Source organism: Cryptotermes secundus, unplaced genomic scaffold (genome assembly GCF_002891405.2).
Source record: "Cryptotermes secundus unplaced genomic scaffold, Csec_1.0 scaffold239, whole genome shotgun sequence".
NCBI lineage: Eukaryota > Metazoa > Arthropoda > Insecta > Blattodea > Kalotermitidae > Cryptotermes > Cryptotermes secundus.
This window is the reverse complement of record NW_019734314.1, coordinates 1,028,248-1,082,530: the sequence shown is the minus strand read 5'-3', so window position 1 is coordinate 1,082,530 and position 54,283 is coordinate 1,028,248. Positions and strand designations below refer to the sequence as shown.

General features: G+C 37.5%; 1 protein-coding gene across 1 annotated transcript; it reads left to right on the top strand.

The window, feature by feature from the left end:
- The first annotated feature begins 2,639 nt into the window (after positions 1-2,639).
- Positions 2,640-47,621, top strand: LOC111868527 (cullin-associated NEDD8-dissociated protein 1). Its single transcript, XM_023859234.2, has 21 exons — positions 2,640-2,849; positions 3,125-3,294; positions 7,567-7,780; positions 12,474-12,622; positions 15,193-15,336; positions 18,941-19,103; positions 20,332-20,599; positions 22,200-22,500; positions 24,567-24,772; positions 25,343-25,497; positions 26,172-26,300; positions 27,240-27,371; positions 30,285-30,453; positions 33,266-33,414; positions 34,266-34,426; positions 35,925-36,123; positions 37,515-37,772; positions 39,099-39,287; positions 42,495-42,738; positions 42,963-43,109; positions 46,744-47,621. Exons 1-21 carry the CDS (start codon positions 2,808-2,810, stop codon positions 46,872-46,874), a joined length of 3,720 nt encoding a protein of 1,239 aa, XP_023715002.1. The 5' UTR covers positions 2,640-2,807; the 3' UTR covers positions 46,875-47,621.
- The last annotated feature ends 6,662 nt before the right edge of the window (positions 47,622-54,283 follow it).

Below are 54,283 nucleotides of genomic sequence, written 5' to 3'. Positions count from 1 at the left end.
TATGATTACATAACAAAATTATGCAGGCAACAAGCAGAAGTCATACAAAATCATGATAATGAGAATGTTCGCAACATCGGACAAGGCGAAGCCCGACACAGAAAGTATAAGAGGCTTAAACTTGGCGGCGGTCAGGCATACGACCGTTCAAGTGACTAGACTGCCGTGGTAGCAAATACTACTAGGATATATATGTATATATATGAAAGGGCATAATCCGCTGTACCTAGCCTGGACTGACAGAGGCTGTGTATATATTGTACATAGAAGTAAGGATTAAGTGTGTATTTGTAAATGGATGTAAATACAGACAATAGACTTAATACAGACTGACTGACAGATGACAGACCCGACCTCTCGTCAGAGAGGGCGCTACACATAGACAGGACAGTAACTTTCATTGAAAAGAAATATCTGGTCATGAGCCCCAGCTGGGGCTCGACACCAAGACCGACAGACTGACTGACCGTCAGTTGTAACATGACCTGACCTGACCTGACCTGGCGTGATAATGTGGGATGTTCCCACAAGTTAAAATACAATATCATTAATAAGTTTTGTATAACATACATTAATAGTATAATAAATTGAAATAAAGACTAGTATACAGTGATATAAAGATTGTGTATATCTAAAATAGGTAATGAAAAAGTAGAAAACAGACTGACAATCTTGTCTTCTTTTAATTGTAAAGCAAGACAGCTACTTGCATCTTAAAAAGAGTGTAATGAATAAAAAGAATGTAAATGTAAAAGGAATATGTTATATGGGACCATTTGCCATCTGACATTAAGTCTATGTTTAATGACATGAGTTTTAAATTTAAGTTGACAACATTCTTATTACAGAATTCCTTTTATACCATTGAGGAATTTTTTGAATTTACATAGCCATATACCTATGAATTTTTTTCTTAGAGTAAGAACACATTGTAACCTTGAAATCCTTACCTGGAGGAAAATATCAAAGTAAAAAATTTCTAAGCCTTATAATAATAGGTTTACAATACAGTCACAACTTACTTAAAATTATTAAGGGGAAGCCAGGTGGGACTGAAACTAAACAGGACACATCAGCTGTTGGTCTACGCCGATGATGTGAATCTACTGGGTGATAATGTAGATACCATAAAGAAAAACACACAAATGATATGAAGGTAGGAAACAGATGTCTTGAAAATGTGGCACAGTTCAGATATTTGGGAACAACGATAACAGATCGAAACCTGATTCAGGAGGAAATTAAGAGGCGATTGAACTGGGGTAATGCTTGCTACCATTCAGTCCAGAAACTTTTATCTTCTCGTCTGTTGTCCAAAAACATAAAAATTAGAATATACAAAACTATAATTTTGCCCGTGGTTCTGTATGGGTGTGAAACTTGGTCTCTGACATTAAGGGAGGAACATAGACTGAGGGTGTTTGAGAACAGGGTGTTGAGGAGAATATTTGGACCAGAGAGAGATGAAGTCACAGGAGGTGGGAGAAAACTACATAATGAGGAGCTTCATAACTTGTACTCCTCTCCAAGTATAATTAGAATGATCAAGTCAAGGAGGATGAGGTGAGTAGGTCATGTAGCACGAATGGGGGGGACGAGGAATGCGTATAGGATATTGGTGGGAAAGCCAGAAGGAAGGAGACCACAAGGAAGACCAAGGCGTAGGTGGGTGGACAATATTAAAATTGATCTTAGAGAGATAGGATGGAATGGTAAGGATTGGATAGATCTGGCTCAGGATAGTGACCAGTGGAGGGCTTTTGTGAACACAGTGATGAACCTTCGGGTTCCATAAAATGCTGTGAAATACTTGAGTAGCTGCAGAATTGGGGCTCCTCAAGAAGGGCTCAGCTCCATGAGTAAGTTCATTGTGTTATAGTATGGCTGCATAAAGATTGTGAATGTATAAAATATGTTCACCAATTCAGTGTCAATTGCATCTTTTCAAACTGTAATTATCGACCATGCTTAGTTCCTATAAAGACAGCCCACTATTTTCTGAAGTGTCAGTGGTTGCTAGTGGTTGCTAGGCAACCCAAGACTATTTATTCTGCCTCTGCCCAAACAAGTACTGAGATTCCTTTCTGGAATTTTACTTTATTGATTTGTAGTCTCATTCCAGCATTCTTCCCCATTAATTTATGTGATACAGTTTAAAATGTGTAGCAAGCAGTTATAATATGAAGTTCTCACTGACTGTAGTATTTAATACTGTTTATTCTTGCTTTTCTAAAATTGTTTTAAAATTGGCTAGATCAGTAACGCAGCTGATTACAACCTGGACAGTATTTCATTGTGAACTTTTCAAAAAATGTGTTTGCTGACAAAAGGGCAACATTTCTAAAAACAGAGTAAGAACCGCTGCAGTGCAAGAGATCAGATTGGCAAAATTAGCCATTGTTTTGAGAGATCTGGTTTCTGGAGGCCTGGCAGGCATAGTCTAGTATAGCGGGAAGTAGCTAACCTTTTTATTGACTGAGCTCTTGGCAGTTGCTGCGGCCATTTTGCAGAGTTAGTCTGAAGGCTGCAAATAGATGGCAGGATTATACATTTGTGATGTCACGGCAGCAACATTGGGAGTCAATAACATTGGGTTACGGAGGGCTAGTATTTAATATCGTGAGATCGTGACGATCGTGAGAACCGTGAGAAGTTGGTTGATGCTGGAGGTGAATAGTTGGAGACTAGTTGTGCCGGTTGGTTGTCGTGAATATTGAATAAAACTAGTCGTAATACAGAATTGTCCCCTCCGATTTGTGCAGTCTTAAATTCCATTTAATTGATATATTTGCTTGCTATTCATTAAGATGGCGAGTGTATCGTATCAAATAGCAAATTTACTAGAGAAGGTAAGTTAGTACATTCCCAAGACATCTTAAAACTGCATGAAAGTAACGACAAAAGCATTGCACCGAATTTGATTTGACGTAAATAATGACTTCTTGTGTCATTAAGTGCATGCAGTATAACGTTAAGCGAAACTGTCGAGGATCTATTGAAATGATTAATGTGTGACTATTGTATCCATAAATTTTGAAAAGTGAACATCCCAGCCTTTCGAGGTTTCTTGTTCTGTCTTCTAAAATTTAATATATATATGTTTCTTGCATGTATTTGATTATAGATGACCTCAAGTGATAAGGATTTTAGATTTATGGCCACCAATGATTTGATGACAGAACTTCAGAAGGACAGCATTAAATTGGATGATGATTCCGAACGTAAAGTTGTGAAGATGTTATTGCGTTTATTGGAAGACAAAAATGGAGAAGTTCAAAATTTGGCCGTGAAATGGTAAGTTTTTCATGCCACTGTAAAGCATTTTCACTTGATATGCAAAATAATTATGAACTCAACAGATTTACATGCTCAAATTCATTGTTTTTTAAGGAAGAAATGTGAAACATGTACTAAATGACAGAGTACAAGTGTAAGTTTTTTGTTCATACAAATGTGCCTGTTCTGTAACATGGGAAATCTCCAAATGATGGTCATTTTGATTTCAAAGTATGCTAAGCGTGCATATGTCCACTGGCTGTAAGACTTGTTCAACCCAGATCATGAGATCTTTCATGCTCTGTGGCACAGGAGTCAGAAGAAGGCATCCTACATGAAGATGTATAACTGAAAGACCCATTAAGTGTGTCTGTCTAGCAGTAACAGCCTAGACTCATATTTGGGGAATGCTTGGTTTGGATTGCAACCAGGCCATCAGCTATCTTAACCAAGGTTTTTCATGGTTTCCTTTAGTGCCTGTAAGCAAATTCCAGAGTTCTTTGATGAAACCATGACTGCTTCTTTCCAGATCATTTCCAGTTCATCATTCACCCATTACCTCACCAGCTGACATTGTGTATGCTAGCTACTGACACTGTATTTAAAGAAGCCACACAAGGAGTCCATCAGACTTGATGACAGTGGCCATGGAATTTTGCCATCCATATTCCAATGTAATCTTTATCAGGAATTCTGTTACTTGACCAATGTGTTACTTTCAACTTTCAACTTTATTTTCATCCATAACTGAAGTGAATACAATTGGACATGTAAAATAACGAATATATCACATGTCAAAGTCGCATAAAATTTACACAGTGATTTATCACTATAATATAGCAACCATTATAAGGAACATAACAATAAAAAATACAGAAGATCAAAAGAAAAATGTCAGTAATATAAAACATGTAAACACAATATTAAAAATTGCAAGCCAAAAGACAATCAGCAAGCTAGTCATCAATCCAACATTAGTTGAAAAATTCTTGAAGAGAATAGAAAGCGCTGCACAACAAATAGTTTTTTAGTTTCCTCTTAAAACATTAAAATTTTTAACGATTTTCAATTCAAGGGAAGGCAGGCAATTAAATATTTTAGTTCCCATATTAATTACACCTTTTTTACAAAGATTGGTATTACAAGTAAAAAACATGGAAACGCCTAGTAATGGGTGGGGAGGGGCTGGGTCTCAGTGTGTGTTTCACATTCTAGAGAAGTTTAACATTCATAGTTGTAGTTTTAATAAGAATGTGCAAGAAACCTTCGAAGGATGGCAGGTTTTTTAATTACTCTTAGTTATTAGGTACACATTTCTCTTCTTTCACATGCCTTACTTTTAATACTAGACTGAAGGATGTGAAACATCCAGTATGACCTATTAGCCAAGTTTTAAAAGTAAGATGCGTCCCTGTAGATTAATGCCCAGTTACTTAATTCGTTTGGAATTTGTCAGTACATTTCTGCTGCTTTTGTGCAGGAGTCAAGCTTTGAAGTGAAGTGTGAATTTTAAGTTTGTTAAAGAAGCTCGGATTCAATGTCCAGATTACCTGATTTAAGATGCCTTTGCAAAATATGGTGTACATTTTTCTTTGGAAGAGTGTGGGATGTTCTTCCAACAAAACAACAGTGTTAATTTGTAGAGAATTAAAGTGAGCCTTCTCAAGAAATGAAATTCATGTAATGAATTTTTATGGCAAATTGCTTGGAACAGTAAGATTCAAGGTCAGGAGAATAAATTTTATTTTCTTTGTTCTAACTAAAAATATAAGTGAAAAATTAAATTAAAAATTGTGTTTGAATAGTGGTTGATTTGATGGTTTTTTATTGTTGATCCCTGTCTTAGTTTTCCTTTGTCCAGATGTCTTTAAAGGGGGTACTGACCTCAAAGACTCTTACAATTTCCCAGTTTTTCTTTTTATTTGAAAAAGAAATCTTGTATGGTCTAGGCAATGCACATCCGGCCCTTTGTAGCACATTCTTATAAACATCTTATTCTGTCATAGCAGTGACCCTGTGACTTTTGGACATCTCTCTTAAATTAACTCTATTAATATTACTATTACTGTTACTGAGAATATACTGTTAATATTTTATTCCTATACTTCTTTTCCTTCTTTTATTAATTTTAGGAATTTTGTTTATAAAGTAACAGATGCCCTGCACAAATATTTTTTCCTCAAGCCTTAAGAGCTCTGTAACTGATTTTGGGTATTCATTTTTCCTGTTCTCAGACAAAATGTCCATCATTGTTTCAGAGGTACATTGTGCTTCCACTTTCAGGTAAAAATTGGTGACTACCTACATGACAGTATAATGTCGGAACCTAAATGGTTATAATCAAAGCATCCACCACTGTGAAAACCTTAGATGTTATTTTTAGTTTGTTGTTACTAATGTGACCCACAAAGTAGCGTTATGTGTTCAAAACATTCAGGATGCAATGACTAGCATCCACCATGCCCTGCCTGAGATATTCAAAATCATTAAAACAGGTTATTGCTGCTTTCTCCTCTATACTTGCTAATCATTTGCCACCATGTCTGTAAACCTTGCATAAAAACGGCTTACTTACAGGTGACAGTGTGCAAACAAGACAACAGTACTGTTACCATGTAACGCAAATCATGCATATTTTCTGTAATTGTGTTTGACAGAATCAAGCAAGTTTCTTTGTTGAATGTTTTTTCAGGCATCTCATTGTGTAAAAAGTATATAATAGAATATATTTAGCTTGTTGAGTTTAAGTACATTGCAGACTACAAATTAGAACACAGCCATTATATAAGCATGTTTAAAACATGCTTCTCTAAGCATATCAACCCGTCGTACTTTAGTTATATGTAGCCTGCACAATTTTTGTGGACATATTCTCTCTTTAATGCAAAAATAAATCTCCCTAATTCTAGCCATTTCACCCATGCACCAGCTTCTATTTATCTTGGGATTTTTACTTCTGATAACATATTCCAAATAATTTGTCATTATTTGATTTTAAACACTTGTGCATGGTGTACACTTTACAAAAGCAGTGTTAACAGATTATAGCAATAAACACTTTGCATTATCACGATAAAACTAAACAATCAAACTCCGTGGCTGTAGCCCACAAGTGAATTATACCAACCGAGCGACTGCTGCTTGTCGGTGAAGTTAGTGCCAACCTTAGAGGACAGAGGGTGTCACGTGGTCAATGCAACAGATTCCCACGGCCATTAATCTCGGTTTTCTAGACCTGAGCCGCTATTTCCTTGAAATAGCTGCTCAGTTATCCTCATGAGGCTGAGCGGACCCCTTTCCAGACCCACTACTTCTCAGAAAATCTGCCAGGAATCAAACCCAAATCTCTGGATCTGTATCCAGGAACTCTTGCCACTAGACCACAGAGTCTCGTGATAAAACAGGAAAGCTAAAATTATTAAGTCTTTTAAGGCGAATTAGAATGACATGAGGTTGCTGAGACATTACGTTTGGCCGGGAGATAGTGATAACCTAAAATCTGAAATGTCATTACAGCATAGTGTGAGAAAACAGAAATACACATTTTACATTATAACAGTGTTGGTGTTAAAAGTAAAAAGCTCATGTAACTAGATAGTTTTTGAGAAATATTAGATAGACCATGGCTGCATCATTTGTAAATTAAAAAATTGTAAACCAGTTTTGCATATACTGATGCTCCAATGACATTTTCTGTTTGAATCAGACATCACTTAAAAGTTGTACATTTTTCAAAACTGTATTATATTTCAGGATACAATATTGAATGGAACTATTGTTACTGCCACATGAAAAAATTTATTTCAATGTCGATGTCACTGAAGGCAGAGACGTAATGTTCTGCTATGGTCATTATGCCAAGAGTTATAAAAAAATCTTCCTCATTAGTTCTTGATGCAGATTAGGCTTCCCTTTTTAAGCGAAACAGAACTTGGATCTTAAGGTGTTGTGAGATTATTTAATTTACACTGGCAAGAAATTGAACCTCCTGAAATAAGGAAGAATGGTCTTCCAGAATTACAGGGTTTTTGGACTTTTCCCATCATCCGGAATTCTGGGTCCTCCATTACCTAGAATTCTGGACGATGGAAAAAGTCCCAAAACCCAGTAATTCTGTGTGTCATCCACCATCGTCAGAACCCTTTAGAATCTAATGGTCTTCCATTCTACTTTAAGCATATATGATAAATTAAAGAATGTTTGCTTTTTGTTTTCTTTAATCAGCATTTCCCATAACTTTTACACAGATGAGGTTATGAGATGTGTATTATTTATTTGTATTTTTTATAGCCTTGGTCCATTGGTCAACAAAGTAAAGGAATTCCAGGTAGAAACAATTGTGGATGCATTATGTGGCAACATGGTATCTGATAAAGAGCAGTTACGTGACATTTCAAGTATTGGCCTGAAGACAGTGATCAGTGAACTTCCACTGGCTTCCAGTGGCCTTGCTTCCAACGTGTGTAAACGCATCACTGGACGACTTAGTAATGCAATTGAGAAGGTAAGTGGAGATAGGCATCTTTTCATTTTAGTGATCATGACTGAGTTGTGAGAGTGTAACCGTGGGTTCATTTCTCTAAAGTTGCTTTTATATTGGTTCAGAGAATGTTGGCAATTGCAAATAATCAAATCAGGGGTGTTGAATCCACTTTGTTACATGTAATTCCAGTAATGTCACTAAGTTTTAGTGACAACAGAATTTATTCAGAGTCTGAATCTTGAAGAGGCAAGAGATGAATAGGTGAACTGTCACAGCTAAATACACTGTTTAAACCACATTTAGTAAAGGTTGCTATAAATTGAATATTCTATAAACATGGTTGATGGAGGATAGTAAGTGACCATGACCATGACTCAAACCAGGCAACTCCCAAATAAAAGTTGGTATTAGGACTCCTTGAGCCAACTTGTTTGATTTTCTCTCATCATGAAGAAACTATGAGGACACACTAACCTCCACAACACCAACACCACCAAAAATCAGAACTTCTACACACACACATGTTCAGCTATGTTTGTTATATAGTACCAGAGATCAGAAGAGGTATTTTAAGTCCCAGAGTCCTCAGTTAGGATAGTTGGTGTTGCAGCAAAGGTTCTAACTGATCACCTCCTGAATTAAACTTGTAGAATATAGTCTATGATTGAATGATCTGTAAGTCACCCAGTCATTGGAGTACACATACAGATGTGCCGTTTGTGATTTTGTATATTACATATTGTGGATACCACATCTTCATAACTTGTACTCTTCTCCAAGTATAATTAGAGTGATCAAGTCGAGGAGGATGAGGTGGGCAGGTCATGTAGCATGAATGGGGGAGACGAGGAATGCGTATGGGATATTGGTGGGAAAGCCAGAAGGAAGGAGACCACAAGGAAGACCAAGGCGTAGGTGGGTGGACAATATTAGAATGGATCTTAGAGAGATAGGATGGGATTGTATGGATTGGATAGATCTGGCTCAGGATAGGGACCAGTGGAGGGCTCTTGTGAACACGGTGATGAACCTTCGGGTTCCATAAAATGCTGGGAAATTCTAGAGTAGCTGCAGAATTGGTGGCTCCTCAAGAAGGGCTCAGCTCCATGAGTAAGTAAGTAAGATACCACATCTGTTTTTGTTAGTATAACTGTGATGTTGAAAGCTAATCACACTTGGGGTATCACATCATGTAAATTTATAAGTTATTCAATTCAATTTTAATTTATTCTATTGATCCATACTGGTACAACCATTGGATATAGAGAAGTCAAAAATACAGGAGTACAATATGACTAAATAATGATAAATAAATAAATAAGACATGCAATCATTAAAAGATTTTGTCAAAAAAAAAAAATAAAAATAATAGAACACTGTAGATACTGATACTATTATGTTACTATTACCATCAGAAATACTTATATAGTTTTATGCATACAAAATTTATCCACAGTATAAAAAGAATGCTCATGCAGATACTTTCTAATGGTATTTTAAAGCTTTTAATATCACACGCCAAGTCCTTAATGTCAGCTGGAATATGGTTATATATCTTAACGCCTGCGTAGGCGGGACTTTTATGAAACATTGTCAAGTGAGTCGTTACTTGAAAAAAATTAGAATTATTCCTGATATTAAAATTATGAATTTCATAATTTTGTCTAGACAGTGATTTATTGGTAACAATAAACAGAGCCAAGGAGTGTATGTAGTGAGATGCTAGAGGTAGTATATTTAAAATTTTAAAAAAATTTCTGCAAGAATCCCTGGGTCTTGCTTCCATTAGTATTCTAACCATTCGCTTTTGGAGTTTGAAAATATTTGTACAGTGGGAAGAAGTTCCCCAGAAAATTAATCCATATGTTATATAACTGTTGTTATATTTAATTTGTATTACGGAATTAATAATATCTTTAAAGTGGAATCCCATACAATAGGTTTTGTCTAGATTTAATGAGAGTAAATTTGCCTTAAACCATTTCATCACACTAGTGAAGACTGACTTCATGTTATTTCCTAGTACAGTATTGTTTTGATTACTGACGATTACGCTAGTATCATCCACAAATAAAATTGTTTGGGGCTTTACATTGACATTCAGATATTTTATAGATATAGGTAAGTCATTGATATATAGTAGGAAAAGTAATGGTCCCAGGATAGATCCCTGGGGAAGAACCATGTTTGACCCAACCCCAGTCTGATTCACTCTTATCAAAGGGTCCATTTTTAATTACCACCCTTTGATATCGGTTTTGGAGATACAATTTTAATAACATATATATGTTGTCAGTTATACCATAAAATTCAAGTTTATTAAAAGTATTTCGTGATTTACGCAGTCAAAAGCCTTCTCCAAATTGAAGAAGATTCCACCTACTTTTTTTTTATTGTTAATAGCTGCTAAAACTGTATTTATTAAGTTATATGAAGCTGTTTCAGTGGATAATTTGGGGCGAAATCAAAATTCTTCATTGGCTAGAATGTCATAAACGTGAACATGTGTCAATAATCTTCTAAATGTTATTTTTTCAAACACCTTGGTAAATGAAGTTAACAATGAGATTGGTCTATAATTTGCACAGTTCTTTTTATTACCTTTCTTGTATAGAGGAGTTACAATTGAGTATTTCATACGTAAGGGGAATTTACCAGCTAAGACTGCCTTGTTGAATACATAGCATAAAGGGGAAGAAATGTATGGGGCACTAATTTTTAGTGTCTTCATCAAAATCTCATCATATCCAGAAGAATTTTTGAATGTAAAGAAGAGATAACTTTTTCAATTTCTTTAGTTATTTTATTGAATATTATATAGGGAAAGGGGCCCCTAGCTGTCAAGTTCAGATAATGTTTGTAGTTATTGTTATTATCAGTATCTAAAGTAATTTGAGTAGAATTTTTTTTAGTAATATCAGCAGTATTTTAAAAATGATTATTAAAAATACTTGGATTTATTTTCTCAGTTTTACAGTTTTTGTCCTTCAGGCGGTTTTTACCTAACTCCGCTTTAATAATATTCCAAGTAGTTTCAATAGTATAATTGGACTTGGTAATTTTACCGTTATAGCTGAGTCTTTTTGCCTCATTAATCACTTACTCAGGATCTTACCATATGATTTATAATATTGCTATGGATTGTTGTTATCAAGTATTTTTGTCAAACGGTACAGTTATTTTTTCCTCTTGCAAGAAGTTTTAATTCCGATGGTTAACCATTGTTTAAGGGGAGATTGCTCATAGATTTTCTTTTTTGGAAAGCAAGCATAAAATATTTGCAGATGTGTATTTGCGAAGGTATTGAACATGTTGTCTATATTGTTATCCTCTGTATTAAACACATTTTCCCATCTCATAGCTTAATCTAAGTGAGAATTTATTAAATATCCGTACAGTTTTATGGTTTCGGTTAGCCCTTCCACAATAGAACTCTTTTTGATGTAAAGACAGTAATTGTCCATCATGGTCAGATAAACCATTAAATACTGGAAGAATAATATAGTTTTCAAATTTAGTTATCTATAAAGATATTGTCTATTAATGTTTGAGTTGTAGTGCTAATCCTAGTTGAGAAATGAACCACACTATATAAATTGAAAGACTGCAGCATGTAGGTCAATTGTTGCTTCTTATTATTATCTACAAGATAATTTATATTAAAATCACCGCAAACTAGCATCTGTAAATTTGGTTTATAAATTTTTTGATAACAGTTTCTAATTGGGTAATAAATAAAGGAAAATTACTGGACAGAGATCTGTAAATAGCTAAAATACAAAATATACTAGATATGTTAGTTATATAGTTATGTACATAAATACAAATGCCTCTCATAATGAAAGACTCCCTACAATAACTCGTTCCTAAATTATAATTATAGTCAAATTTTCAATTTGTGAATAATTTAAATGTTCTGTAAAGGAGAGTATTTGCGGAAATTCTGGATGTAGATGTGCGTAAATTTCACTGGACTTATTTAACAGGCCATGAATATTTTGATGGTAAGCTTGAAAACCATTATTATTAACATTTTCCTTATAAATATTACAATTTTTTTTATTAGTTTTAAGGCATTAAAATAATTTGCCTCTTTCCTACTTTCAGACGTTACCACAAAGAATTATCGTGTTTGTTAAGTAGAGATTTTTTTAATCTACTTGATCTGCGTAGTGGCTCAGAAGTTTGTGATTTACTTGCCTCCCTTGAGTAATTTTCACAAGTATGATTATTTATGTCAGATAAATTGTGGGTCTCATTATCAGAATTATTATTGTTTTCCTTCCAAGGCAAATAAACTGGTTTCATATCTCTGTGGAAGATTTTAGAACAAATCAGAGCAATGTTCCTATCCAATACATTTTATGTTCCTTGTATTTGAATTATTCACCACACTGAAAAATGTTTCAAATCCAAGTTACACATTTTAGTTAATTTTTTTATGTGCTGTGTTTCTTAACTACATTTGAGAAAATTGATAAAGTTTTGTTATAACTTCATGTAAAGTAAGGATGATGCTAAATGAGTACATACCAAAACGAAATTCGCATGACAGTTTTTGGTGTGCACTTCCAGATACCAAATTTCATCAAAGTCTGTTCAGTAATTTCAGTTACACATTGGATGGGACAGAGATGAATAGATCAGAGACGGTGACAAGCATGCAGACAACTTTACTAAAAGGGATATTACCAATTAATCATTTGGTTTGCAGCAAGAAGATGTATCAGTGCAACTAGAAGCATTGGATATTCTTGCAGATTTGTTATCCAGGTTTGGAGGCTTGCTTATTAATTTTCACACTACTATTCTGGCAGCTTTATTGCCACAGCTGTCTTCACCACGTCAGGCTGTCAGGAAGAGGTATGGCCAGATGCAAAAAAAACTTACTCCATTGAATTTCAGGAATGTTTTAGAATAGTAATAATGTCATAAATATAATAAATTTTGGGGAGAGGATTGGAATCACCATGTACTCTATTCCCCTTGCTATATGAAAACACTAGAAAACTTAATGGGCTTTTATTTCCGGAAGTGCAGCCCATACGAAGTTGATTTTTCTGTTTCTGACAGTGGCCTGTGATGATGGCAAATGTCAGGTACTGTTTACATGTTTGGATGAAAATTTTAACTTGCTTTAGTAACAACTTATGCTATATTGAAATTGTCATTGGTCTGCTTGATAAATATAGCAGACGCTAATTGTCAAATTTTCTTATGTAATCACTCTGTAACATTTATTTTTTATTTATACTATCACCACATAAGTAATGTTGTACATAAATTCAGTTACATACAATATCTGTGTTAAACTCTTAATTAGCTATTCATTGAGCCTCTAATTTTTGTTGTCAACGGATCTTATAAGTTACCTACATAACTTAGATTGTATACAGTGTGTTGTCACCTGAGTATTGGAGCGGTCTGTCACTTGGATGAAAACGAGATAGTGCACTTTTCTAGTTCTCCATATTGTGTTGCACTTTCTTTACACAGTTCCACAAGTGTATCTAACTTGCAAGTGTGAGATTTCAGAATATGTTTTGTCCCAAGTCACATGTAAACTGCGTTAGACCCACTTTTCTGAAAATTTGTGTTGATGAACTTAATACACACCAGTACTCGGTAACATGCTGAATATGTTGTAGGTATGTGCAAGAACAGTTCTTTCAGTTCAAGGCAAGTATTTTTAAGAATTTCTAGAATTTTGATCAGTATTATAATTTTCTCTGTTAGATCAATTTGTTCACTATAATCACAGAAGGATGAGGTGGGCAGGTCATGTAGCACGAATGGGGAGATGAGGAATGCGTATAGGATATTGGTGGGAAAGCCAGAAGGAAAGAGACCACAGGGAAGACCAAGGCGTAGGTGGGTGGACAATGGTAGAATGGATCTTAGAGAGATCAGATGAGATGGTATGGATTGGATTGATCTGGCTTAGGATAGGGACCAGTGTAGGGCTCTTGTGAACACAGTAATGAACCTTCGGGTTCCATAAAATGCTGGAAAATTCGTGAGTAGCTGCAGAATTGGTAGCCCCTCCAGAAGGGCTCAGCTCCATGAGTAAGTAAGTAAGTATAATCACAGTCTGTAACACTGGCTACTTGTTTCAGTGCTCTGTAGTGTACGCTTTTCTTTTTATGTGAGAGAACAGTGCCAAATGCAGAAGTAAAGATAGATGCAGTGTGAGTGTAAAGATGGACAGACACAAATTTTGTGGACAGATTGGTTCCTGCTGTCTTTGCCAGCTATTACTAGTGTGATGGATAAGCTAGTTTGCATGCTGCTGCACAAGGTAGTTACTTGGAAGATCGGTGTTTGAATTGAAACCAAGGTATCTTCGTGATTCGACCTCAGAAATTTGACACATGTCTAGTATATTGAGTATATATTTGCATTAATCACATGCACACTTAATTGACGTTTCCCGTCAAATTCAAAGGTTTTTAAAGTGAACACTAGGCTCAGATGTTATATTTGCAGACCAATTACTAATACAGTGTTCCAAAAGATGTGTGTTATGTGGGAATTAAATTGTATAACAAGCCTCCAGCAAGAAGCAAAAGTCTGTGAACTAATAGAAGGCATTAAAGAGTTCCTTTTGTCACACATCTTCTATTCTGTTGATGAATTTTTAATCCTCACCTAAGTAATAGCAACTTGTTAACCCTTTCCAGTCAACAGGTGCACTGGGTGCACCATTTAAAATATAAAAATTAAAAGGTAAAGAGTATGTTTTATGTAAAATTGTAGAGGATGCCAATACATGCCAACTTTGAATTATTTCAGCCATTTTGTTTTAAGAAGTTTTGGTTTCTTTTAGAGCTCAGTGCTTCCTGTCTTGCAGAAAGACAGATAAAAAAATGAACAGTAAATATCAGGATTTATTTGAACACTGTAAAATGTGAGAAAGAAGCTAAAATTGCTATGCATCTTTTATATAAATATTAGGAAGTCTTTCATCAGTATCATATTCAGTTAATGATCTTAATTGATGTCCTGTGTTAAAAGTACCTTTTATATAGTGATTAGCCTGCAGGTTTTGTATGCTCAGACATATATTTTGAAGTACCTGAATTGCATTTTTGCCAGTCCTGATTGATGCCTTATGTTTTTTTAATTTCTCCAGCTGGGTACATTCAGGTAGACCATGAATACATCCATGAAAATCCCTACTAATAACCAGTCATAATATTAATCCTATCTCATTCAGCACTGTATAACCAACGTAGTCGAAACAGCACAATTAAATAAACTATTAATCAGTCATAGTGTCTAACCATTATGGGGGGACAATTTTGTTTCCTTTATTATCTTTCCTGAAAATTCCAACGTATCCTTCATTTGCACATTAGCATATATTCTCGTAGTTTTTTTATGTTTTGTTGTTGTCCTTTGATTTAGTGAGTTTTATAAACTGTATTTTCCAGGACTATTGTTGCTTTGAGTCACCTGGTCATGTCGTGTAACCATCCACTTTATACTAAGTTGATCGACTTCCTTTTGGATGGTCTGTCTCATGACACTTCCACCTCAACCACTCGGACATACATCCAATGTATTGCAGCCATTTGGTAAGTTGAATCTTCCTAGAAGCATTTGTTTATTTCTACGAGAATATTTTGTAATTGTGTGCTTCAGTCTTAGACCTCTCCTGTGGTCTGAGGTTGTGGGTTCGATTCCCGGTGCTGCCAGATTTTCTGAGGAGTAGTGGGTCTGCAATAGGGTCCATTCAGCCTCGTGAGGATAATTGAGGAGCTATTTCAAGAAGTAAGGGCTCTGATCTAGAAAACCCAAGATTAATGGCTATGGGAATCTGTTTCACTGACCACGTGACACCCTCTATCTGCAAAAGTTGACACTAACTTCACCAACAAATGGCAGTTGCTCGGTTGATATAGTTCACTTGTGGACTACAGGCCATGGAGTTGGTTTTTTGTTTTGTGCTTCAGTCTTATGTTGATGTTGCTCTCTGATTAATGTGCAAGCAATATTTCATGAGCAGTAGTAATAATCTCACTTAAAACAAGATATCTGGTCAGTCCTCTTTCCTCTTTTGTCAACTTCTCATGCTGTATTTAGCCAACTAAAATACATTTTTCATTTCAAGATGCTGCTTCTCCAAGAAATTTGCACATAAAAAGTACTTTTATATGTTAAATTTATACATTTAATGCTAGCGAGCATGTAAAGAAGAATGAATATTTGAAAACATGTTAGACATTATGATTATTAAGTCAGTTTCTCTCTTTATGGTCTTAAAGTCACTTGGTTTTACTCATTCTCTCCAATCAGGCTCCCCTTCTTTGCCATTCCAATCTTTTTCAGCTTTGCTGATTTTACAGTTCCAACTTGCTTTCTTACATTCACTCTCTTCATCATTCCCAGTTGTATCACCCTCAGTGTAATTTCTCACGTTGAGGAATTGCCATTTGTCGTAGATTCGGTGGCACTTTGCTCAGTCTCCTGATAACTCATGGCTCCTGATCTTGAGACATGTTCATCTCCCTCCCACTTGCAACACTGATAGCAGGATACAGTGTGAACTTTGGCATATACTACATTATAAAACTGTGAACCCATTGTAACCTTGAAGTGGTTAAAACAGTGATGTGGTGACCTTAATTTTTTAACTTTAAAAATATGGAAAGAAACCTCATCATCCATCCAGGTAAATATGGTTACTGACGTGACATCTTTTGGATAAGTCAGCTTCCTGCCATGTGTTCACAGTGTCTGAGTTAAGCATTGGTCCTAATTGTATGTATGATTGAGGTCCTAATGGTATGTATGATTGAAATGTCTTTGATTTGCCCTGTATATTTTGTGTGTTGTATATTTTAACGTTAGAAACGTTATACTAGTATGCAAATGGAATGAAACCATTAGTAACAGAAAATGGAACAATTTTCCATAAGTAACAGAATATGTAACAGTTTGTAAATATTGGTACCTTCGCTGCTAAGTAACCGAAGTTCTGTTGTTGACCTCATTACCATGGAAATGTGAACAGCAAAGCACTAGAAGATAACAATGAAGCTGTAAGGAGCATGTAGCATAACACTTGTGCAACCTCTTACGTAACCGCTGATAACTCAAGACCTATGGTGTATGTTATATTAAAAGTTATATGTAAATGAAAGAATAAAGACTGATGTATCCAAAATTGATGTTTATTTTATTCCAAAAATAAAATCGTACATTGTTTAAACAGTTACTTAAAACATGTAATAATTTTCATAATTTTACAGACTTTCAACCGCCTACCATGGCTAAACTATAAGAGTTGGATCCAGACTCTTTTTGATACAAAAAAAAGCAGTTCGTTTAATGACACGATATAGTAATAGGCATTCATGCAGAAATCTTTTTAGGCAGCTAGGAATCTTACCGTTGAAGTCTCAATATATTTATTCAGTTTTGCTCTTTGTATCAAAGAATAGTAAACTGTTCACTACTAACCATGATGCACATAATCTCCAGACAAGACAGAGAAGTAATTTATATCTCCCAACTTCCACCTTAACACTGTATCAAAAAGGTGTTTATTTTACGGGTATAAAGTTATTTAATAATTTGCCTCTTGAAATAAAGGGGATGGTTGGGAAATACAAGCAATTTAAGATTTCTCTAAGAAGATATTTGATTACTCATTGTTTTTATGACTTGGAGGAGTATTATAGTGTTAATGAATGATGTTGTAAATAATGGTTTTAAATGAATTTGCATGTTATCTTATACTAATTATATGAGTCTATCTGCATAAAAGTTTTATTGTATTTATGATAATATTTGTTGCCATTTATATCATTTATTTATTTAATTTATTTATTTTTTGCTTTATATTTGTGACATGCTCTTTTGAGCTCAAATAATTTCTTAACTGTGTTTATGATTGTATTGTATTTTTATATTTTGTTTATGTCACAATATTGACATGTTCTAGTCTGTATTTTAACATGTTCTATATCCTATGGTTTGTAACCAGTTTTGTTGGATCTTCTGGAACTCGAAATAAATTACAATTACAATTACAATTACATATTGTGAGTGAAATATGTTAATAAATGTGAGCTTCTCAAAAATGCAGTCCGTTTTGGCCCATCACTTACAGATTAGGAGTTAGACCATTTGTTTGTAACAAATACAGCAATTCAGTTTCTCTGTTTAGTCACATATCATGGTAATGTGATAAGCAGGGCCCGGTTTTTGATGACCTGTAAATATTAAAAAATGACCGAAAAAATCCAGAAAAATGACCTAAAGGAGAAAAGGAAGAACACTTCGCTTCCTTGTTATTCACATTTCAGAAAACATATGAAGAAAAATTCCCTAAAATGGCCAAAAATGACAAGAAATACCCTTAAACGTCCAAAAAATTACCCCAAAAGTGAAAAAATGACCTTAAACCTAAAAATGTCAAAAAATCACAAAACATTACATATCAAATTTACATTTCTGTTACCAGCAGATCATAACCAAGATTTATATATTTAAGAGCATCGCATAGGATACAAGGATAAAAAGATGACATGTCATCAAAATCCGGGCCCTGGTGATAAGTATTTCATGGGTTCTGGATTAGATTAATCGGTTTATTGGATATTCACCAGGTCGAACTACAATTATTTGTAACGCAGTCTTACTATAGCTAAACACTTTGTAACTACGAACAATGATAGCACTAAAGGTTACTGTAACTACACAACATAAAGTAAAGACTTCACTTCTGACTTTTTCTTCTGAGTTCTATTTGTCTTCCGTCTTCTGTCGTATTCTGTATTCAACTAATGTGTTTGTCAGTTCTCTCCCTGGGGTAGGTCTTGGTCATACCGTATGGAGAGCACCTCCTTCAACAGTAAAGTTATTGCGTCCTTCGCTGTTACTGTGCTTTGGAGGTTCATTGCCATGGATATCGGCTTTTACTCATGAAATTTACACTGCACTTATCAAAACTAGTAACTGTAGTTAGTTGATTGTGTTATGAAGGAAATGTGTTTACCAAGCAGTTGCCTAGCTAGTCATGTTACACATGAATTATTTTTCCAAATTTGACAGACTTTCAACTGCCTGCCACAGCATTTTCAACGTTAATCCTGGGAACCAAGGTTCCCCAATCATTTTTTAAATACTGGGCTCCCTGTCTATTTAAGTATGGGTTTGTATCATGTTTTGCAGTCGACAAGCAGGCCATCGATTTGGTGAGCACATTGAACGAGTCATGCCCCTGATAGTGCGGTACAGTCGAGAGGAAGATGATGAGCTCAGGGAGCATTGTCTGCAAGCCTTCGAAGCATTTGTACATCGTTGCCCCAAGGAAATTACTCCACACATTCATACTGTAAGTCATTAATCCCACAATCTATTCTCAGAAGAATTTCTTTAAATTGGATACCTTTTAGTGTAGGTGTATTTGTTGGATATGTTTGTTAAACTGAAAGTGGGCATATGTAGTTATATTATAGTAAGTTCCAAGATTCTAAGACCTCTCATATCAGGGGACTCTAATCATATTTTAAATTTCATATAATTTGGAAAGAAGTCTGATGAAAGTCAATTTTGCATGTAAAAATTAAACTGTTGATTAGACTGTTAAGCCTTTCTGTTTGTTCCTGGACTAATGTATGCTTACAAGCCACAGTGCTGGCCAAGAGAGAAAAAAAAGATTCCCACCTGTTGATGTGTAAAGTGCTGTGAAACACTGTCTCTTAACTACATTTATACTAATGATTTCACTTTTCTTTAAGAGATCGGGTGAAGGTCTGTGATAATGTAGTATGATCACATCACATTACAGCAGAGCTGTTTTGTATGCTATTCCATGTTTCAGAACCAACATTTTGTGTGCAAGTAGTGCTTCTCTGTGTTCGAGCTCTGTGCCCCATCAGTAGTAGTCTTCTTGATATAACTACCCTAACCATTTTAGGAGGAGCATATAAATTAGTGATAAGTGAATAATGCTTTGTAAAGGATGAAGGAAGGAATAGCAATTGTTACATAACTGGAGGTAGTGTCCTGGCATTTGCCTAGAGATACTGAGGAAAATATGAAAATTCTGTCAGTTTGTGTCAGCCAGAGTTCAATATGGGCATCTTCTGGATACATGTCAGCACCATTACAGTTTGAGCTTATACACTTGGTCAGATGCTTTCCATTTATGCTGTTTGGAGTGAAAGATTGCATTTTAGAACCATACACAATAGCAGACAGACCACATTACCTATGTTAGTGGTTTCCAAATTGTGGAGTGCATGCCCCTACAGGAGCTTGACTAGTTATGGGAATTAAGGCTGTTGTAGGTAAATTTTATAGTAAAAATGAATTGAATGTAATTCTCAAAATACCATAACATTCATGAAATATGGACAAATATTAATTGATATAACACTGAAGTGTGTTAATTAAAAAGAAAAAAATGAAAAACTGAAAATCCTACTTGCACACATCATGTGCACATGCACATGCACGCATAGAATTGAGAAGGGCATGATTAAAGTCCACTAAGCTGAGGTGTGCCATTACATAAAGTTTGGGAACCACTGATCTGTTTTATTCTCAATGTATTGTAGATTACAGAGCTATGCCTGACTTACATTGTCTATGACCCCAACTATAATTATGATGATGAGGGAGATGAAGGTGAGGATGGAGTTGTAATGGAGACTGAGGAAGAAGCTGATGATGATGACAATGACGAATATTCAGATGATGATGACATGAGCTGGAAAGTAAGAAGATCTGCTGCGAAATGTCTGGAGGCTGTCATAGCAACCCGACATGAACTGCTCTGTGAATTCTACAGGGCACTGTCTCCAGCACTTATTGCAAGGTTTAAAGGTATGGGCTGAAGAACTTGATAAAGTAATGAAGTCTGTGATGTGACTGTCAACTGTTCTGCTTGATTGATTACATATTTTATTAATATATGTGTTATATGTATTAATAGTATTAATAAATTATAATAATTTTCTTAATCAGTCAAGAAATATAACCTCATGTCATCTCACCTGTGTGTTGAAAATGCAAAATTTAGCATAAAGATTTTCATGTATTTCATAAATTCCTCTGTTTTTGGCTTTGACTTTCATTTAATAAAATTAGACATTTTTATTTTGTATCATATCTGGAAGCCCCTTGAATTAGAGTTCCCAAGGTGAAGCTGTGCGCTTGGTTATTATTCTGTTGTCCATGAGAATTTAGAATTAGATCAGATTAGAATCAGATGAAAGTGATTCTGCTCCGTTGGCAGTTGATAATATGCTGAAAATTTTTATTAAAACAGGTTCTCACTACATTGGTTGTTTGCACCAAATTTATACTAGTGATTCTGTAAACACCATAAACTAAAAAGACCTGTTGCCTTTTTGGTTCCCACTTCACATCCATCTAATGTCAAGATTAAGAATGCATGGAGCTGATCTCCACTTCCACACAGCTTCACAATGTGGTGCTAAAAAAGCGCAGAGATAACTTTACCCATGCCATTACTTCTGCCTTATACTGTATTTACTTGCTTAAGTTATGGTCCCCTACGTGTAAATTACAAATTTAGAGAAAGAAATTGAATACTGTAAACCCCTGATTATCCGGTCTAAACTGGACCAGAATGTTGTCAGATAGCCAAAAATGTTGGATAATATGAATAACAATAAGAACACAGAGCGAATATCTACACAGTTTTATTCACAATTGTAGTGTCAAAAAGAAGTGCAGAACTAAACCTTTCTAATTGAAAAAGTCATACATACACACTAAAATCTTGAAGTTCATTGTTTAAAGAAGCTTGCAGTTACAGTTTGTTTTCCAGCTTCCATCTCTGATCATGTTTTCTGCAAAAGTTGTGTGTTGCTCAAAATATTATCAAGGGAAATTTTTTTCTTTCAGTCAATGAATTGCATGCTGGAGTTCATAAGCACAAATATCCACACTGTTTTGTTACGTCACTGAAATTTTTTTCAACAGACATTTTCATCTCACTGTTTATCAGGAATTTCATTGTGGTATCCATGCCATGTTGCTACATTGCATTCAGATTTAATCATGTTTTCTGTGAAAATTATACTTTGATCAAAATTTTGTCAATGGGAAATTTTATCACAGTATTCATCAAGGATTTGCATGGTAGAGTCCATAGGCATGAATACCCATGCCATACTACCTCATTGCATTCAGCTGAATCAAATTTTCAACAGAAATTTACAAAGGGGCATTTTTATCTGAATCTTAATCAGTAAGTCACAATTAAAGCAAAAGTGCAGAGGCTTAGAATTGTAATTTACACATTATATGTAGTATATAAATTTTATATATATATACATTATAAATGTAATACATGTGATCCATAATTTTGTTGTATGGAGTTTTTAGCATGGTTTGAGAGAAATGTATGTCTTTGCGATATTCCATGTAAATCATAAGCTTATTTTATATTTGTCAGAACGAGAGGAAAATGTGAAGTCAGATATTTTCCATGCATACATGGCTCTCCTGAGACAGACAAGACCGTCTGTTGGTGTGAGTCTTGATCCAGACTGTATGGACCAGGAAGAGGGACCAGTGTGTATGCTACAGACACAGGTGCCAGCCATTGTGAAGGCTGTACACAGCCAGATGAAGGAAAAGAGCATCAAGACTCGACAGGACTGCTTCACTCTCCTCAAGGAGCTGGTCATTGTGCTGCCTGGAGCCCTGACTAATCATATCCCTGCTCTCATACCAGGCATTCAGTACTCCCTAGGGTTAGTACTAATGTTTCTGAAGCCATATATTACAGTATTTACTTACCTGCCTTCAAGTGAGATGAGTAAGTGATGTTCGGAAAATGTAATCAACAGTTAAAATTGTTAATAATGAACAGGGGTTAAGACATCTTCCTGTTCACAGATTGGAGGAGTCACCTTTGCCAAAACTGAAACTTGTGGCCCTGCTGTAATTAGAGCTTTCATTAAAAGTATATCCAGTATTTAGGTCTACTCTGTCTGTCCTCATTCTCATTATGTTCCTTTCATCAAGAATACTGCAATCATTGGGGTGTCTACATCCACCCAAGAAGTGATTTCAACTTGCCAGGCAGGTGGATGATACAGAGGCAAGATAGCTCAGTTGGTATAGCAGTGGGCTCTGGGCTGGATGGCCATGGTTTGATTCCCAGTAGGAGCAAGATTTTTATATTCTCTATAGCATCCGAAGCAGCTTTGGGGCCCACCCAACCTCCTGCCCAGTGGCTACTAGGTGCTTTTTTCTTGGGGGTAAAGTGACAAACATGAAACAGACACTCATCTGCATCTAGTGCTGGGGTCAGGAATGGTGGAGTTATGCCTCCACTCCCCCACATGTCTTTATGGCATGGTATGTAATGAATTTAGCACAGAGACAACATTGCCTTATACCTTTGGTGGACAGATGATAGGAAATATCATTAGACTGTAATGAGGGACATTCACTGGATACTGTTATGTGTTCGGTCTTTCCTAAGTAACTTTGGTGTTTGCTGTCAGTCTGAATATCTGCCCTGTATTTTATTTTACTTTGGTTTGATCCATGGATGTAGTGTGGAAAAAATCAAGCATCTGAATCCAGCACTGCAAAAGTTGACACCAATCCACAGATGACCGGGTGAATGAAATACCTTTGCCTTGCTTTGTTCTGATGGGTCTAGTTCAGGAAGCTTGCATGTTCAGTGTTACAGGGCCCACATTACCTGACTAATCGATATATGTAAGGGTGAAAGGTTTTGATATGTTTTGTAAAACATGAAGCCAGTAGTTGTAGTAAAAAATCTTTATTTGACTTTTAGGCATTTATCATCTGAAGTTATGTGCTTTAATTCCTGAATCCTTTAACAGACCAAAGTGAAATTTTGCAAAGTTTCTAAAATTCAGTCACAAAATTAATACTGATTATGATTTTGGATGCGATTATATTATCACAATTTTGTGGAGTGACTATAGATGGATTTTCACAAATTTATTGCATTCTTATACACACAACTAGTAACTACAAGTAACCATAGTGCAGCTGCTAATTCACACTCTGCAATTCACCACAGCACACACCTAGGTCTTCTCAGCCTGCTGTATCTTCACTAGTTTTCTGGTAATGGCTTCCAATGGTGGAAAATCCCCTTCCTCTGGATTCCAAAACTGACCTTGTGCCTCATCTGCCAGCTTCTAACAGCAACAGCTCAGAAGGACTGGACTGCAGCAGACCTGTAACTCACTCACTAACTCATTCTACTTATAACATCTCAGCACGGACCACACAGAAAACACCATTTCTCTCTTGCTGTGCCTTTGTTGTAGGCGCAGCCATCATTGCAGGCTGTTGCTGTTTACGGACCATTACCTAGTAATGGCTATTGTTTTGCTGTGGTTATCCAGCAATGGATTTCCATGCCACAGTATTTTAAGACATAGTCTTCCATGTTTCTCATTAAATTATCAAATGAAAATAGGCCTGAGACCAAATATAGAGTATTGAGATAATAAATGTGCTGTCTCATTCTTTTATGGGCCATTATTGGAATTAGACATAATTTGATTAGATTGAACTTTGTATTATTCTCTGAATTTGAGTGATGTTTCAGACAAAATTTGGAGACATTAATATGCAAAATATGTTATAGTGCAATCATATTTTTGTAATTAATCATTTTAAAAACTCAGTTCACTGGCAGACAGCTGCTAGCATGTTATAGAAACAGGTTTGTTCCAGAAGAATTTTATAGAATTATTGGTTTGTAAATTTGTCATCAACTATTACAAGAATCACAGTTTTTTTATTAAATAAATGTTTTATCTTTCAGTGATAAAAACTCCAGCAGCAACATGAAGATTGATACATTGGCTTTTGTGTACTGTTTGCTAACATCACATCCACCTGAAGTGTTTCATAGCCACATGGCTGTGTTAGTTCCACCTGTGATCACAGCAGTTGCAGATGGCTTTTATAAAATCACTGCTGAGGCACTGCTTGTCCTACAGCAGCTTGTTAAGGTCATACGTCCTCTAGGTGAGTTATACTCTTGTATGAGGTAGAAATGTAATGAACACAAAGTCTATGGTCCAAAGTAAGACAAAACATGAATAACTTGGCATAAGTTAAGACAGATGCATACAGTTTTTATGTGGAAAACACATCATATGTGGCCATTTGAAAGAAGACTGAGAGAATGGTGTAGAGCTAGGTTAAGACCTGATGGTTCTACTGTCAGAATTATCTATGATTAACTAAAATGAGGTAGGCTTGTCTACTTCCAGTTGCTGTTTACATCAGATCTTGTAGCATTCCATGCTTCATGTGAGAACACAAAGAACACCAATACTGTAAATGGCTGAATTAAGTAGAAATTTTTGGAAAGTGAAGATACACTCTTGTGAGCACAAAGATGTTGATTTCAACTGGTACTGCTTTAAAGCCCCCATATCTCACATATGATGTAGTATGGATGTCCATTGGTTTTGGTTTTCCATACGTGTAACATTAAAAAATTGATACAATGGATTTTGTCACCATAATAAAGTCCTCATTATAAACCACTCTCTGGTGCAGTTTCATTGTGATGTTACTTTATATGTTTAGATACACCAAGTAATTTTGACTTCACCCCATTTACTGGTGAACTGTATCGTTGCACATTAATTCGTCTGAAGGCAGCAGACATTGATCAGGAGGTGAAGGAACGGGCAATATCTTGTATGGGTCAGATCATCTGTAACCTTGGGGATTACTTACAGGTAATTCAACTTATAGTAGTGAGCTGAGATGAAATACATACTGGTGTAATTGACAGTATGGGCTAATTTTTAGTATATAAGAAATCATTGTTAGGACACAAAGTTTTTGTGATATAAATCAGAGCTATGGTGGAGGAGGAACAGGGTAGAATGTGAGAGAGAGAGAGACAATCTTCCCCTCACTTTGTCTCCATAGTTAGAGCATTAGAACTTTACTTGTTCAGTTTTAAAATATGTTCTGAATACAGTTGAATCACCATTTAATACTCTTTGATATAAGTTTCTCCTTCATTTTGGGTTATATTTGTAGATCCATACCAACTGTTGAAGCACTGACTGAATGGGATTTCTATACTAGTATGTCACATTCATTATCTCGTAGAGAAATGGATATTTTTGTTTCAAGTTGCTGATTCTAAGAAGTGCTAAAACTTATTTCTGGTCACATCCTCAGCAGGACAGTTTTTAAATCTGTAAGCTTTCTGTAACACTACAAGATTTGTCTGTGTTCTGTATCAGATTTTTTAGTTCTACAAAATCGAGGGTTCTTTTTTATTTTAAGTAATGGGGCATTGCAGTGAAGCTTTCTTATGCTACAGGTAATTTATTTTTGTGATTTCATTGGTTACTAGCAAAGTTCATCTTTATATGAAGTTAATTTATTTTATTCTTAGGGTGAACTTCATACTTGTCTGCCCATCTTCTTGGACCGTCTTCGCAATGAGATCACTAGACTTACTACAGTAAAGGCACTTACTAAAGTAGCTGGTTCACCATTACGTATTGATCTGCGACCAATTCTGGTAAGTGTTGATGTTCATCTTTGGTTGAATTGAGAGCTTAAGCTAGAATTTGTTATATTACATATTGCATCCATTTATGTATGACATACTTAGTTTGAATGTGCGTTTTGGCATATCTAAGTGAGCTGTGTGGCTTGGAGATAGCTTTCTAACAAATCTATATTCAGTGCCATAGATTCATGATGAATGATTACATTGTAGGTAAGTGTACTTGAGATTTCCAGATTTTTCTTGCCATTTGTTCATTGTTATTCTCATGATTGATGCTCAACCCCTTCAATGGCAGGTTAAAATTCAATTAGTGTTTTCTAGCATGTGAAGTACATGAGTATTGTATCCAGAAAGCTGTGACAGACAATTCTATATGGGACTTCCCTCTTCTGAGGGCACGCAATAGCATAGTTGGTTGAGGCACTATGCTACAAGCCAGAAGGTCGCGGGTTTAAGTCCCAATGAGGTCATTGGATTTTTTCAATTTACCTAATCCTTCCAGCTTCACTATGACCCTGGGGTCGACTCAGCCTCTAACAGAAATGAGTACCAGTAATATTCTTGGAATGTTCTTGGGGGTAAAGGGCATGTAGCATGTAAGGCTGGCAACCTTACCACCATCTATGAGCTGATTGTCTAGAAAATGTGGGAACCTCGACATCTCACAACCCTATGGGCCTCCGAAGCCTGTGACAGGGATACCTTTACTTATTTTACTTTTACTTTCATCTTCCTAGAAACATAAAACGCTGTGCAGAAGCTTCCTCACAGCCTGGAGAAGCACTGAGATGTAACAGACACTGCACAGAACTGTATAGGCTGTCCTGAACATGGCCCACGTTTTAATCCCTCACATCATCTGTTCATTGACTGTATGAAAAATGTAGAATGAGATTGTAAGGAAGTGATTCACTGCAGAGACTTTAATTTTGTGAATCTTATTTGCAGGGTGAAGCAGTGCCAATACTAGGTTCATTCCTTCGAAAGAACCAACGTGCACTAAAATTGAGCACACTAACCTTGTTGGACACGCTTGTACGCAACTACAGCAATGCCCTAAATACAGAATTACTCAATAAGGTTAGATGGTGTTTGTGATATTTTAAATTTATAGCTAGCTTTTTATGTTTGGTTATTAAGTAAATTGAACCATGTAATATAATTGTAAGAAGTTAAGATTTTGGAGCAAAGTGACTGGGACCAAAAAACATTTTCTTTGATCTTAATTGAGTTAAAGATAAGATGGAATAACTGTGCATTGTTACATCCCAAATGATAATACTCTTCTCAGTTACTGCTGTGAGAAACTAAAATTCTGAAGTCTTATTTATTTGCTTTCTGTCTCTCATGTTAGATCTGTTTTTTAGGTATCTCTTAGAGTTCATATTGTGATGCTTTCTAATGTAAGTTCACTAATTAATTAAAATACTTCCTGAAGGAAATTCATAAAGAAGTTAAGGCAAATACTTGGAACAGGCAAAAATCTGACAAAAAGCAGTAACACAATTAGTATAAGGTTATTTGCACAAGAAGAAAGACAGAAAATAAAACGGAATGGACAAAAATATGGAAACACCATGTGAAATGCTTACCTGAATTGAAGCGTTTATTTTAGTGACATTTGTAGGTGACACTGTCGTATCTGCCCAATACCACTACCTGTATAACCTCCGCAATACGTTGCAAGCTTCATTTGTTGTTGAGACAGCGTTCTATGCAGTTTTTAGTACATCATGTCAGAGCTAACAGAATTCGAACGCAGGCAAATTGTTGGAGCCTGTATGGTGGGTGCTTTCATAACCAAGGTAGCTGAGGTTTCTGGTGTTTTGCGAGGCACAGTGTCCAAGATTATGACTGCATACTGGAGGACTGGAAAAACCGATAAACACCAGCGTGGACGGAAATGTGTGTTGAGTGATCGAGACAGACGAACATTGCGTAGGATTGTGACAAAAAGTAAGAAGACTGCAGCTGCAGAAGTGACTGCGGAACTGAATGTCATGCTCACAAACCCTGTCGGCACCAAAACAGTATGAAGGGAACTCCACAAGCAGGGTATTTCTGGATGAGCTGCAATTCCAAAGCCACTCATCAGTGATCAAGATGCTGCAAAAGGAGAGTGTGGTGCCGAAGTCATAAAACCTGGACTGTGGAGCAATGGAAGACAGTCATTTGGTTGGATGAGTCCACCTTCATATTGTTTACGTCTGGAGAACGCCATCCCAAGCTTATGATCCAGATTGTTTGCTGCCAAGAGTGAAACATGGCAGGGGTTCAGCCATGGTATGGGCAGCCATTTCGTGGTATTCTGTCAGACCCACCATTACCGTGCAAGGGCACAACACTGCCAACGACTATGTGACCATTTTGGATGACCAGGTCCATCCCATGGTGCAAACTTTGTTCCCCAATGGTGATGCCGTTTACCAAGACGACAAAGCCCATGTTCACACAGCTCACATCATCCAGAACTGGTTTTCCGAGCACAAAGATGAACTGTCACGTCTGCCATGGCCCCCACAATTGCCAGATATCAATATTATTGAGCCTTTATGGTCTATTTTGAGAGCAATCTGCATGTGCGCTATCCACCGCCATCATCGATAACAGAACTTGCCAATGTTTTGCAGGAAAAATGTTACAAGATTCCCTTGCAAATCATACAGGACCTCTATTTATCCATTCCAAGGAGACTGCAAGCCAGAGGTTGTCCTACACCATATTAGTCACGGTAATGTGTTTGTTGTTGGGTGTTTCCATATTTTTGTCCATCCCCTGTACAAGGAGGGCATAAACAAAAGAAAAATTCCATATTAGTGCAGGGTATGTTCTAATAACATTGATGTGCAAAAGTATTTTAAATAATAGTTCATCGTGTAAAGCAATTGAATATATCTTCATGAGACTTTGAACAGTTAGGTTAGAAAATGTAATATTAACCCCTCAGGTCTGAAAAACAGATGAAACATGTAAGATGAAAGACATGCAATGAATTCATAGAACAGCAAATAATAAGTTGTGTTCTGTGGTAACTATAGATACAAAGTGAGGTACATTCAAGGTAAGAATAGGATTTGAAGTTGCAGAAAAAAGAAACCTTGTATTAAACCCTCCTTCCCAACCACCTTAAATGTGCTGTAGGTTAAGGTAAGACTGAGCCCACTTGGTACACTGGCCCCGGTTTGGCCAATTGTACTGGTTCCAGGTGGTGATAATAATAGATGGGTGTGGAACAGATGGTTGACTGAGGCTGTGAAACAGCTGTTGCAGTGGGAAGCCTGTGACTAACCACCTGAGCCATGGCCCAGCACCAGAGAGTTTTAAAATGGGGCTGATCTATATGTCAGAGATGAAAAAGTTCAGAGTAGATCAGATATAAAATCATGATTTTTTTAAAGGAATGTGCTGAGTGAGTTAGCTAGTATATAATCTCTTTTTCATTTAAGTAGGTCCCTTGTCACCATGGCATGGCACATCCTCAGGTTGCAGATGGAGGAGACAGCCTCCAGATATGGAGGGTAGCTGCGAATATATTGAATAAGCAGTTGTGGGCAGCCAACAAGGGGTGGTCCTCCAGCTTGGGGGTTGAGTGTGGGGCTAAAAACTCCTCATCATAAAAAATAAGCTTGTTATGAAATGTCACAAGGGCGTCGGACCTGGACATATTATATGGACCAGTGGATGGCTCTTGTGAACATGGTAATGAACCTTCAGATTGCATAAAATGCTGGGAAGTTCTTGAGTATCTGCACAATTGGTGGCTTCTCAAGAAGGGCTCAGCTCCATGAAGTTAGTCATCATCATCTCTTTTTTACTTCTACAAAGATGAAACGAATGAAGGCAGCTTCAAAGTCTTTGTTCATAATATGTAGTTCAGTAAAGAAAGGATTATGTTTTTGAGCACCATAAAGTGTGTGTAAGGAGTAACAAAATTCTGTTTCACCCTTTTGACTGATTGCCCTATATGAATCATCCTAACTGAAATTCTTTCAGGTTATCACTGAGCTGGCTCCACTGCTAAGTGAAGCAGATCTCCACATAGCACAGCTGACCCTAACATTACTGACCTCAATAGCCCAGTTGCACTCTGCAGCTCTTGCTCGTGTTTCTGATGGAATCTTGCCAGAGATCCTCACGCTAGTCAAATCACCATTGTTACAAGGTGCGTTTTTGGATTAGTGCCTGCCAGAAATCTTGAAATGTATTTAGTTTCTTAGAGATCATCTTTTTTCCATTGTTATACATATTAACACACACAACAGACTGCAGAAACTAAAGAAAGAAGAATAAGGGCAAGGAAACTGGCAGCTGCAACGCAACCACAATTTCTGAGAACTGTTATCAGCCTGAGTTGGACACGTGTTACTGAATAGAACAATGCAAATGAGGAAATTGCATTGCCATTTCCTCAATTTGCACTGCTCCATTCAGTAACATGTATTCATCTCAGGCTGATAACAATTCTCGGAAATTGTGGTTGCGTTGCGGTTGCCAGTTTCCTTGGTTTTACTGAACACATTGATGTAGCATTAATGCTTTGGAATTGTATTTGGGAAGTGCTTGGTTTGCATTTTGTTTGTGACACTGGCTGCCCTGATTGAGGTTTTTCATTGTTTTTCTCTGTCCCTCTAGGCAAATGCAGTGCCTTGGTTAGGTTACAACCGTATTAGTTACCACAAAAAGAATAGTTTTGGCCATGATATCACAGAAGTGATAAAGTGGAATAAATGGTTACCTGTGCTTCCCTTCACAACTTCATATCAGTGGCCCATAATTCAACACTATAAACATATTAGACAGAGAAAAGAAATTGAGAAAAATTGATGTATAGTTGGTAACCTGCTGCTTAGTCACTGCCCTTGATATGAAATGTGACCTGGAATCAAAATACTAGCAAAACCGACAGCTGTAACAGCAGTGTTAAACAAAAAAGAATGCAGGTTATTGAAACAGGTGCTGTGTTTTCTCTTGTTTATAGAATATATTGTTACAAGTTGGGTATATAACGCGACACATAACTTCATGCTGTATTGGATGTAGTGAATTTATTAAACACTCGCTCTTACATTTACACAATTCACAGTTTCACAACTACTGCCATCGGCAGTATCACAATTACTTCCACTGCTCTCGGCGACTTCATTATCCACACTGTGTCACTCCTAATCACACACACCACTCAGCCGGCTTCTTATACCGTTCCCTGTTGCCCCGTGTTAACAGTGGTGTCCCCTGTTACGTCACCGCAGGGACATCAGAGTGTTTACTGGCCTGTTATCGTAGCAGCTGCAGTGGCGCCTATGTTACATAACCGCAGGGGGGTGGGGTGTTTACTGAGCGCTGCACAATGATAGAAGGAGTGGGGGTATGTGACGTCACTTGTGAGACCACAGAGTTCACGTGACCCCTTCTTCCTGTTGCACCATCCACGTCACAATATATAAATATGCAGAATAGGGATATAGATGGAGCTACTGCCATATTTATTAACAGCAAACAGGAATAATATTTTCTCTTGATTATCTTTTTCATAAATATTTAAGCTGGAAACATCTTTTGACTTTCACCTGACTGCTCAGTATTATGTCCCAGAAGAGAGAACTCTTCATAGCCACCTCTGTGAGAACCTCAAATTCATTCTGGCATGACTTCTTTCATATCTTCATTTTGTAAAGGTAAAAAAGTAAAGTTGTCCCTGTGCTTAACTGATTAAACACTACACCATGAAGGTATATGAGGGAGTGGATATAAAAGAGGAATGTGTTTACCAAGTTCTTGCCTTTCGACAATAAGGGGGTATACACTGACAGCTGGGGGCACGCAGTAGCGTAGTTGGTTGAGGGCCTATGCTACAAGCCGGAAGATCGCGAGTTCAAGTCCCGATGAGGTCATTGGATATTTTTCAGTTGACCTAATCCTTCCAGCCGCACGAGGTCCTGGGGTTTACTCAGCCTCTAACAGAAATGAGTACCAGGAATAAATTAAATAATTTTCCTGGGGAGTAAAGCGCGTAAGGCTGACAACCTTACCACCATCCATGAGCCGATTGTCTAGATAATGTGGGACCCTCAGTGTCTCACAACCCTATGGGCCTTCACGGCCTGTTACAGGGATAGCTTTACTTTACTTTACAGTGACAGCTAGGCGATCTCATATGCTTTTGTTTGTTTTGTTTAAAATAAGGAAAGTAGGCTAAATATGAGGGGGGACCCAAAAATAACCGGAAACGACCTGTTGCGCGCGCATGCTTTGTAGTTACGAGTTGTGCTGCTAGGTGGTGTTAGCTGGGGGTCTCCCGCGACTGTTAGTGAGCTGGCGTCAGTCTGAGTTAAGTGGTTTGTCTGTGGTGCTCTGTTGTGTGCGTTCCTGTTTCAACCCTTTGGCGATTAGTGAGATGGCCGACCAGAAGGAACAAAGAGTGTGCGTGAAATTGATGAAGATCGTCGAAAGACCATTGACCAACTTTCTGAGGAAACGAACATCTCATGGAGCACGGTCCAGCGAATTTTAACCGAAGGTTTGCACATGAGACGGGTGTCTGCAAAATTTGTTCCTCGCTTGCTCGGAGATGACCAAAGAGAAAACCGCGTGAATGTTTGCCGCGACTTGAAGAGTGAAGTGCAGTTTTCCCTAACAGAAAGCAAAATTTCACGCACACTCTTTGTTCCTTCTGGTCGGCCATCTCACTAATCGCCAAAGGGTTGAAACAGGAACGCACACAACAGAGCACCACAGACAAACCACTTAACTCAGACTGACGCCAGCTCACTAACAGTCACGGGAGACCCCCAGCTAACACCACCTAGCAACACAACTCGTAACTACAAAGCATGCACGTGCAACAGGTCGTTTCCGGTTATTTTTGGGTCCCCCTTTGTATAGCTTTCTGTTACTTATGTTGTGACTTAATGTTTTAAAAGGTCATCTCAAGCCCCATTGATGTTACATTCTATAACTCTGACTTACACATGCAGGTGCTGCATTAAATTCAATGCTCGAGTTCTTCCAAGCACTTGTGAAAGCTGGGCTTCCTGGACTGGGATATAGGGACCTTCTTTCTATGTTGGTGACCCCAGTCACTCAAGGAAGGATTGGAGAATCAGTTCCTGTTCTCCATAAACAGGTTAGTTGAAATAGTTACGTTCCTGTGCATGTCAGCAGGCTGCATCAGACTCGTTACAAAGTTCTCGTATTTAGAAACAACAGTAATCAATCATAGTTACATTTATAAATAAAGTAAGAGCAGATTAAATTGGGAAAGTACTTGTTTCCATTCTGATTAGAATGTTTATGTTCCTGTCTCCTTTCAAAAACATAAATATTGAAGTACATGGAATTATAATTATACTGAACCTTTGGGTCCCCTAAAATGCTGGGAATTTCGTGTGTGGCTGAGCAATTGTTAGCTTATCAAAAAGGACTTAGCTCCATCATTTAGTTAATTTGCATGGATGTGAAATGTTTCTGTCATATTAAGGTCAGAACACATGAAATTGAGGGTGTTTGAGACCAGAATGGGTAAGAAAAACCAACCAGAAATTAAGTATGGATTTCACTGCAATTACAATGAAACTTTTATACAGTGCAGGTCATAAAAACCAGATTTTTAAATTCCTTATTTTGAAGGATTTCGGTGGATTTTTCTAGTAATTTGTAAAGTGTAAGTTTGTTCAGAATTACTGGGTTCTTGGACTTCGTCCGTTGTCCAGTACTCAAGAAACCAGAAAGCCAACGTTTCAGAAACTGAATCTTTTTCTATCCTGAGGTGAGGGAGAGACACCTACTCTGTTGGGTCCCTTAGTAAGAGCTAACCTGAGGATGGAAACAGATCCTGTTTCCAAAAACGTTGTGTTCTTTAGTTTCTTTTAGAGTACTGAATGATTGATAAAGTCCAAAATCCCAGTAATTCTGAGGGTTATGCACTATCATCAGAATCCTTTAGCATCTACTTGTAAGTATGTTGTATCCCTGCAGGCATTCCACTCTTTAGCGAAATGTGTGGCAGCACTGACAGTGACTTGGCAGCAGGAGGCTCTGACTGTTGTGGAACAATTCCTCAGGGATGTGCAGAATCCTCGCAATGATGCACAACACATTTTTGCTCTTCTGATCATTGGAGAGATTGGAAGACATATGTAAGTTAGGAGAGACTGTTTTTCTGTTTCTTGTGGCTGAAACAGGAGTCCTGGTTAGATGTAAGAAAATTGTTCCCCTTTGTAGGAATTCATGAAATTTGTGTGAGATCAGTCTTTGTCTGTAGTGGCTGAAGAAGGGGCCTGGAACAGGCTTCATTAGGTGCATAAAATTATCCATCTATGTGGGGATTTGTGTATGTTGGTGATCTAGTATCAGACATGAAAGAGCTAAATGAAAACCATTTATGGAGCCCAAGGACTAGGTAGAGAGACCAAGTGAAAGAAAATGTATATAAAAGGAGTAGGAAACAGAATGAGAGATAGGAAGAACATGTATGGGAAGATAGAAAGGAATGGGACCTTTTTGATAAGACTGTCCACATGGGTGGAAATATCAGCGGATGAACATGAAATTGCAGTTTCATTCCAGCTTTGAAGTTTTTGTAAAGTAAAATAGGCTGCACACCGGCATGCATCAAGACATGATGTCTGCAACATGTCACAAGGAAAGGAGCACAGTTGAAACGAATGAGATTATGAACACCTCCGCACACAGGTCAGAGTCGTCATGCTGACAAATCACGAATGAAGCAAGACTGCATATTTTGTCTCATGTCTTGATGCTTGTCTTGACGCAGTTGGTATGTGGCCGCCCTAATTCGTAATATCTACCTTATTGTGGTGGTGGGGTTTGAGTGCTCCTGAGACCCTGAGAGCTATGCTGATGGTAGTTTAGCTACTGGTAGGATCACCCATGCTGGAGAGGTCGAGTGGTAGGGGCCATAGGAAGAGGGATACCCTGGTCCACCAAGTTGGGGGTTTGGCATGAGGCTAAAAGCCTCACACCATAAAAACTAAATTGTTCAGAAACCAGATAATCAGTCTTGGACCCAGGTTGAGATGGCTAGAGGGTGTACATGATGATCTCCATAAAATGAAAGTGAAAGGATGGGGAGGAAAGATGAAGAATAGAGAGGAATGAAGGCAGATTGTTCAGGAGCCCAAAGCTCATCCTGAGCTGTAGTGCCTAGGGGAAGGAAGTAATTCATAATATCTGTGTATGTTCTTAACATTTAATTCATCTGATCAGTTTCTGTGAAGCAGAACAAGAATCTTCAGCAACTGTAGATCAGTCCTTGGCGAAATGAATGTAACAGCTGCGCAAACTGGGTTAAAAAACTCTGATGCCATTCATTACATTCTTTGTTCTATGGTAATGGGTTCATTAAAAAATGATATATTATTTGTTGTTAAATAACCAACTAAAAATACATTATTTTGAAAATATTAATATTTTATTTCTTCTTTGCACTGATGGATGAATGTTATTCGATAGGGGGCAGTAGACAACCTTCCACAACTGCTTGGAAACAGATGGTCAGTAATCCTAAATGAATTCAAATGTATCAGGAGTCAATTTCATCATTGTGGGGCAAGCCCATGTCAGTGTTTGAGCAAGTAACAGTGAAAGGGTTGATAGCATGATTTGTGATTGCAGTGATCTGAGCAGTGTCACTAGCCTGAAGCAGGTGATTCTTAATTCGTTTTCACCTCCCTCAGAAGAGGTGAAGTCTGCAGCATCTTATACTTTAGGCAGTGTTGCTGTTGGCAACTTACCACAGTACCTGCCTTTTGTATTGCAAGAGATTGAAGCTCAACCCAAACGGCAGTATCTGCTTCTACACTCTCTGAAGGAGGTAGGTGAAATGGGCATATGTAAATGTAGGCAAAGGCTGTGATGGGTGCAAGAGGTTATGAACAGAGCTACTATACATATGTGTGTTCAGTTAGTTTTGTTACGTATTATATCACATTTAATACTTTTCTCCTGAAGTTTCATACTGTTGACACATTAGCATAACATAATGGGTGTGAGGCACCCACATTTTTTAGTGACACCAGTTACTGTGATGTTGTGAATTGTCACCAGATGAAAATATATTATTTGACAACAAAGTTCTCTGATAATTTTTATTTTTTTTGTACCCCTTGAAAATGTATTAGTAAACCAGATATTTGTAGACATAAAAAAGGTCTGTAATTGAATTTGGAAAGAAGTACTGTACAAGATTTTAATTGAATGTAGAATATTTCAGAAACTTGTCATATTAGTTAAAATAGGCGTGCAGGAGTTTTTATTTTAAACATTTATGTGATACTTTTCCAGTTTAGAATGCATTAAAATAAACGAGTGCTCTACCCCTACAACCTTTTAACTTTGCTTTAGAATATGCCCTCAAGAAAGTCCAAGAGGAACAAGAAGGATTGGCAGTTCCTTGTTAATTTGTTGTGAAAAATTATGAATGTGAAGAATCTTAGTGCAGCAGTTCTCCTACGGGCAAGCAGAGAAATTGGTCTTTAAGGAAAAAACTATGCACCAAGAACCACAAAACCAAAATGAGCAACAAAGTCATAATGTAACAATGTAATAAACATTTAAGAATGTTTTAAAATAAAAGTGTCTGGGAACAGCTCCAACAAATAAAAATCAGATTCAAGGTGAAATTAGGGTAAGAATAAATGTTGTAAATTCTTGTTAATATTGTTGTCATCCCTTCTACTTTAAAAATGCTGAAGATCATTGTGTACAAAATAATACCTTTGCCAGTTGTTTTGTCTGTGTTTGAAATATGGTTGTCTACTTGCAGAACATAAACTACATGACTGTGTTTTTGGCCCTTTTCCATTGTCCCAGTTTTTAAAGCCAGTGGTCTTGTATCATGCCGCCATAAAAGATGAGTTTTAAACTCAGGTTATAAACCACAAATATTTGAAAACAGAATGTTGTTGGGTTCAGTATGGCTGAAATAAGTGGGCAGTTCGGGATATTACGTAACAAGAAAATTTATTGTCTGTTCTGGCCCACTGGTATTGTTTTTATTGTTTCTTACAAAGATATAATTGGACAGATCCTAAATAGGCATCAGAAAGTAACAGTTCACTAACAGCCTTATTAGCCAGTGTTTTCACACACATTGTGTACGGTATCTTCTCTGATCAGGAACTGGACAAACCTTTTGTAGGAATGGGATTGATTTTTTATGTAAAATAACATTTACTTCAAAAATGTGTGGGCATTGTGTTTCAGATCATTTCATGTCAGTCCTCAAGTCCTAGTGGTGTGCAGCTACTCCAGCCATTTGTGCCTGCAATTTGGCAGCAGTTGTTCCGACACTGTGAGTGTGGTGAGGAGGGGACACGAAATGTTGTAGCAGAATGTTTGGGAAAACTGACACTTATTGACCCTGCAAGTTTACTGCCAAGATTACAAGAATCACTAGTGTCTGATTCTGCACTTATGAGAACAACAGTAGTAACAGCAGTCAAGTTCACCATTTCTGATCAGGTACTAAAGTGTCTGACTCATCTCATTGTACATGTGTGTGTGTATAATAAAAATAATGTTTGCTTGATCACCAGAAAATTTTTGAATCTAATTTCAGCCTCTGAAATGAGAAACTGAAAGAGGAAAAGTATTAAATATTATTTTATAAACAAAGAATTACTCATGCCCTTGTTTAGGACAGCTATGCTAAAATTCATTTTTAAGATAAGAAATTCATCGGATACATTTTGCCTCCAAGTTACAGGAATTTAGTTAGACACAATTTTTGTTACATATGTCTCTTCATTACTATGTATTACGTATTTTAAATTTATTTAGAAAATTGGTGTAGTGTCCAAAATGGATTTTGTTATTCTGCTGGCAACGCTGATTTATTTTGTCAGTTCATTTTCCTAGGCATAGAGGATGAAGCCTATTAAGAGTCAGTTTAAAATCATATTTCAGGCAGAATTAAAATGTATGTTTGAACATCTCTGTTCATTTCTGGGATGTATGATGATTTGTGCGTTGGTAAGAGGGTATGAAACTTAGTCTCTCACAGACTGAGTGTGTGCTAAGGACAATGTTTGGACATAAGATGGATGAAGGAAGAGAAGGTTGGAGAAGAATTGCATATTGAAGAGCTTCATGACGAATATTGGGATGATAAAATCAAAGAGAGAGAGATAGGTGAGGCATGTGGGGGAAGAGATGTGTATACCAGATTTTAATAGGAAATGAAGGCTTAAGTGGGAGGATAATAATATGTGGACTGCCATCTATTTGACTGAGGATAGGGACCAGTGGTAAGTTCTTGTGACTGAATAATAAATCATCCGGTTCCATAAAATGCTTTTAATTTATTGAGTAGCTCAGTAACTGTTAGCTTTTGAAGGACTCAGCCCCATGTTTTTAGTGAGTCAAGTCAGTCAGTCAGTCAGTCAGTCAGTTAGTTAGTTGGTTGGTAGTTAGAAAGTTAAGGCTTATTTTGAAGGATGCTGCTGACTTTTCCTTGAAAGGATAAAATCCAAGCAGAATAAGGATCTATATGTGTGAGCTAATGTTGTTAGGATGTTTCTGGGTTTGTGACCCTGTGTGACCTTGTAGGCTGATACAAACTCTTAGGAAGAACATTCTGCCTCCATCATCAGTTATGGAGTAGTCCTTGTGATCCTGAAGGTGGACTTGTGAGTATACAGAATGTAATAATCAGAGGGTCACAATCTGAACATTTACAATCATGAAAATTCGAATCTTGTATAGTCTTTTAAAGAAGTAAGCTGTTGTGAAATTCCACTGAAATGAACTGTTGAAAGGTTATCTGTATATTTTGCATTAATTTTTCAGCCTCAAGCTATTGATCCGCTTCTGCGGCAAAGTATCGGTCAATTTCTGAGAACTCTGCAAGATCCGGACCTGAATGTGCGTCGAGTAGCTCTCGTAGCTTTCAACTCTGCAGCACATAACAAACCTTCACTTGTTCGTGACTTGTTAGACTCTGTTCTCCCTCAGTTGTACAGTGAAACTAAAGTTAGGGTAAGTATTTCATTTCCATGCTATTTGGATCCCTTGCCACCACGGCATGGCGCATCCCCAGGTTGCAGATGGAGGAGATGGCCTCCAGATATGGAGAGTAGCTGCGAATATATTGAATAAACAGTTGTGGGCAGCCAACAGGGGGTGGTCCTCCAGCTTGGGGGGTTGGGTGTGGGGCTGACATTTCCTCACCTAAAGAAATAAGCTTGTTACGAAAGATCACAAGATGCCTTGGGCTTGGACAGATTCCTTGGATAAATGACTTCAGTGGAAGAAAATGGATATGAGATTTTGTACTTGGAATGTTAGAAGTATGTATAGGGCAGGTTATGCTCAGGGCAGCTTCAGAAGAAATCTCAAAATATACAAGGTGGTTCAAATATGACCGGGACTGATTTTTTTTTTAACCAAAATTGCCAAACACTTACTTGCACATGTCAGTCTTCAACGTACTCCCCTCCGGAGTCAACAAATTTTTTCCAACGTTCTGGAAGCATCCTGATGCCCTTATCAAAAAAGTTTTGTGGTTGGCGTTGTATTCACTCCCGAACATTCTGGATGATGGCGTCATCCACAAACCGCATGCCTTGCAAGTCTGATTTGAGCCTTCCGAACAGGTAGAAATCACTTGGTGCCAAATCGGGACTGTATGGCGGATGTGTCAGAAGGTTCCATTTCAATTTCCGGAGGGTTTCCATTGTTGTTTTGGCCATATGGGGGCATGCGTTGCTTGAAGGAAAGCTACACGCTTTCCACCTCCCTTCCGCTTGGATCAGATCTTTTCCTTCACGTCTGTTGCCAGGAGGTCTGAGTAATAAGCTGCATTGACTGTTCTGGCATCTGTCAGAAAGTCTACATGGATAACCCCCTGCCAGTCCCAGAAGAACGTTGCCATCACTTTTCCTGCTGAACAGCTCCTCCGCGCTCTCTTGGGTTTGGGAGAACTGGTATGCCGCCAATCGCATGATGACTGCTGGGACTCGGGAATGAAGTGGTGCACCCACGTTTCATCGGTGGTCACTATGGACTTCAAAAATGCATCACCTTCATCTTCAAACTGCTGTAGGAGATGACTGGCAACTTGCATGCGAACCATTTTGTTCACGTCCGTCAAAGTGCGTGGTACCAACCGTGCATTCACCTTGCGATAGTGCAGGTGGTATTTCATGATGTCTTCTACACTACCAACAGTGATGGACAGCATTGCTCCAAGTTCCTTGATAGTGATGCGCCTATTCTCACGAATAAGTGCGTCTGCACGATCAATGTTTGGCTTGGTGACGGATGTTCGCAGCCTATGATCATGCGGTTCATTCTCCACGCGCTCTCTGTCCTCTCTGAAGCACTTACACCACTCTAACACATGGGTCCGTGAGAGACACTCTTCCCCATACTGTTGTTGGAGTCTGTGGTGAATTTCAGCGGACAGGACGTTTTCTCCAACGAGGAATTTGATCACAGTGCGTTGTTCCACGCTCTGCGGTACCTTCTGTTCACTCATCACTCTAGAAACTTCCAGACAGGACTGAACAGGTTCAAACCCTAACAGGAGGGAGGGTGGAGGTTGTGGCTTCCCTCTCTCAAGGTCGCACAGCTGTTGCACAGTGCGGCTTGTTTACAAAAAAATCAGTCCCGGTCATATTTGAACCACCTAGTAAGTTAGATTTAGTGGGAGTACAGGTCGTTGGATGGAGCAGAGTTGGCACCGAACCAGTAAGCGAATATACGTTTTTCTGTGGAAAGGGGAATGAGAATCAGGAATTAGGCTCAGGTTTTTTTCATGCATAAGGGAATCATATCAGCAGTTAAGAGGGTAGTGTGTGTTAGTGATAGGATGTCATACATAACACTAAGAAGTTGTTGGTGTGATATCATTCTGAATGTTCATGCCCCAACAGAAGATAAAATTGATGATATGAAGGACAGATTCTATGAAGAACTAGAACATGGTCAATAAATTCCGTAAATATCATATGAAAATTTTATTAGGAGTTTTATGCACAGAGTTCGTATGGAGAGATGCAGTCTCAAGAAATTAAATGAGGTAGAGGGTAAAGAGCAGTCTCATGTTGAAATCTCAAATAGGTTTGTGACTTTGGAAAACTTGGACACTTAGGTGGATGTTAATAGAGCTTGAGAAACTATTAGAGAAAATATAGAAATTTCTGCCAAAGAGAGTCTGTCTAGATTATTATGAATTGAAGAAGCATAAGCCAGGATTTGATGAAGGGTGCTCAAAGTTATTAGATCAAAGAAAACAAGCCAAATTGCAGTGGTTACAGAATCCAAGCAAAATAAATTGGGCTAATCTGGACAATATAAGACATGGAACCAGCAGACATTTCAGGAATAAAAAGGAGTATCTGAAAGACAAAATTGATGAACTTACAGTGAACAGTAAGAACAAGAACATTAGAGACCTGTATAGAGGAATAAATGACTTTAAGAGGGATTACCAGCCTAGCAGTAACTTAGTAAAGGATGAGAACGATGATCTGCTTGTAGATTCTCACAACATTTTGAATACGTGGAAGAACTACTTCTCTCAGTTATTGAATGTACATAGGGTCAGTGCTGTTAGGCAGACAGAAATACATACAGCTGAGCCATTACTACCTGATCCTGGCTCTTTTGAGGGTTTTTTTGAAAACAATATATGTTACAGTTCATCTTCCACTTTATAGATTTGATCTTCTTATAGTGTACTCAAAAGGAATTAGAGAATTAAAGAAAATGCTTGAAATTTTAGTTGGCCTTCAGTGTGTGGAAGTCCTTAAAACCTTGTTGGTTGTGAAGTGAATCTTCGTACTTGCTCAACACATTCACACTCCTTCACTCCCTGCCTTCCTCACCCACAACCACTCACAGGTAGCAGGTTCCTCAAAAATGTTAGTCCTTACCTACCAGACTATGTAAAATCATATTCCAGAAGACTGTGTTCTAGATGAGTATTGTTTTATTATTGAATTTTTGTTACTGACCTCCTTGTTTTCAGGAGCTATGTATTCTGTATAAACTATATAAAAAGAACCAGAGAGCATTATAAAAGTACACCCACTTATTGAAATGGTAGACAAAGAAAATTTGCTCTACTTATGTCTTTGTTAATCATCAGTTTGATACAACGTCCTGACTGACATGACTTGTAAAGGTTGAGAGTTTTCCTAGTGTAATGTAGCATGCATGTTCTCTTCTGTCTTAATACAGAAAGAACTGATTCGTGAAGTTGAGATGGGTCCATTCAAGCACACTGTGGATGATGGTCTGGATATTCGTAAAGCAGCTTTCGAGTGTATGTACACACTCTTGGACTCCTGCCTGGACCGCCTTGACATATTTGAGTTCCTGAATCATGTTGAAAATGGTTTGAAAGACCATTATGATATCAAAATGTTGACATACCTCATGGTTGCACGGTTGGCACAACTTTGTCCCACTGCTGTACTGCAGAGTAAGTATCGAATGCACTTTGCTGTTGCAAACTGGGGTGACATGTTGAAGGGTTAGCTTCTAGAAGCAGAGTTTTATTCATGTTCTCCATCCAGTTCCCAGCTTAGTGTAGCATGTGAACATGTACCACTGTAAGATAAATTATCAGAGAGATTCAGTGTAACTACTGTGCAAAGGACAGCTAGTAGGAATGAAACAATAAAAGTTGCAAGTTTTTCTGTCTAGGACTGGACAGACTAGTAGAACCCCTTCGTAACACTTGTACCATGAAGGTGAAGGCCAACTCTGTGAAGCAGGAGTATGAGAAGCAGGATGAACTGAAAAGGTCAGCAATGCGTGCTGTGGCAGCCCTTCTCACCATTCCTGATGCAGGTATGAATCTACACTTTTAATTTCACTGAATCATCCATTTATGTTTTCACCAGGGTGAGTCATCTCATGACAAGCCTCTTTTCTATGGCCTTTTCTTCATTTCCTTAAGCACTCTTCTTGTATTTGTGTTCCCATTTTGTCTTCAGTTTGTTTTGGATATCTTCCTTCACTTGGTGTCCCCAGTGGCTGTTTTTTCAACACTTTCATTTTTGATGCTTTGAAAAGAATCCTATTATCATTCATGCATGAATATATGGTACTCTGAACATGGTCTATATGCATGTCCTTTTTAAGTATTAACACTTCCCTGACCTGAGTCTAGCCAAGTGCAGGATCAGCGGTCAAGCCTCCAACTGAGGACTGAGGTTCTGATATTGTGCTGACTGGTCAGGTTGATTGTATGGTTGGATGAGAATTGAGTATGAGCGCTAACAGTTCAATAACAAAACTGTAATAAGAAAGGTGATAGATCTTGTATTTCCAACTATAGACCCATATCTATATTTAGTTCCTTCTCTGAAGTTTTTGAAAAAGTCATGTATAATCGACTTCAGGTGCACTTGTGTCATCACAGTATTTTAGCAGAAGAACAGTTTGGGTTTAGAGCAGATTCATCAACAAAGAAAGCGATATATAAGTTAGTTAATGCAACCCTGCAAGCTTTAAATATTAAATCTCTAGTAGGTGGTTTTTCTTATCTTGAAAAAGCGTTTGATTGTTTAAACCATGATATATTGATCTCTAAATTACAATTTTATGGTGTTAATGGCAAAGCTAAGTTATGGTTTGAATCATATCTTAATAACAGATATCAGAGAACTCAGGTTTCTAATGAGGAATCAAATCTAATAAATCTTTCTACATGGGAAAAGATAACTGATGGTGTTCCCCAGGGATCAGTTCTGGGCCCTTTGCTGTTCCTTATTTATATTAATGATTTGCCTAAAATTGTAGATGGTAATGCTATACCTATTTTGTTTGCTGATGATACAAGCATATTAGTCAAAGGTTCTGACTTAGGGGACTTTCAAAATAAGATGTCTAACACCTTCATACACATTATTTTTATTCCATTGATGAATATCTTCAATTTAAGGCTATTGCAAGTCAGTGACATACCAAAGAATTTATATATAGTTCAATAAAATATGTTTATCGTCACCAAGTTTTAAAACCGTTAGTAATAGAACTTTTTATATTTCTGTCATCATTTTATTTTCTATTTTTTGGCTTATTTGTCTTTTATATATGTACCACTTGACATGTTCCATATCCTACCTGTTGTACTGTGGATCTATGGGATGTAAAATGAATGAATGAATGAATGTACTCACAGGCAGCACTGTTTTAGATTTTGTTTTGAACTACGGTGGTCTTCTTCAAAGTAGTTCTGTCCTGCAGCTATACAGAGTGTAACTGAAAGGTGCCAACAAACTTTGGGCATGACTTCCACATACTAAAACAAGAACAAGTGTCCATATCAGCATGTGTCTGCAAAAGTTTATTTGTGGGTTACAGCTGGTTTTCCAGAGCAAGAAAACTTTTGTTGTTGTTTTGTTCAGTGAAGTTCTGATGATTTCTTTGTTTCATCAGTACTCCTTACAGATAAGGCATTTTTTTTTGTATAGACAGCATTATCAGTATTCACAACCAACACCAGTGGCCAGGTGAGAATCCACATGGTAACTATAGATACCGACAGCAATTCAGAATTAATGTGTGGTCAGGGATTGTTGGTGTTTGTTTGGTAGGCTCGCATGTTTTGCCACACCATCTTACAGGCAACCAACATTAAGATTTCCTCTTACATGATCTTCCAGAGTTAATGGAAAAATGTACGACTGGCAGTTAGAGCACATATGTGGTACATGCATGCTGGTGCATTAACACATTTTAGCTGTGCTGTGTGAAATGTTCTCAATAATGCCCATCATGACCGATGTATAGGTAGAGGAAGACCCACTGCATGGCGTCCATGCTTGCCAAATTTCAAAATTGTGGATTTTTACTTGTGAGAACACCTAAAAATCCTTGTGTATGCAGCTCCTGTTAACAACAAAGAGTCACTTCACCATTCCAGTGTGGTTGCCTGTCAGACTCTCTGCAGCTACCCCAGCATTTTTGAATGGGTGTGGCAGTGCATGATGAAACATGCTGAGGTATGCATTGAAGCTCATGGACGGCATTATGAGCACTTATTATAAATGTTCACTTTCAGCTATAACTCACAAATTAAATGTTTCCAGACACATGTTGATATGAACATTTTTTCATGTTTTGGTATGTAGAATGTGTGCCCAAATTTTGTCCACACCTTTTAGTCACACTCTGATTTCAACAGTGTTTCCAACTGTCAAGAGTACTCGGAGAGGTAACTCTTTTGCAAGTTGTGTAGAAGAGCTGTCATAAACTTCTGAATCTCTTCCATGATTTCAAAATGTGCTCCCTTGGGATGATTATTCATGGTAAGGAAGAAGAAGAAGTCATACAGAGCAGTCTCACCAACTGTGGCGCACTCTGTGCAGCCAAAGAAGCAAGTCAACATTTCCTTGAATTTTGATTTTGATATCCAGTCTTTCAAGGGGTAGGGCGAGTCTAGAGATTTCCATTGTATGCTCCGTCACTTTTTGTCAAAAAACCCAACTTTCATCCACAGTGATGGCTCTGCTCAACCACTCAAAATTTGGACAGAATTTCACTATGATTGTTCAAAATATTTATCACCCATTTTTGTAATGAGGAAACACTACTTCAGTTAAACCAAAACAGTGCTGCACTCACTAGACTTCTCAAAACAGGTTTGCTACTCTGTTGAGTTCAGACTTGTACCTATAGGTGGCAGCACTCACACTTCATATTGTTGCCAGTCTTATTATTTGTCTTATCTTATAGTGTAGTTGGTTGAGGCACTATGCTACAAGCTGGAAGGTCATGGATTCAAGTCCCGGTGAGGTCATTGCATTTTTTTCAATTTACCTAATCTTTCGAGCCACATGATGACCCTGGAATCAACTCAGCCTCTAACAGAAATGAGAACCAGGAATCTTCCTGGGGGATAAAGTGTGGCCAGCGCATAAGGCTGACAACCTTACTGCCATCTGTGAGCCAATTGTCTAGAAAATGTGGGAGCCTGGACATCTCACAACCCTATGGGCCTTCATAGCCTATTATAGAGATAGTTTTACCTTACCTTACCTTATATTAATGAAATTGTGATTGGCAGGAGAAACAAATAGTTGGAGAGAAATCTGCTCCAATGCCAATTTGACCACTTCATATCTCAAGTATACTCTGTGATTGAAACCTGCGCCTTCGTGAGATAGTACTTCGATGCCAGGACAACTTTCCGTTTACTTTACTAATTTGCCAACTTGAGGAAATTCAAGTTCTTTCAGTCTTCTGTTGAGAAATTGTATATTTTTTGGAGTGGAGAATGGTCCATGTTCATCCTGTGTTCAGGATATAATTTCACACATTTAAATATTTCGTTTATTCTGATCCACATCCATTCATTTTTTTCTCTGTATATGTTCATTTCTTTTAAATTTAAATTGGCATTAGATTGGCATTAATCAGGTCAGCTTTTCTTTGTTGGTGAGAACAGGCATTATTTTAATGTTAATCTGTGTTACAGACAAGAACCCACACCTTAGTGAATTTGTCTCTCAAATCAAAACCACTCCTGAGCTTCAACTAATCTTCGAATCAATCCAGAAAGACTCAACAGGAGCTAGCCAAGATGCAAATCTTATGGACCTAAGCTGAGTGAGATGTGACTTCAAAACTACAAATTTGGTACTGGCAGCCATCAATCTCTCTGCCCAGTGTATCATCAGTGTAGTTGGTCAATTGTTCTGCTTATCTGTGTCCTTTATTGTAAAGTAGATGGCACCTCAGTTGACAGAATAGAACAGACTGTTTTTTAAACAAAAGGAAGTTTGCTTCATTCTCAACAAAAATTCAGAGGTCAAGCGCGATATAACCTTACCAATAGGAAAGTATGTGAGTTCGGTGTTGACAATATTTATGCAGTAATGGAAAACTTGTTTGGTATAAAGTTTAAGCAATATACATAAAACAAAAATTTTAAAATGTATAGACTTAACTTTGGTTTTTCTTCAAAAAATAGTATTGCCAACAGTTAATGTCATTGTTCTTTTCATAATATTACATTTATAGAAATTAAATTATGCAAACATAAAATTTCGTAGTTCTTTTTGTTATTGTTCAGTATTCTCTTTTCTCCCCCTTCCTTTGATGTGTTTCTGTATCATTTCCCTATATTCTGAATTGTGACAGTGTAAGCTTATGGTACTGATCCAAGGTTCAGCAGGTGAAAAATACTGAGCATGAGTAATGTGAGTGAAAAATATGGAAAACTGATTTATTTGTTGCACTAAATTTTAAATTTTGGTATATTAAATACTTGTACTTACATGTACATACCTTACTTACAGGTCAGAAGGTACGGATGGAAACTGAATTATTTTAATTACCATAGTTTCTTGAATACCCCATGTCCTTGAATAAGCCGTGAGTATTAAACATTAACTAACTTCAAACATTAATAAATATACAGGGTGATTCACGAAGTTTTACCCCGGCTTATGGTACATATTCTTGGGGTTATTTCCTGCAAAATTTCCTTATAAACTTGTGGTCGATTTTCAACAGTTACGGAGTAACAATAGATTTTCGAAATGCATCATTGTGAATGCAGCGCTGTGCTTCAGCTTGTGCGACCGTACGTTCCAGTCAGCTCTGTCATCAGAAAAGGTAGACCGGTTTGAGTGTTGCGCGTGGGTAGATAGGTAGAGCGGTTCATACGCATGCAACGCATTGTGTTGACGTGCAGGGAGACATTTTTGAAAATCTTATGTAAATCCAGTTGTCTTCTAAAGCACTACAGTTTAAAGGAAACAGGTTGATAGAAGGGTGTGATATGCAACCATTGGTATGTTTACAGAATGGGATGCTGAAAATAATGTAATTTTGTAACACAAAATCGATGAAAAATGTTGCACAATGCAAAATTAAGAAATTGAAAAAAAAAAATTGTTTTAGAATGCTTCTTTCCTAAAACATTAACGATTTAAAAAGTGTTTGTATTGTATTTCTAATTTGTTTTGACTGAAATTCATAGAAAAAAAGATTTTTCGCCAATTTTCAAATTACTGTATCTCCTTAATTATGAGTTGGATACCATTAGTTGTATTAACATTTTTTGTTCCAAATTACCACAGGAATGCCCTCCCTAAGTGGGGGTAAAACTTCGTGAATCACCCTGTAATAAGTGATAAACATTATTTCATATACAAAAAATAACACTTCTTTATTATTGCTGGTGCCACTACATTCACAATTGTGAGACCTGATGCCCTGCAAAATGAAAATGATGCAATATTTGCATTTGTTGTCGTACTGCATTTTTATTCTATTGCAACTTCATCGCATAAAACTTGCTAATTAGAAATAAAGATTATGTACCTACAGCATTTAATTCTCCAGTGCTTTTGTTGTCATTGTCAGTAGAGCTTATGTGGTTGTCATCACTGCAAAAAGAAATCATCTCCTGACCCATCAAGGCTATTTGAGATGCCGCACTTTTTTAAACTTTTCTACCAATCCAGGTGAAGTGTATTCCCATGCATCCTTTTTTTTAATTTTTCACTCGCTATTAAATATCATATTCACATACCCTTTGTAGTCTCCCCCCCCCCCACTCAAAATCAGTGTGAAAACTGGCTTTCACTTGTGAATGATCTGAAATTAACTGCACCCTCTGGGATGTGCCAGATTGCTAAATATGACCAATAAATAGCACTGTTAACTTTGATGCAAATAAACCATGCACCCCACTCTTTAGCCAGATTTTTTCTGAAAAATATGCACGGGATATTTGAGAAAACACGGTACTCGAGTATATTTACTTCACAGCCAGTTCCATACAAGACAGTGGTGTCTCCGCCATCTATGCCATCCTGTTTGTTGGCATTAAGATCTTCATGTACTGTGTCACAATGGCACCATTGCCAGTTGGCATCCTCTGGCAGAGCTGAACCCCTTTGTTGGCAAAGTCATCTCTTGATACCAACGGACCAGCAGTTGACTGGTATGAATATCCTTAGTCACCCAGCAGTAGTTAGTAGTTTAATCATCAAAACTATCTTCATTACTGATTGAAGTCTTCCAGTGTTTATGAACTATCAGTATGCAATATTGTTTCCTTAGATTCAGTGTCTTGCGACTTGAGTTAATTAAACCTTGATTCCATTGTGTTAAACAATAGCTAGAACGAGCAGACATGCCTATAGGTGCATGCACCCTTTCTTCGTATAGCAAAAATTGCAAATATCTTACATTTTCGGAAATATGGACATACCTCTTATTTATAACGAAGACAGATGAATTAGCCTACATTCTGAAAAAGTGAAAGTAGGCTTATGCTATCTCCATGCTGTCTGTTTGTGACCCCTTCAACCCCAATTAACTTTTGACTGCCTAAACCAGTCTTTATGAAACTTGGTATGTATATCATGGTACCTGAGGCCATCTGAATGGTATACTTCAAAAATCCCTCCCATCAGTCTGTGTGTTTGTATGTATGTATATCCCTCCTATCTTTGCTAGGCAAAGGCTCTAGACAGTATATCTCCCTATTGTTGCTAGGTAACAACTCAGTAAGGATGTCCGTGTGGCAATGCAGAACTGTTGGAGGCATCATTTTTCTGTTGGGTCCATGTCCTATAAAACGAAAGTAAGTGATTAGTTTTTCCCCAAACTAATTGTTTTTGCTTTGTTTTACAACGCTGTCAGTACCTCAGACTGTAAATCTTCAAATTATGGGACAGTTACCAAATAATGAATTGGAAAGAAAATGATCATACTTTAATCTGAAATATCTTGGCACTTACATGGAGGGACAGAAGAAAACCTGTCAGGGTAGCTGGTGTTTGGGCTAAGACTTGAACCTGGGAACTTCTAAATATGAAACAGGAGTGTTGCTCTCTTGACCATAGAATTTTGTGTTGGATGGTCATCATGTTATGAAAGTTGCTGGTGTACAAGAAAATGTCCATTTACATCCTGGCAAGGCCTGCGAAATTGATATTTACAGAACACATTTCACAAATTATGAAGCATATCTAATTTCAACAAATGCATACTTGCAATAATTATAACTGATCACACAAATACATCAACTAACCAGAAAAACAGTTATGATGACAAAATGTTTCCTTTCTCTTATTGAAAATGGCTGTCTAGAATTCCTACATTTTGGTCACAGGATATCCAGAAATAAAAATGATTCAACCACAAAGACATACTACCAAAATGAATTCAGACAATGGTTTCCAAATTCCATGGGAAGTCCTGTCATCAGCTTGCAGACCACCAGTGAGAGATTCAGGGTTAAGGTCTGAAGGACTTGCAAGCACGCACATTACATTTCAGGGAACGTGTAGTTTCCCTGTGTAAATATCTTAACACTTCGCGGACCGGTGATTTAAATATTTAAATCACCCTGGGGACCGGCGTTTTTAAACCTACTACCCTAACTTGTGCACTGTTCACTTTAAAAATTAATATAAAATCTCGTAATTAATTTTATGAACTAAAATTTTTGGAGAAGACTTACCAGAGCTCCTAGAAGTGCTTTGGAGTGTGATATTTCTGGAAACATTCCCCTCTGTGAAGAGGCATGACGCAGAACTTGCAGACATAGGAAGTCTTGCTTTGCTCCTTGTGCACAGCGCACACATGGCACTGCCTAGAAGGATACTTCCCCGTCGATTGTTCGCTCATCACAATTTTCACAAGGGTATGTTTCCGCATATCACCCGAGAGTCGCCCAGGGGGGTCCATATGAGGCCTCCGTGGGGTGGGAGTAGATAGTCCCAGTCGTACTACGTCTGTGTCTGACGCAAGTTCTGCTGCCACCATGAGGTCTGTAGCCCAGGCTTTTGCCACATTCATGAGAAATGCCTTGTATTTCAAAGTTGAATTTTCGTTTAGCTCTTTGAAAACCAAAAATGAGTTGAAAAGGGCACAATTTATAAGCCACAAGGCAACTTTCTTCGTCCATTTTACTGTTTTCATAGGAAGGGAATAATAGGCAAAGTATTGGTCAGCTCTATCAACTCCCTTCATGAACAAATTGTACTGAGAAATACAAAGAGTCTTCTTCTTCACTTGCCCGTGTCGTCTTTGAACATCGACCATGCTCGAATTGTGAATAGTGGAAATCATATTCACAACGCGAGTATCCCTCCAGGACTGAAGAAGAATGTCCCCCTTCCTCCTGAATGTGGTGTCACCACGTTTCAGGGATTTACATTCCTCTTTCAGATCTGGAGGAAGGCCTCTGTTCACCCTAATTGTACCACAAATACATACTTTCCTTGAAAGTAGGTATTCTGCAGTTGCCACACTGTTATAAAAATTATCTTGATAAACGTGATAATTTTGATCCAGATAGGGATCCAAAATGGAAACAATAGTTTCTTGCAATTTCTTGCCTTCACCAGAATAAATTTCTAAATTTCCAATATAGCCTGAAGTGCTTTCCGTGACTACACGAACAAGTAGGCCATACTTTGTGAGTTTCCCAGGATTATACGTTCAAAAACGAAGCCTTCCCCTCCAAGGAATCACAGATTCGTCCAAAGACAGTTGCTGCTCTGGCTTATAAACTGTCTGAAATTTCTCAACAAAAAAGCCTAATAAGGGCTGAATTTTGAAAAGTCTGCCCATTGATTGTGGTTGCAGTTCATTATTATTGAAATGCAAACACCACCATATCTGTTCAAATCTCTTACGATTCATGAGTTTGCCGAAAATGGGAATTTCTAAAAATGGATCAGTGGACCAATAGTCTTTCAAATTATCCCTCTTTGTAAACCCCATTAGAATGATTATTGCCAAACAAATTTTCATTTCTGCTGAAGTGACATCCACCCACTTCAGCACCTTATAGGTACTGTCGTACACCTCACGGTGTTGGAGATAGTATCTGTTGGTCTCCTGACACAACATGTCAAAGAAACTATCTCCAAAAAACAGTTCAGCTACTTCAGACACTTGCATAGGGTCCGATGGCATTTGTCTCACCCCTGGATCACCAGTAAACTTTCCCAAAGTGGATGTTTTGTCCACTTTACCCCATGTGGCTGTCCCCGCAATGCTAGCACTCGCACTTTCATTGGAGCTGTCACTGTCACTTTCTCTTCTGGTCACAATATTTTGGGGGCCCCTGTCACTGCCACTGACACTGCCCTCGCTATCAGAAGACGCAGTTGGCAAGTCAGATAACTCATCGGAGATCAAATCACAGATTTCTTCTTCTCCGAGAGCTCGCACGTCCTTCAACTGCTCTCGTCTCTGAGCCATGTTGACACTGAGAATATCTTGCCTCACACATAGAAGCTTTGACTTGAACAAAGGGACTTTTCTTTAGAGTGAGAGGGGAATAGAGAGTGGTCACGTTGCTGACTCGGAAAACAAACATTCCGAAGGTCAGCTACACAGTACTTCTACAGACACATGGCCACCAAAGCGAGGAATAGTGTGTTGCAACATAACGTGTCCTAAAAGCCTAAATCTAGGCGACCGGTCTGCCACGTTTAAAACCCAAACGCCTAGGCCTAGGCGTCCAGTCCGCGAAGTGTTAAGTACATGCATTTTATTCTGTCACAACATATAATATGCATGTGACTAGTTTATTGTGAATACACAAATTGCTTTTTGTGTTTCAGCTTCAACCTGTCTTGGCCATCATCAGAGGTTTCGTCATCAACTGGAAACACTGTACATATTCGCAATACATATGTCCATATAAGTATCGTATATCTCAAAATCATAGTCAAAGATACAAATAACATTTTTTTGTTAATTAAAAGTAACTTGAATTAAGTATGTTCCAATGGTGAGGAGCAGTGTGTTTGTATCTGCAAATATAGTGTAGGAATGCATTAGATTATGTATTGATTTAATTATGTAATTGTGAAAATATGATTGAGTGCTTACGGTTAAGCACTTTTATACACTTAAATAACTAACTTCATGGAGCTGAGCCCTTCTTGAGAAGGTGCCAGTTATGCAGTACTCAGAACTTCCCAACATTTTATGGAACCCAAAAATTTGGCATAAGGAAAAATTGCCTGATTAGTGGAAGGAGTCTATTATTGTACCAGTTCACAAGAAGGGTGATAAAACTGACTGCAGTAATTATCGGGGGATATCACTGCTATCAACTTCATTAAAATTTTGTCCAATATTCTTCTTTCAAGGTTAAGTCCATATATAGCTGAAATTATTGGGGATCATCAGTGTGGGTTTTGACGTAACAGATCAAGTACAGATCGGATCTTTTGCAGTCGTCAGATATTGGAGAAAAAATGGGAGTATGATGAGACAGTACATCAGCTATTCGTAGACTTCAAGAAAGCCTATGATTCAGTTACGAGGGAAGTGTTGCACAGTATTCTAACAGAGTTTGGGATACCCATGAAACTACTTAGGTTGATTAAAATGAAACATATGGTAAAGTCCGTGTAGGTAAACATTTGTCTGATAAATTTCCTATCCAGAATGGTCTAAAAAAAAAAAGGAGATGCTTTATTGCCACTCCTTTTCAACTTTGCCTTAGAATATGCAATTAGGAAGGTCCAGGGAAACCAGGTGGGACTGAAATTAAATGGGACACATCAGCTGTTGGTCTATGCCGATGATGTGAATCTACTGGGTGATAATACAGATACCATAAAGAAAAACACACGAACTTCAATTGACGCAAGTAAGGAGGTTGGCTTAGAAGTAAACACAGAGAAAACTAAGTATATGTTGCTGCCTTGTCACCAAAATGCAGGGCAAAATCATGACATAAAGATAGGAAACAGATCCTTTGAAAAGGTGGCACAGTTCAGATATTTGGGAACAACGATAGCAGATCGAAACCTGATTCAGGAGGAAATTAAGAGGCGATTGAACTTGGGTAATGCTTGCTACCATTCAGTCCAGAACCTTTTGTCATCTTGTCGTCCAAAAACCTAAAAATTAGAATATACAAAACTATAATTTTGCCTGTGGTTCTGTATGGGTGTGAAACTTGGTCTATGACATTAAGGGAGGAACATAGACTGAGGTTGTTTGAGAATAGGGTGTTGAGGAGAATA

Excerpts from the sequence above, each read along its gene's own strand:
- LOC111868527 (XM_023859234.2), top strand. The coding sequence starts at position 2,808 with ATGGCGAGTGTATCGTATCAAATAGCAAATTTACTAGAGAAG. Across the intron at positions 15,337-18,940 it reads CAATGTATTGCAGCCATTTG|TCGACAAGCAGGCCATCGAT; the intron begins GTAAGTTGAATC and ends CATGTTTTGCAG. Across the intron at positions 37,773-39,098 it reads AGTTCACCATTTCTGATCAG|CCTCAAGCTATTGATCCGCT; the intron begins GTACTAAAGTGT and ends TTAATTTTTCAG.